Source organism: Ceratosolen solmsi, unplaced genomic scaffold (assembly GCF_000503995.2).
Source record: "Ceratosolen solmsi marchali unplaced genomic scaffold, CerSol_1.0 scaffold148, whole genome shotgun sequence".
NCBI lineage: Eukaryota > Metazoa > Arthropoda > Insecta > Hymenoptera > Agaonidae > Ceratosolen > Ceratosolen solmsi.
In genome coordinates this window covers 1427636-1499724 of record NW_011948446.1, presented here as the reverse complement: position 1 = coordinate 1499724, position 72089 = coordinate 1427636, and the positions used below count along the sequence as shown (strand labels likewise).

The 72089-nt window shown below is 23.8% G+C and overlaps 4 protein-coding genes across 10 annotated transcripts in view; 2 read left to right on the top strand and 2 right to left on the bottom strand.

Annotated features, from left to right (window-relative positions):
* Positions 1-8968: 8968 nt before the first annotated feature.
* sky (GTPase-activating protein skywalker) lies at positions 8969-24585 on the bottom strand. 7 transcript variants are annotated; one of them, XM_011504583.1, is made up of 12 exons: positions 23047-23208; positions 17866-18330; positions 17396-17584; positions 17189-17313; positions 16878-17024; positions 16637-16771; positions 16279-16497; positions 15699-15728; positions 12881-12967; positions 10258-10416; positions 9724-9953; positions 8969-9221 (listed from the first exon to the last, which is right to left on the bottom strand). In XM_011504583.1, the coding sequence occupies exons 2-12, from the start codon at positions 18230-18232 to the stop codon at positions 9080-9082; spliced, it is 1830 nt and encodes a 609-aa protein (XP_011502885.1). In that variant the 5' UTR covers positions 18233-18330; positions 23047-23208; the 3' UTR covers positions 8969-9079. The 7 variants fall into 7 exon arrangements, with proteins under 7 accessions (XP_011502885.1, XP_011502881.1, XP_011502882.1 ...); XM_011504579.1 differs by lacking the exons at positions 15699-15728; positions 23047-23208 and adding an exon at positions 24414-24585; XM_011504580.1 differs by lacking the exon at positions 12881-12967.
* A 10086-nt stretch (positions 24586-34671) lies between these two features.
* LOC105366237 (sodium/potassium-transporting ATPase subunit beta-like) lies at positions 34672-41813 on the top strand. Its single transcript, XM_011504601.1, has 8 exons — positions 34672-34811; positions 35118-35315; positions 36069-36188; positions 36254-36423; positions 36506-36601; positions 38830-38995; positions 39782-39876; positions 41796-41813. Exons 1-8 carry the CDS (start codon positions 34679-34681, stop codon positions 41811-41813), a joined length of 996 nt encoding a protein of 331 aa, XP_011502903.1. The 5' UTR covers positions 34672-34678.
* Positions 41814-44355: 2542 nt separating this feature from the next.
* On the top strand, positions 44356-60489 carry LOC105366217 (sodium/potassium-transporting ATPase subunit beta-2-like). The gene is made up of 7 exons (XM_011504575.1): positions 44356-44646; positions 56386-56526; positions 56800-56916; positions 57762-57943; positions 58979-59080; positions 59329-59500; positions 59991-60489. The coding sequence occupies exons 1-7, from the start codon at positions 44499-44501 to the stop codon at positions 60101-60103; spliced, it is 975 nt and encodes a 324-aa protein (XP_011502877.1). The 5' UTR covers positions 44356-44498; the 3' UTR covers positions 60104-60489.
* Positions 60490-66246: 5757 nt separating this feature from the next.
* Positions 66247-72089, bottom strand: part of LOC105366216 (sodium/potassium-transporting ATPase subunit beta-2) — a 14296-nt gene continuing 8453 nt past the window's right edge. The window contains exons 2-6 of the mRNA XM_011504574.1: positions 69564-69704; positions 68656-68775; positions 68188-68369; positions 67609-67882; positions 66247-66588 (exon numbers count right to left, since the gene is read on the bottom strand). Of these exons, the coding sequence (XP_011502876.1) occupies positions 66485-66588; positions 67609-67882; positions 68188-68369; positions 68656-68775; positions 69564-69704 (821 nt within the window). The 3' untranslated portion in view covers positions 66247-66484. The remainder of the gene's footprint in view (positions 66589-67608; positions 67883-68187; positions 68370-68655; positions 68776-69563; positions 69705-72089) is intronic.

Below are 72089 nucleotides of genomic sequence, written 5' to 3'. Positions count from 1 at the left end.
ATGATAAAGGTAATTCATATTTCTTTACAGTCCAATAATCCGAGCATATATTGAGGTTACGTAAGCTTCGATACTAATTTCATTGTCTTTTGCCGCGTATGTATTGAATTAGAAGGAGATATTGATTGTTTTATTATTATTACACAATTCAATTTTTCTTCTTTGTAGTCGTTAATTTTCTGTACTCTTTATATGATTCAATGTGATAAAAAAACGTGGAAAGAATGATTAAAAAATAGTCTATTCAATTATAAATATATTGATTCAAATTAAATTAATTGCCTTATTTTTATTCTACTGTTATTGAAAAGAATTTAAATTATCCAAAATATATATTATCTGAAATGATAAACATAAAAAACACTAATTGAATAAAACATTTGATAAATTCGATTTTCCCTATTACAAAAAAAAATATAATAAATCTAGAAATAATTCAAGAAGTAATTATTTTTCGTAATACAAGTTTTTATTTGTAAGATTTTTAATAAAGAATTTTAATAAGCATTAAATGTGATATAATTATTTATTTAGCTCGAAATTATATGATTATATATTACTTTTTAATAGAAATTGTAAAGTCTAATTTCGATACATAATATATCAGATTTATTAAAACTATGTATAATGCAAGAAATATAATTTTGCGGTTGACCACATAATAATACGTAATATTAACGGTTATATGTACTTATATTCATAAAAGATAAAAATCTATGAAATGTGAGTTTTTCTTATTTGAAATTCTTAAATAAAGATAATATATTTCTACAATTAATTGTACTATTTATTGTTACGCTCATTTAGTACGAATTATGTAAATCTACAATTTTAGTTATTTTAAATGAATATCTTAATATACGGAAACAGATTATTATAATTTTTTAAGATAAAAAAAATAAATAATTGTGTGATTAAATAATTAATGCGCTTAAAAATCTAATTTAACTGAACCACATTAAAAAATTTGATGGTCTGATAAAACTTATTTCATTTCATTTAATTCAATTTAATTGTAATTCTGTTTAAGAACGTCATTATGTAAAAAAATTATGTCTACTTATAATTGAGTTTAAAAGACTATTTAAAATTATTCTATTTACAATCTTTAAAAATTAATATATATAAGTTAAAAATATTGCAATGTTAACAGTTTATATTATTAAATTTATATATTTCAAAAAATTATCAAATATATTTCTATGAATACAACTCAATTAATATTTATCTTAATATTTCTAAAATAATCGATCCATTGCATCTGTTAAATTGAAATATTTTAATATGTATTTAATGTATCCATTTTAATTGCTCTACTCAATTAAAAAGCTTTCAAAACACTTTTCTAGTATTTGACATAAATAATTAATCTGGAAATTAATTAATCGATAATGTTTAATGAATCGAAAACACAAGTGTGCGCTTATAACGATTACACGGAAGTTCATTATGAATATTTAAACAATAACATTATATGATTATAACACGTAGAAAAAGAAAGTAAAATATTAATTTTTTTAAGCCAAAAAAACAGTAAAAGAATTTTTTTAATTACTGTAGTTCTATTGTTTTATAAATATTTATAAATACTTCAAGAAAAGAAATTTCACATTTTAAAAATCCAGTTTCATTAAATATATCCGTGTATTAAACAATACATATACTATATAAATAATTCATTAAATAATAAAACAAAACATTCAATTGTTTGATTAATATTAATATATTATTTATTGATGTATAGATAAAATATCTCTATTGTTGAAATTATCTATTAAATATTTAAAATAAATATTTCATATTTATATAAAGTGATGTAATATATAAGATATATAACTTCTCATAATTTATAATGTTTAGTTATGCTTATTGAATTTGTAATCTATGTATAAAAACAATTATCTACAAATAGAAATTTATACATTTTGATATTTTTACTAAATCTATACGTTTACTAAATTTATAGGTTTTGATATTTTTACTAAATCTTTAATATATACAAAAAAATATATATACTACCTATGCACATACTCACAAATAGTCTTCATCAAATAATATACTTAAAATAGTTTAAAATTATTAAAAATCGAAATTTCAGGAATAATACAATTATAATATACTTATTAATTAATTTATAAACAGTAATTAAATATATTTTATAAAATAATGTTCTAAATAAAAAAAACATAATAAAAATTTTTTAAATAATCTAATTCTCTAATGTGCTTTGTTTAACATTTAATTCTTATTTGTCTAAATTAATAAAGATAATAGTATAAATCAGACCTACTGATTATTTTAAATTCGAATATATTTCAATCTTATAACTCATCAAATTTGTAAAATATATAAAATAGTTTATAATCCATGCAATGATGATTAAAAAATAATTTGTTATAAATCTACTTTTTTTTAAATTTTTAAGGAGTATTAATGCTATAATCTAGTGAAATAATTAGTGATATATTCTAATAACATATTTACAATGTATTATTTAATTAAAATTTATGTCTTTTTTGTCAAAGAAAACACGTTTAAAGTTAACAAACTAATATCAATGAAATTATTTAGCATTTAATGTTTTAAATTTCACAATTATGATTATTTTTTAAATAAAAATATTGATTTTAGGAGATAAATTTAAGAGTAGAAAGAGCCTAAATTTTATTCTATTCTAGCAAATAATTACATTTTTATTTAAATAAAGACATTTTTAACACTTATTTATAATTGTAAAAATCTACAGATTTTAAACATTATACATAAAGGTTTCTATTTAACAATGTTTTCAATTATGAGCATAAAATTTCAAGTATAATCATGTAAGTAGCAAATGGCTAACTCCACAAATAAGAAAATAAATAGTAAGTACCATCTCACACTTTTATAACATTATTAATCCAATGTTTTCCAAGCATTTACATAATGACTTTTTACGCTGACACATATATATACTTTTTTTTTATTTAATATTGATGTCTGATTTTATTGCGTTATACCAATACTATGAATTGCGACATCAATCATCTGTAATATATTAATGTTTGTTTTATCAGCGTAGCGTACAAATTAAGCACTACTATCTAAGTTTGAATATCATTTCTTAAAATTCTACTTTTTCAATGGCGAGGCTTTAATATAATTTTACTTAATCAAACGTTAATTATATGTTTACTATTTATTAGTGGAATAATAATTATTTATATTACTTTACAGAAAATCCTTTATTTTTTCAATTGCAGTAAAGCTATAATGAAATTTTACAGTTAGTCATTTGTTTTTAATTGATTTTCTCTAGGCCTAGCTGTTTACTTGACAAGATAATAGGCAAGAAGCCTAAGATATTTCATTTTATGGTACGTTGAAGTAGCAAAATATTTTAAGTATTATTAATCTTCATACAATAATTATTGCAATACATTATTTAATTCTTTATAATTTTTATTAATATCAGAACTAGCGAATCGCACACATTTTATTGAGTTATTTTAATAAAAAGATAAACAATTTTAATTGCAAAGAATAAAAAGCTTAAAAGAAAATAAAACAGACTTTAAAGAAAAACTATATGTATTGATGATACTATTTTTGTAAACAGCCTTTTTCCAACTTGTTTCGATTGTATATTTTCAGTACTAATAATATAAAGCGTTAATAATATAATGCAATAAAATACATATATTATATAAAAGTAAAATAAAAAGTTATATTCAATGCATTTCGAATTATTTAAATTGTAGATCAATATAATTTCAAGATTTCTCTTTTATAATCATGATTATATCAGTACTACATATACAAGTTTTATCAGAACTTCATTAAACTACTTTTCGAAAAAATCCAGCTTGCGTTTATTATATTTTTAAATATTTTGATGTATGAATTCGATATATAATAACTGCATAATCTTTTAAAGCTTAATAATATCTTAAGATATAAGATATTTTTGTAACATTAATATATAAAATTAATATAAATATTCATATAAAGAACTTGGAATAAAATGCTAAAATACAATGTCAAAATATTATGTATTTAAAGATACCCCGTGTGAATTTTTCACTAAAATGATATACAGCTCATTTTTTTAATAATGCACTGGAGAAATGAAATAAAAAATTTTTTTAAAATATATTTTCATAAATTAAAATATGCTTATTTAACCTAAAACTACAAATATTAATCATTTCAAATATTGTTACAAACATATTGTATTTACTTTTATTTCTATCAGTCAGATCTCATTTGACCGACATAAAAAGTATAATTATTAAACTAGAATCTGAAAAACTTATAGATATTAGTTGATAAATGCCAAACGCGGTCAACTTATAAAACTCTATTCTATTAATAATTTTAATAAGCCCGTAAAATTTAAAGTTAATTTTCAAAGTTCCCGGTTAAATGCTCAGTATAATTTTTATTCATATAAATACCGTATAAATCACGCACGGGTTCATTTGAAATGTTGAATGAATAACATAAAATTTAATAATAATATTAATGTGAATTTATGTAGGCCAAAAACCACTATGAATTTTTTCATTATATTTAGATGTCATAGATTCTTTTTGATAATTTTATTTCATAATTAATTTAATACTGCATAATTTTGACCAGATGAGCAATTTATATCAAAATAAAATTTAATATATAAATACTAATTATAATGGAGTAATAAAAACTGTATTCCGAATTATAAAATCGATGTATACTAACATAAAGAAATTGTTTTTTTCATAAGGACATATGGAAGTATGATAAAAACACAAATATTAAACTTTATAAATATCTTTTATATATTAATAATTAATCATTTTATATAACTAATTTTAACTTATTAAAAGGCACAAAACTATTTATTTATAATTAAAAACATTTAAAGTTCATTTATAAAGATATTTATAAAGTATCATTATCAAAAATAAAAAAAGGTGGCATACATGCATTTATGGTGAAATTAATTATGAGTCGTTGATTTAACAAGAATTGTATTTAATCATTTAATAATCTATATCTATGACAACGACGATGATATGACGGTAATGTATATCATATAATTATTATAATAAGTATTAATAATAATCAGGCAACAACTTTGATCGAAGAAACAGTACAACTGGTGATAATATAACATTAATTTCTACACAAAAAGCATTAAAAACATTCCATTCCATGTCCTATATTTTCCCTTTCAAGTTTATGATGCAAATGTATTCATACGCATACATGCACGCATACGTGCACGTATTACCCACCCACCTCTTTTTGTTCATACACATACACACACGCATACACACATACAGCAAATTTATTTCATATATAATACCTTTTTTATCTACGTTATTTCTTTTTTTTTTTTGTAAATAAAGCTATATACTTCTGTATACTTTAAACCCCCTCAAAAGTAATGCATATATTTCTATTCATAAATTCAAGTTTGTCGCACCTAACGTATTTCGAGGTCAACTGTATAATTTTTTCATTAAGTGTTCGTCGGAGATACATTATACCCTACTTAGACAAACTATATTATTTCGATCCTCAATTCGCTGTTAGATGTTTAACAAATTGTGACGTAAATTATTTTTATTAAACATTGCAAATACAATTGACGGTATCATTTATTATTTATAGTCAAAATTTTATTATTAAAAAAACTAAAATTCAACTATATCCACAATCATTACCAATGAGTTCTACTTTTTATATTTTTTATTTATTTTTCAAATAAGATTAATAATATTTGCAGTCTGTCGTTTTAGAAATATGAAAGTTATATTTTTAGGCTTCCGACTAAAACTTTCCATTATCTATATGCTATTGTTGAGCAATTAGTTTTTTTTTCAAATTTTTATAAAATTAATACTACAAATCTATCCTTATAAATATTCTTCTACTCATTTTGACACTTGATTCTGCGTGAATCTTTTTATTTATAAAGCATGCTTGAAAATAGCATTTTACAACTTTGAAACATATATGGTGTGCACATTTATCAGCGTTAAATAAATCACTGACTCTCGATTACAAGAGCTAATCTTGAATACTTTTGCAAACATAAATCTTATTTTTATAAATATAATTTACAATAGACAATTCACACATTCAACGTCACTAAAATATCCATACCATGTTAATAAATATTTTGTATCTTAGAAAAACTAATAAGACGATCGAGAATAATAATAGGCAATGTAAAAAAAAATTGTTACTTTACCTTCTGTGAACTTTGTTATAAAAAAAAATAATACTTTCACTTAAAAACTTGAAAATACACAATAAATAACTTTTTAAAATATCTAGTATATACAAAATTTATATTAAAGTAAGCAGTAGCAGCTCTTGTATTCGAAAGAACAACAAATATTAAATGCTAGAACTGTACAACAAGAAAGTTACAAATCAATAATATAACGATGTCAAAAAACTCAGTTTAGTTTGTTGATCATTAATAGCGCTCTTACGTATCACTTGTGATAAGCATAACTAAACGAAATTTTAGTTTTACTTTTATATACTCTACGACATCTAATACATAATTAATAATTAAAAACGTGTTTTTTAATTGAACAAATTTATCAAAAATTGGGAATACATACTAGTACTTTTCATTAATTTGAAAAACCCATTTTCTGTTTGTCACATTCATTTGAAAATTTATAAATTTACATCATTCTATCAAATTAAAAAAAAAAAGTTAAATGATTGAATTTTTATTTCTGTACATTTTTATTTATAGTTTATTAGAAAAATAAAAAACATACTTGGTTGACTATATAATATACAAAATAAATAAATAAGGGTTAATCCAGCGCTATTGAAAGAGCACCAAAGACGGCAAGTAAAGTTCTTTGATGTAGTAACATTACTTAACAAAATAATTTAAACATAAGCTTACGTAAAATATTTCTTCCATTTTTGTAAATGAGCTATCTTACTAATCTGATTGAATGTGGTAGATGAAATACAGTTAACTCACTTTTAAAAAGATTAATAAAAAAAATTACAGAAAAACGTAAAATTCATTTCACATTCAGTGATTTTGATATGCATCGATACGCACGTATTATGCTCTCTCCTTTTATTACGTCCTTAGGAGAAAAATGCCTACTTATTTTCGTCAAACGTACTTAGGTGTCTTTGAGGCGATTGTTTAATTCCATTTTTAATTACATAACATCTATAATTAATAATCTAATAGCGTATATAATCTTGTACATTGTGTACTTTGTACATTATGAAAATGCGCGCACACATTGTAAAATGTATAGATAATCATTCGTGGTTTTTTTTCTCAATCACTCTACTTTCTTATTTGTTTTAATCGTAGCTATGTGAGTGTATGTATGCACGCACGACTTGCGCGTTTTGGTAAAAATATTTCTAAAATAATACCACTTGAACAATGTCAAAGTCTTTATACAAACTACATTTTAGGCAAATAAAACAGTTTGTTAATTATTTTAATAGTATAATCATTTACAGTTGCAGTCATTCCATTTACTCTGTCATAATACGACATTTAAATATATGACAAATTATCTTTATTAATATTGTTTTAAATATTTTAAATCAAGAAATATTTTTACCATCAAATATTGTGTATTCACATGTGTATTAGAAGGAAGAAAACACACATGCACTTTTAAATTCCACGCTAGCTCACTCAAAAATGTGGGAATAAGATCATTTTTACTACGTGGTGCCAGCCACTTCTGAAAAATATCTGAGTAATACATATATAACGAGAATAAAAGGTATGCGAAAATATTTGTATTTCAACAGCGAATTGATATAAAGCCTGGAAGAGTTATGATGTTGTAAAAAAGATATTCAATTAATCTTTTTTTCCACAGGTTTACGAGCCAATGTAGGCTGCCAATCACAATTTGTCTGATAGATACGCTAACTACTCGTTTTGAATTATATATATTTATAATATATACAGAGATAGAGCGTGTTATATAAAAACAAACTTTTACTTCTTTCTAACAGCGTATTAAAGCTAGACATAACAATTCTAAATTAAATAAATGTTATGAAAAAACACATTTGTACAAACATTAATATAATCTTAAACTTATAAATAGACATAATTAAATAATATATACAAGATGTGTAATGTATAATGTTACTTTCTTCTGGTCCAATGAATCTTAAGTAGTCGCATTGAGTTATGTTCTTAAATCGTTAATTATTTAGAAAAAGAATACCAAATTGAGAATTTTTAATAATTCGATCTAGCAGTTCAAGAATTATTATTGTCAAAATTTTACGTGTATGATGTAAGCTGCTGCAGTATTCATCTTGAAATATAGTGTAATGACCGCTTTGTTTTCTCTTCCTATTAATTATGTTTACTTGTTATCTTCTTATCTTACATTTATAGTAGATAATGCATTTAAGTATATTACTATTCTGTTGATAGATGTTTGATAATAATCACTATTAATATGTTAATATATTTTTAATAATTACAATTTTGTACTTTTAATTAATAAAAAAAATGCCATAAACATTTCCTATGATTCGATAAATAAATAATTAAGTCAGTATCAAAACAATGGTTATAGTTTAACAATTATGATCTTGATGAAGAGCTCAACGAAATCCGGTCTTGCAAGACAAATAAATTCGTATTGTAGAAGAGTTTTGTCGGAATGAGATGCACTACATGACGAAATTTTTCCTATTTATATTTTCATGCGCTGATTATGCAAGTGTATAATATGCATATATATATATATATATATATATATATATATATATTTGTATGAGTGTATGAATGGACTAATTAACGACAATCACGTATATTGATAATATTATTTTTAAGCAACAAGATTTTAAGAGCATTATTCTACACTCTCCTTCAAACAGCAAAAATTCTAACACTGATAAACAAAATTTGACAATAAAGAGGAATAATCAAATGAGGAAGAAATTTTATAAAGTAAAAGAGTAACGGATAATGGACAAGAGAATAAGATAAAGGAGCGCAAGAGAGACAGGCAGAAAGAGAGACAATAAATGGCAGTTAGGGAAATGAATATTTCTTGGAACCGCTACTGGCATTTTTCTAGGCCCCATGAAAACCATAAACTTCAAGGACTCTAATTTCGAAATCACCACTAGCACACAGAGGTGGATTATTGAACGTTGAGCAGCGGTCGGTCTTGCCAAACCTTATATTCTCGTCCATCCAAATTGCTTGACCATCTCTGAATGAATAAATATTTTTTCTTAGTCTTCATTTTATACTAGTATACTAAATTGTAAAAAAAAAACTTAAAACTATTTAACTTATTGAACTTACTAGTACTTACTTTAAATTAATATTAAAACATATTTGAAGGATATTATTATCAAACTTGTATAAATAAGGTTTGTATTAATGACTAATTAATAATCAAAATTACAATAAACTATGTATAAGGCGAGCAATCCTTATAGAAGACTCTATACAAATCAAACTTAAATTATTAATTGTACTGTTGACTTGTACCTTATTCATTTTTATTTTATTACATGTGTTTGATAACAAATTTCAAACCATAATTACAATTATACAGAATTATGGCTATCTTGAATCCTTTAAAATTAATTGCATTTACCAACATTTATTTAAAATATTAATTAAAAACCCTCTACAGCTATACCTTGATAAATTAAGTCCTTGAACAAGTTAAGACTTCCTAAAAATAAAAACTTTGAATAACCTACCCGCCACCAATAGTAATCATTTTCGAATCAGCGGCCATAAAAAGTTCTGCCGAATGATGGACCCTGGAATCATTGTGTGATGAATCCATACCGACCCAAGGATACTTGGCTCGCTCTGGATATAAACTAAACAGGAATGTTTCTCCCGTCCCAAAATACGCCTGTCTTTGTCCTTTGTCGTCCTTCAAATTTCTTTCGCACCACCTTGTTGAACAATATGCTCCAAATACCTTCAAATATAGCATACATTTGTATTATTGTTAATATTATTGTTTTTTTTTTAATTTTTTATTAGGCATCTATAAATACAATAATAAAATAGCAATACCGAATTTCATTGCACGACCTAACGCGTCAACTGTACGCTACTATCTTATCTAGGGCAATTGCCTAAATTCAAATTTGCAATACTTTATATGCAACATATTTTTATAGTATGCAATAATAGTATGTAGTAAGGTGAATATTTTGTCCGGAAACACAGTGACAGAATTAGTTAATATTTGTATTACAAATCACAGTAAGCAAGCTTACCTCATTATTACACGTCTTAATCATGAGGAGGGTGGGTTCGTATTTCTCTACACGTACGTAGAAAGTGGTGAGAGAACAGCCATGCTCCTCGGTGGTATACAGCAAAATTGGCTGATACATCGTAATTCGCACCGGTAACCAGGACCACAATGTAAATAACTGCCGATAAGTAAAGATCCATAAGAAAAATATTATATCTCATTCGCTCATTACGACGTATTATTGTAAATTTCTATTTTGTTATTATAGCTCTTTTTATTAGAATCTCGGTTATTGAAAGATGTTTATCTCGAATTAATGCTTATTTTGAATAACAAAATAATTAATTCAACATCGATCCATAATAATCCACATTACAAATCATGCGGCGCTTGAGCAGAACTTCGAATGTATGAAAATCTGTATGTCATATAATAAATTTTTAAGCAATTTTTCAAATCTTGTGAAAAGATTTAAAGTATATATTAATATGGCAAAATAAAATTATTTCGATCTCTTTCACACTAAATACAGAATTCAAACCGAAAACTCCATAGTAATTTTAAAGTTGCTTGATAAATGCTTTCGTTGTGTATCGTAAATTATTTTCTATTTAATTTTAAGAAATTGCAAATATTTAAAAAAAATTGACATAAAGTTCAACATATATTCAAAAATAATTACACCCGAACTGAAAAGCGAAGTATAAGGCCAAACTTATAAATTGCTGTGAGGTAGCATATAAGTGTGTTTGTATATAAATATATATTTTATAAAGACTCGTTATTTTCTTTTACTTGATAATTCTAAAATAAAATTGGATCCAGTACAATTTATATAATTTATATAAATAAAAACAAAGTTTTCTTTTATGTGTCAATATAACATGATAAATAGAAATAATGATAATGATTTAAAAATGAATATACATAAATATATTTTACAAATATTATAATTAGTTTTTGTTATTACAAATTATATTAAAAATACAAAAAAATATATAAATACTTGTTAATATTTGCAGTGTTAATAAATTGAATACCACTTCGTATATACTATACTACTTACTCATACTCTGAACGAAATATAAGTTAAATTAGGAAAGTACTTTATATATAATAAAAAATCATGCTGGCAATCAATACAGTTTGTACGTGCAACTTCATGCTAAAAATACATACATTTAAATAACACTCAAAGCTGAGGAACATAACAAAAAACTGAAATGAATTATTAAAAAAATGAACTACACAAAGATGCACAAATATAATGAATTTGGTATAGAAAAAATATTTTAATATTTTTATTAAATATATACATGCATATGTATGATATTTGTCTTTGATAGCAATAGTGACAAATTAGCAACAATTACATTAAATAGAATAATTTTAGCAACAGCTATAGCAAAAAAAAGTCTCTGAAATTCAATGATATAAATTGATATTTAATGATATATACACATAATTAATTTTTTCTACATGTATTTATATAAAAGTTGATTACCCCAAAAAATTTAAATACATAGTTATTTAACCTAAAGCTATTTAACTTATATTGCTTAAGAAAACTGTACCTTCACTGTATCTATTTACTAATGTACAAATTGTAATTAAGAGATACTTTATCTCATGCGCAGTATCAATTTTGTTGAAATTTAGATGAATCTGTTTATTTTCTAAATCTTTTCTAAAACAAAATTATACGTTTCCCTATCATTACAAATATAAGTATAAACATAACTATAAAATATTGTAATAGATTATCGTTTACAAACTAATTACCTAAGAGGAAGATAAAAATAATATCGTTATAAAAATATCAATCATTGATATTATATTGAATAATCATTGAAAAATAATATAATAGTATTTAGTATATTATTACACTTTTCATCATTAATGTAATTGCGGTTTATAAAGTATCTTCAAATATGAATTGAACAGAAAAATCAATTAACATTGCCAAAATCGACTTCGTTTACTGTATATATATATATATATATATATATATATATATATATATATATATGTATGTATGTATATATATATATAAATTAACACATAAATTTATTCTTGAAATATTGTATATTAATCTTTTTAATATAAATATGATGTTTCAATACTAAAAAAATGAGGCTAATAAATATTAAATAACCAGAAAGTAAAAATTTTAATAAAATACAATAAAAAAATAAAAAGATAGAAAAAATCAAAAATATAAACAATATATACTTTAATATTTTTTTACAAATTTCTCTTAATGAACTTATATTACTTGCTATTATTTTTATTATTATTTAGTATCAGACTGAAGCTATACACTAATGATAACAAATGTCTATTAATTTAATATAACGCAGCAAAAGCAGCAATGGCAACAGTTTAAATAATATTAAATATTTCATGGCATTTCATATATATATATGTATATGTATAAGTAGATCATTGAAAATAAATATTGTAAATAAAAATAATTATAAATTGTACTATAATAAATTCACATGCCACAGGCACGTCGAAGTCACCTACAAATAAATACAAAAGGTAATGAATAAGTGATAAAATAAAAATGGTATATACAAAAAGAAACGAACAAATCAGCAAATGTGGCAGGATACTGTTGACCATATCCAGGTACTTACGTCGGGCATATCAAGTATCTGAGAGCGTATGCTTTGTATAGGATAAACGCCCATTGAAAGAGCCCGTGGTCCAGGACTATGTGCGCCCTATTTACATTGATACCCATCATAATTGCAATCCATCATGCGATGAATGTCGAATCCATGGAGAATGCAGCGCAAACACAAAGATAACATACGAAGCTATGAATTTAGGTAAACGATGAAATTTTCTCTTTCCTTTTTCACTCTTTCTTTCCTATCTATTCTCTCTCTCTCTCGCACACACACGCATACACACACACACGCTCTCTCTCTCTCTCTCTCTCTCTCTCTCTCTCTCTCTCACCCTCACGCTATTTCATTCAAGTTTTCTTTCAAAGAAAACATTGAACCTTTGAAAAATAAAACAAATGGAAACAAAGATATAAAATTTTCTTTACACTTTTTATTTAGTTATTTATTTCGAGCTATTTCGAGTGAGTATTAAAAGATAAATTAACAATACAAATTAATATTTGAAAATATTACTATACCATGGCCTGTCGATCAGTAATCATTAGCCGACGATTTATTATAGAAACTATAAATAGTTTTGATTTATATACATACGTATACTAATGAATTTATTTTTCATTTATTTTATAATAGCAAATTGAATAAAATGTGTTAATAACGAGAAAAAAATAGTAGTTCCGCAAAATAACGTTGGTGTAGGTAAGATAAAGGATGGAACAGGATAAGAAACATTTCTTGTAAATAAAATATTAATGTAAAAAACAAATTTTTAATCATATATACATATATATTATATATAGTGTATACATTATTAAAATATCAATTATAAGATATTTTTTATATACATTATGTTACACAATTTCCTTTAAAAATATTAATGACTTTAATTAAAAATATACTGAATGAAAAATTGAGATAAAAGGAAACTAATTAATTTATTTGTAAATAATACTTAGTAATAAATAAACATGAAATATGTTTAAATAGAAAAAAATGAACATAATCAATTAATAAAATATAAAGCAAAAAGTTACTTACTGCTTGTAAAACTTTGATTAATATTGTGTAAAATTTCTTGAAATAAACATTTTTTTCTACAACTTATACTAAATAAAATAAAATATGTAAATCTGCCATAACAATGTATAGATAAGTAAATTTCCATTAACAAGATTAATGAATTTAATCAAAATTTAATAATTTTAATAATTAAAAATTTAAATAATTCATAATATTTTAAGATATTTTCGTAAGATCCAAAGTTCAAAGGAAAATCAATGCATACATATAAAAAATTTAATCCTAAGATAAATATTTTTTGTATAAAAATCTAATTTTAGACTAACGCAAATTGATTTTGTCAAACAAAAAAAGATTCATATGTTTCTGATAGGTTCATTCTATGTCGAATTCTTTTTTTAGCGGTAGCACTAAAAAAATGTTTTAATTCCAAACAGTGTATACTATATTTTTTCAATTAGTACTTGTATAATTGTCTGAAGAGCACAGATTGATAATTAATATAACGCAATTTTTCTGCGAACGTTTAAAATCGAGAACAAATAACAAAGATAAGCAAATATATAGAATCAGAAGCTACCATGCATCATAATTAAGTTGAAGTAATAATGTGAGTCATTTTCAATTATATTCGAAACATGACTGTTATTCACAGAAAGAAAATCATTGTTAGAAAGATTTATGGACTACTATTTATATACGTCTCTATTTAATAAATATATTAGTCGAGGTTATGCATGCGCAAGCAAAAAATTTTATGTAATGCATGAATTCATAACTTTCAATATTTTCGAATTTGTCAAGAAAGTATGATAAAAGACATGAATTACGTATGAAAATTCTAAAAAATTTTCTGTTTCATGATTTTCTTTCAAATCAGAGTGACAATAAATTAATTACCAAAGATTTTAGAGATCGATTAATTACCCGTATATACCTAAAAATATTTATGTGTATACTCATATCTTTTTATACAAACCTAAAGAACTTGACGAACAATTTGGATAAAAACTGCCAGAATTCTATATTAATGGAAGAACCCTAAAAACTACTAACTAATTATTTTATGTTCGTTAAAGATAAAAAATTAACAGTCAAGTAATTTTTAAAACATGTCGTTGTACTCAAAGTGTATATCAATTTATGTTCGATTCAAGATTACCTTACCAAATATAAAATCATAATTTAATAAAACTAAAGGCCAACTAAATATTTCTAATCTTTGTTTTCTACATTAATGTGAGTTACTTTAACTTAATAGAATATCCCGTATAATTAAATATTATTACTTTTAAGAAATATTTTTTTTTAATTAAAAAATTTAATTAAATTAACATTAAAAGATAATAATTGTGTGTTTATATTATAAAATTCCTTAAGTAAATTCAATACCATTAAAAAAATTTATTGACCAGAATTTAATTAACTGTTGCATTAACTTTTTACTTTTTAATTAAAACTAAGAAACTAAGTTTCTATAATTAATTTATAAATATGAAAGATTTTGTTTTTCGATATTGAATTATCTTTAATAAAATATTTTACCAAAATTATGATTAATAATGCAAACAAGTAACACTACAAAAATTGATTATGAATATTAATACCACTCGCTGAAAAAATGAGAGCAGCAGTTGCATGTGGCGCATATGGTAACAGCGATAAAAGCCGACGACGCTATATAGTGTCGTGATGAATGAGAGTACATGTAAGTGTAACTCGAGTAGTAGTTTTATGGAGGAGAAAAAAGGTAGCACATGAAACGAACGGCACATTGTCCAAAAAGATAATTATACAATACCCTGTCTTTGTACGTGTCTTCACATTCTTTCTGAAAACAAAGTGAATCATTGAAAAAATCTTCTGTACTTTTCAGGCGTTTAAAAGTTGTTTTTTTGTCTAATTCAATATTTAAAAAGTAATCTTCGAACTTGTTTCTTAATTGATTCACTATGTAACAAAGTGGAAAAATTAATGGCGTTTCTCAACGATTGTATATAATATATATAGGTAGTACAAATATTCTATATTGCAAATGATTAAGCAACCATAGATCTTACACAAAAACCAAGTTTGTTAAAATATGATATTTTGATATCATATTAGCCCTGCACCATTGTTACTGTCTTTTTGGAAAAAGAGAAAATAGGATGGAGAAAAAGAAAGATATAAAGAGAAATTGCTAGTTAAAACATTCGTATCTAAAAGAAACAATTTGTATTCAAATAATGTAATTAAAACAAATTATACATGTTTTTACGTTAGTACTCATAGTTTTTATTATATATTTTCATATATTAATATTCAAAAATAAAATAATTTTTCTCAAAATAAAAAGATAGCACTATTATTTAGGAATCTGTTAATGCTAGTTCACTTACCTCTCTTATTGTGAGGGTGTGGGACATCATTTGAATGTTCATTTGCGATTGACTTGTTGGCAGTGTATCGGTTGACCGTGATTTTACTAATGATTTGGATGCTGATATCACATTTCGGCTTTTCAAATTCATTTCAATGCTAATGAATACTCTTGATATGTATGCCGAACTCAATCCACGAATACCAAATGCAGTACGCAGAAACTTTGCTGGTGTCACCTATAATCAATGATAAAAATACTAAATTATTTCAATTGAGAAAGAAAAAAAATTATAAATCTATAGATGGATTATAACATTATATATTAAGTAAAATTAGTAGCTTCTTATATAAGTAAAAATAAAAAACTATATATACCGGTATCTGCCTGCAAAACTTTGAAAGGGCTGCATCTATACCATTCTTTGTAATTTCAGCCATCCATTCTGAAGTTTGTGATGACGAATGTTTATAGAATAATAAAATGATAGCCATAGCTACCCTGTAGAAGACCTAAAAAGTTATATCATTGATTACTAAATGTTCTGATATTTTATGAAACTTCTATTCTTTATAGTGATATAACTTTTAAGTTGAATTTTTAACTTCATTTACTAACTTTAATGCCTTCATGTAGAAAACAGTCCATAACTCTGACTAGATGTTGAAATGGAAGCAGATGTAAAATCCACCAGATCCAGTCCATATAGATTCTTTCTGCTCTTGATACCGAACAGTGTCGAGCTAAATGAACTGCAGCAGATTTCTGTAATTAAAGCAAATTGATAAAACATTGATTAAAAATAATAAAATTTTGTAGAAATGTAGCCGTAGTTGAAAAAAAATTTGTAATTTGTTAAAAATGTTTTTTCATAGATAATTCTCACTTTTTCTTAAAATTACAAATGCAGTTACATAATAAATACATACCACATGTTTCTTTGTAATTTGTTCTACAGTTTTCCATGTTACTTCATTAAGGAGCTTTGTTTGCGTAATAAACATTTTTTTCTTAGATGCCACTAAGCTTTGTACACAATGATAACATTGTTCCTCTAAAATATTAAAAATTCATTTAATCAATTTGAATAAATTAAAAAATTTTATAAATTAATTACAATTATTGTTTTAATAAACCTGGCATAAAATGTAGAAGTAAAGCAGTAATAGGATAAAGTGATGGGCTGTATGTTATATCTGGACATGCATAACCTAGAACTGATACAATTCTGTCTGCAACACTTCTACCTTTGCGAGTCAAGTTATACGATAAGCAGTGAGTACTATCGACAAATGGTGGCAACATAATTGATTGCTCTGGTAATTCTATAAAATCGTAAATCATCGAAAAATAATATTAAATAAATTTAAATAAAAAAATCATAAAAACATAACCTTAAATCATTTTTGTATTTTTGTTTATCAATTTTTTTTAATTTTTTTTCGATCAAATTTTACATATAATTTATCAATTAATTTAAGCAGCCAAATTAGTAACTGTCATATTTTGTAATATATTTTAATTAATATATTAATTTAAACTATTCATAAATAAAAATAGAAATAAAAAAGTAAAATAAGGTAAATCTATATAATTTCAAACTAACCTGTAGTTCCTAAAACTTGGCTCACCATATCCCAGTAATAACCATCCATGGTGTTATTGCCCTTAGCATGTTGGCTTATTAACGCTGGCCATAGCTGGGTTCTGATACCATTGTTAAGTGGCCATGCATTCTCCCTTAGAATAAGTTTCACCTCACGCAATCTATCTGCCTGCAGTAGTACATTGATCTCCTTGAAGGTCTTGAGAGTTTGCTTCTTACTAGTTGGTGACTCAGGCTGAATAACAATGTTGGTAGTATCAACGTGTGGTGGGAAGACATCATCAATGTCAACATTGGTTTCCTCCTCCAGTACTGATAACATATTTGATGGATTGTCCATAGAGTAGGGAGACTGCGTGACCAACATGGCAGCAGAACTAAGGATTTGGATTGTCCATTTTCCAGGCCGGTGGCATTATGAATAATCTCAAATTACGTTATTTCCTTTGAAGTTTCAGTGTTCATCTAAAACACAAAAATTTTTATATTTAATATAATTAGTCAGTGAAAATTATAGTTTACTGTTTGACATAAAAGATAATGTCTTTAGTAATAAGAGTCATAAATTCATAATACTAAGCTTGGTCGCATAAAATACCACTCACAATCTGACCAAATTAGTACTCCGGAGATGAGATACTATTCTTATCATTAAGAAATATACCTAGTGTCATTCACATTAATTCTAAAATCAAGCCATTTATACAGACTTATTATTATGACTACAATTTACTTCTACTATATTTTTAATTTATTAATATACTAATTTTTTATTGTTTCATTTTTTTATATATTTATCTGACAATATATGTTTTAGATTAAGAAAAAATAATTATATAATAAAAATGACTATAATTTTAATTTTTTTTTTGTTTTGAAATTATATAAATTTGCTTCAAGTGTAATTAGATAAAAGCATGAAAATTTTAAATATACTGAATATATCCTTCTTTATATTTATTTTGACTTCTTTCTTTTTCCATATATCATTAACTTATTAAGTGAAATAATTCATTAGCTTATCTTATGAATAAATAAACATGTTAAAATTAGATTTACAAATATATTTCTACTCTATAGTTGAGAATTTTTAACATAAGTTTCTACATAATTAATTATAATATGATATATTTAATTAACTATAATGACAATATTTAAATCGTTTACTTTTATAATCATATTTGTGCCCAAATTTGGTTTAATATATTTAAACTATGATTTAAGTAGTATAATTTAAGTAGTTCAATTTGAAAACAGATATTGACCTTGATATACTTTAACTGTAAGCTTTATAAATTTAAATTATGGACTTCATAAGGAATAAAAAATGACAACAAGAGCTCTAGAAAATATTTATGTCTAAAAAGCAGAAACCTCCCATTAAAGATTAGTTTTACCATTAATCTTTACAATAAATAATTAATATTTAATTTATTAGTAATCTAATATATAATTATAAATAATTTTAAATAATTTATCAATTTTTAAATAATTGACCATTTATTAAATTGTTTATTTTAGTATTGTACTAATCGTATGGTATATGTACTATATAATTACTATATTAGAATTTCTGTAAATTGGCTGTTGTTTTTAATAAAATCATTTCAGGAGGAACTCATGTATATTAATGTAAAATGTTAATATATTAATATAACTTATATACTTGAAAAAACTAATTAAAAAACTATAATACTATAAATTTTACATTAAATATATAATTTTGGCAGTTACATTGCTAAAAGTAATAATTTATCATTACATAAAAATAATTATTATATAATAAATCATGATTAATGTATTTTTTCCATTTAGCTCAACTATAGGCAGCAACATAAGATTAATATAAGTTTAATAATTAATATAAGATTGATTATTATTAAACGATATAAAAAGTAAAAAACTGGTACAGAAATAATTTCAATATTCTTCTATATTAAAATTAAAATTTATTTGATAGAAAGTTATTCGATTAGAAACTTGTAATTTTATATATAGCACATATATAGATAGCTCATGATTTACACGATGCGTTAGACAAATTCTATCGGATAAATGTTATCACGTTAAAAATTCCATTTAAACCACTTGAGTGTATAAATATATTTTATTAAAGCCTAATGCAGAAAAGCAATTATACATTATGGAGATCGGAGATACATATTAATAGTTTGACTTCTTCTTAATACTTGTATGTAGTTATTATCATTTAAATTTAAACTTTTTATCATGTTTTTTCCAATAAAGCATTACATTCAAATTTTAAAGACATTCAAAGAAGTCTACTTTGAACTATATTACATTTTAAAGATATTTTTCTCTCAGACTTCAAATATTTCAATGGCACCATTCCAACTCATATGACACTGTATACGTATTATGTGTTTTGTGCAACAGCATTTCATTAGTAAAATTATTAATTTCTAACCCAAATTCATTTAAATTGCTTTTAAATCTTTATTTTTATAAAAAAAGATTTTTTTTATACTTATTGAATAAATAAATATTCACAAAATTGATAAAATAAATTGGTTTTACTTCCAACAGTTTGTGAAAACATCTTGTTAAGGTAGTTAACATAATCTTTATTTTATATTTTTAAGTAGTAATTTAAAAATATAAATTTATTTAAATACAAGTAATTATAACTTTAAGTTAAAAACCTAAATGTTATAAAAAATATTGATTTAATTGAAAATATAAATAAAATATATACAACATTTATTAATTGTTTTCAAATTGTTTTTAATTCTAAAAATATATACATGTTGAAATTTATTATAATAATAGGAAAATGTTATTTTATTATATTATAAAAAAAAAAAAATAGATAAAATTACATTTTAGAATTTTATAAAATTTACTTGTCAAGCACATCAAAGATTATGAAATTTATCAAATATTGAAAGGTAACTCAATCAACTATCTACATCATTAAATTAATATTTTGTTATAAATATTGAGCAGAAAAAAATGTACATAAATTAAACGATTTTTTCAAATAAAAAGATATTTTTAAACGTATATTTTTATAATACCTGAGAGATTCTACAGTAAGTAAAAAGACTGAAGAATAAAAGTAAACGTAAAAGTTTAACATCATAAATAAACGATATCCTCCTTTGCATCAGAACAAGTCGTTAAATTAAATCGATACGTCTATAAACAAAACTATGTACGAATGACGTGCGCTAAAACTCGTAGGTAATCTTTAATCGATTCAGGGAGTCTCAAGCATCTGTATATACACATTTCACTACTAGCAGTTGCATACAGTCTTAAAAACGATCTCGAGCACTTTGATGTTTCACGCCAAATTCATATTTCATTCTATTATTTTAATTTTTTATTTATTTATTTTTTTTATACAGCAAACTAACCTTAAAAAGGCATCAATAATCCACTGACTAGTTAATTTTTATTACAATTGTTCGATAAGAATATTGGTGTTTTTCTTTTTGACATGTAAATTTGAGATTAACCAATTATTTATATACAGTACACAAAAGTCACATTCACGCCACACGACAGCTGAGGTTTGATATTTACACAGTACGAAATGAGGAAATAAGGGCGTAGCCGAATATATATATATATATATATATATATATATATATATATATATATATATGCCTGTGCGTTCTATGCTGTGCTGTTGTGTGGCTGAGTGTGCGTGCGTGCGTGTGTGTGTGTGCGCGCACGCGCGTGTGTGCACGTGTGTACACGTTGTGTATGTATATATATTAGAAAAGGGCCACGAGCAAAGTCGAGCGTCGTACAAAAAAAGTTACGTACTATGTTGTACGAAGGTCTACTGGCTCTCGTAGTCACAGGCCTAGAAGAACATCGAGATACAGGGAGGCAGGAGGACACAAAGCACACAATCGATATCGAAGTGACAGTCGAAATTTCTTTTTCTCCCTCCACAATACACTACCTGCGCGACCCAGATAAAGAAGCTCGAACACGGAAGGGCTGTAGGCTGTGGGTACCGAAGCCGCGAAAGACTTGACTTATCAAAATCCGGGTGGAATGATCCAACGAAAGTAAGAACTAAACCCTCGAGAGTTAACCCCACCCTCCCAGCAGAACGGACTTTGAACTCTTTTAAATCACTCTGGAATTAGGAGAAAAGAGATGGAATGGAATGATATATCCGTCAAACACACTTGTCCTTGGTTTCTTTACTATTAATGTTCATGATTTTTGGCGATTAACAATGCAGAATTATTTTTCTTTACATATAGACAGAGAGAGAGAGAGAGAGAGAGAGAGAGAGAGACCCACACACAGACACATAGACACATCATTAAATTTATCATAGTTTATTGTCATCATAATTATCATCGGTGTGTCATTATTATTATTATTATTATTATTATTATTATTATTATTATTGTTATTGTTATTGTTATTTTTATTTTTATTGTTAGTTATTGTTATTGTTGCTATTCTTCTCCTTCTTCTTCTTCTTCTTCTTCTTCTTATTATTATTATTATTATTATTATTATTATTATTATTATTATTATTATTATTATTATTATTATTACTATTACTATTACTATTATTAGTACTACTATTAGTATTGTTGTCGTTGTTATTATATTATAGAAATTTAATTGGTTTCACAACTGTTCAATTCAGATATTGATTATTGAGTTAACTATTTTACTTGGTATAAAACAGTCTAACCTAACTTCTTATGTATTAGAAACTAAACATTTAATTACAAATTTAGATAAAAATTTGTACAACTAGATTTACTACCATTTACAAGAAATGCACAAGAAATATCTGCACTTGTTGCAATAGTTTTTATATATTACGAATATTTATTATTGGCCGACTGTGTGCAATAACAACGTTCGAAAATTTTTAAATTAATGGCATTTTATCCACTGTGTAAAGATCATAATGAAGAGAATAATGAAATAATTCTTTTCAAATGGAGTCCCTTTCTCGTTGAATTAACGAAAAATCCATATTTTTTAGAAATACATGAAAGCACGCAAATGCATTCAAAAAATAAGAATCACAACCGTAACGTACTTTACTTTCAACTATCTCACCTTCCAGTGGAATTAAAAAAAGCTAATAAATAAATTAACTATGCAAATTAACAAATGGCACTTGTAATGTGAAACATAAAAAAAACACTTTTATAATTGTTCTATACTCACTGTAAATTGTTTAAGAATCCTGTCATTAACAACAACGAGACTCGTTTGGACATCGTTTTCGACGCTCCGAGATAATGACTGTAAAATAGCAGCAGTGCCAAGACGTTGTTGAACGTCGTCCTGCCGCTGATCTGCCCTCGTCGACGTCGTCGTCGTCGTCGTCGTCGTCGTCGTCGTTGTCGTCGCGTGCATGAAATTCGCCGTAATCAGAATTTCAGTAACCTCCTCGTTAAAAAAAACTTGACAGTAAATGCACGCACGAATGAAAGATGATACAATAGGAAAACATAAATAGATAAAATGATAGAAAACTTACAACTTTGTACATATACTCTTCCTTGACTCTTCGGTTCTATTGATGGGTATTCAAACACTTAACACGTTTCGGTACTTAGTATGAGTTGCGAGTATGCACAGATGCGTGCGCGTGCCTTTGTTGAATAAACCTGGTAAAATAAAGTGACAACAGAACTAGCTAAAATAAAAATTTGCAAAAATAAAGCATAAGAAAAATAGTGAAAGAGAAGGAAAGTGGGTGAGGTGGAAAGAGAGGGAGAGAGAGAGAGAGAGAGAGAGAGAGAGAGAGAGAGGTAAGCAAGCAAAACAAGAAGTATTCCAGGAAGGAAAAATTAAAAATGAACAGTTCGTTGCAACATCCACTTCAGTCGCTCTCTCTCTCTCTCTCTCTCTCTCTCTCTCTCTCTCTCTTTCCTTCTCTTTCTGTTACTTTTCTCACGCTATCTTTTTGCAAAGCACGACGTCAATTGTGGACGAGTCACGAGTCATATGAATAGTCGTCCACAGCGGCTCATCTCACCTGCGCCACACATTAGGTAAACTAATCGTGTTCGCCCCCTTTGCGAAACCACTAATAAAACAGTCAATGCAAATGGAAGCGACAGCTACACTTGTCGATTGTTACGACAGTATCGCGCGTCGTCGTGGCCGCGTGTGTCAGACCACGATGATTAGCGGACACACACTACATACTGTTTGACACGCACACCCTCCCACTCTCACTCTCTCTCTCCCTCTCTAATTCGCTTAGCCACCCCCCTCCCTCTTCTTATCACAAACCCTATTTCTATCATTGCACATGTGTGTCTTTATTTGCGTCTGTTTCTTTCCCATACATACTCGTTGCCAATACCTGTCAGCACAGCGGCGATAAACAGCAGCTTCCTTCCTATCGACTTACATTTAATACGGATAGACAGACACTGCGCGGGAATGGGTGGGGAAGGGGGAGGGGATAGGAACGCAAATGAGTTATTGGGGTGTAGTAAGAACGGGATGGGTAAGGGGTGGGGCTGGGGTGGAGCGAGCAGCGAGTGTCAGCCGATAAGATCGCGCGGCACCGCCTTTACCTTAAAATTATCAGGTATTCTCTCTGAGCCGCAAATGCAGCCACAAATGCAGCCACAAATCAGGCAGGCGGAAAGAGCGTTCGGCTTCGGATCAGCGCCCGATTGTGCACCCCGACGAGGAGTACGAAGATGAGCTGTACGCGGACAATCGGCCAAAAGAAGAGAAGACGTTATCTTCATCTACCTCTCCTGTTCGCTCGCGTTTGCTCGGCAGCCGCTTCTTACCCTTTCACAGCGCGCGAAACTGCTACGGCGTGCGCCTCCGCTCTTTTATCTCGCTCCTTCACGTGTTGATCTCGGAAAGTGCGAAAGAGAGAAAGTCAGAGTGAGAGAGAGAGAGAGAGAGAGAGAGAGAGAGAGAGGCGCGAAGAAGAAGAAACAGCAATTCGCGCAACGGCGTATAATAACCTCAGGGCCTCTTTTTACATGGGCGCGCGCGCGCCTGCGTAGAGCAGAGCAACCGAAAAGCTTGCGAGCGCGATCCGATTGCGCCTCTGGGTGCTCGCACAGGTCTCTACGCCGCGACGCGAGATGCATCCGCCCAGCGGCGAGGGACCTCGGGCCCGTATTAGCCGCGATGAGGAGCTCTCATCCTGGTTGGGTGCACACGTACGTAAGCAGCTGACTGATGGGCGGACGAACACTGCTGGCACAGACGTAACGAGAGGCTCCGGCGCCCTATCGAAAGCGCTCCTGTCCGTATACACACGACAAGCTTTTGCTTTTTGCCTTTGCTAGCAATTTTATATTGCTGGTCTCTCCCGCGATGTGCGTTTCTTCAAGCATTTGAACGAAGATGACTACGGAAAATGACGGTTAGACGACACTTTGATATTATAGTTCTGGCCAACATTCCTTATGTCCGTATACTTTAGGGAAAAAAAACTGGTACTAATGATAATATTGATAACAATGACGATGATAATCAATTATATAGACAATATTGGTTGCTCTTCATTAATTATATTCATTGATTAACACAAAGTGATTCTTTTGTCTTCACTAAAGCATAATTCAAAATAGAAAATTTGATCCCATTTGGATCTCTTAATCGGCTACGTGATGCAAATAAGTTATTATATTTGATTTTTTATTTTATATTATCTTTGCATAATGTTTGGATAAATAATTAGACGTAATGATGCGAAAGAATCGGAGTTTATTTTATAAATGTCATTAGATTTCCTAGATTTCATAATAAATATAAGATAAACTTCCATTATACGAAAGAAATTGATAGAATAAAGTCTAAACTATCGGATTTAACGACCATTGGGGAATCATTATGCATTACGATTTTACGGTATTTCTGCACTTTTACAGAAAACATGTTAACTCTGATAACAAAGTATTTTTCTCTTCATAATAAATCATAAATTATAAAGAAATATAAATTGAAATTATTTCGTAGCTACTTTTGTACAAAAAAAAAACAAAATAATTTTTTCATTGATGCAGATTTATTATATAATTTATTAATTATATAATTTATGAATTTTAATTACACAAGTGTAAAAATTAATATCTAGAGAGACTGATATTTATTCCGCCATTTATAACTTTTAATCAATTAAAGTTAAAATTTTGCGATACGACAGAGTGCTTTCTATTTCAAATCTTCATAGTAAGAAATCAATATCTAAGCATTAAATAAATTGCCGACTGTGATCTTATTTTTAGCCTAAATTTAAATGGAATGGTAACATTTAAATGGAAGGAAAGAATTATAAATAGTTCGATACCCACAGTAATTTTAAACAATCTTTTCAATATTTGAAAGAATTCTGACAAATAAAGGAATTTCTTTTATTTTTAAATACATTTCATGTTAATAATATAATATATTTTCTTAATTGTAGTTAAAAATTGTATATGTTTCACATAACATAAAATGACTACTAAAAACAATTTTTATAAATACAAAAATCGAAGACGAACAGCAGTGACTGATATAAAAACAAGTATTATAGCAATGTCATAACCTACATTGTTTAATGTTAGTAAAGATAAATGGGGATTGGAAAATTGGAGTCGTCATCACGAGGTACAATAAGGAGAAATAAAGATTTTCAATTATCATTGAAGTACACTATTGTATTGATAATGAAGTCGAAAAGGATACACATATGTATAGAATACTTACACAAATATAAGGTAAACAATATAAACAAGCTAATGCAAATCTATTCTGAAAGCGTGAAACGAAACACCTGCCGATCAATCAAGGCGTAATTAACTAGAAAAGAAACAAACCGAAAACAAATTGCTTGAGCAGGCAATGAATACAGCTAGTAAGAAAAATATATTGAAAATAATTGCGGAAATACCCAATAATGACTAAAAATCCAAAGTCTTAAAAGAATCCAACGAAACGAATCACCGTCCCGACGTCATGTAGGAAGCTGTTTGATTGTTGTTACAGCAGTATTTTAAGACTGTATACTTCGCACTCGGCTAAGCTTTCTGAATACAATCATACAACAACTAAGCTTTGAAGCCAAAAAACCAAAATGCTATATCAATACCCTTGATAAAAAAAATCTTTAGAATTAGATTTAAAAATTATATTAATATGCTGATTACAATTTAATATTTGTCCAGATGATAATAGATATGAATAAATAATGCACCAATAGAAGAAAAACTTAAAAGTTGAATTTAAGAGTTACATTGGAGTCTGTCAACATCTGAAATAATATAAATGATCATTTTAAGAACTCCAATAATGTTAAATTATATTAATAACTTTCATTATTTCATATATATTTTCGCGTGTTTTTTACATAAACTGATTAATTAACAGGTAATAAAATACTTGTAGTATGCACTCTGAATTAATAGAACAAAAAATTAACTTTAAAATTAGAATTTACTTTTAATGCATATAAAAATATAAAACGAAAATTTTATTATTTAAAATTCAATAAATCACATCTCTTAATCGTTATTTAATCAATTTGAAAATGTAAATATAATTCTACATACTTCGATATATTATAATTTATAGATACCAGTTTTAATTATTAAACAGCGTATAATAAATTATTATTATTTTATGATCAAAGAATTTGTCATGGATTACTATACTTTATTTAATTAAATTAGATTAATATTGAAGTATTTGTTAAAATAATAATACATTAATAGTTGTAGCGATAGCAATAGTTCAAAAGAACTTGATTTCAAAAATATATTCGTTCAGTATAATTACTTCTAGATTTTATTTTGTTGTTTTTGAAATAATATTTTATTCCACCGTATTTACATAAATAAATTCTATTACTTATGTAATAGAATTATACATTTTTCTTTTATAAAATTTTTATTACGATTATCTCTTAATAAAACCAGAAAATAAATAAATGAAATTTTTTTGCATATCTCAGTTATTTTTTAGTACAAAATCGAATAATCGATCATCGGTATATTGTTTTTATCTACTTATATAAATATTATGTCTAATAATAAATAATTTTAATTTTTTTAAATTATTTTTCATACAATTTTACATGATTAACAATAAAATATTCCGTTATGTTCTCATATTATGAATAACTGATCCGCTCTAACTATGTACAATACTATGCATTTTTTTATTCTTTTTTTTTTAAATAAATTTCCTAAAATAAAATTTATGTTTAGTATTATTATAAATAAAATTAAATTAAAATGAATCAATTAAATTCTCTAAAAATAAAGTGTATTTTTTTAATAAAATAAGTTTCATTACTTTCTATTATTCATAAAATTATATTTTTGAAATAAAAAAATTAATTTTCAAACTTAATTCAAACTATATTGAATTAGTCGTATAACTTAGAGAGTAAAATGATCTTTCTAGTAAATCGGTCGTATTATACGTAATGCCTCTATAGCTTGTCGTACTTATTCTGAATTATTGAAGTTTTTGCTTTAAGTCTTAAATTACAACACAGTTAAAATATGCTCGTTTTAATTTTGCCATACTATATTGAATAATTTCTAGAGCAGTTTACTTTAAAATTCACTATATCTGTAAAAAATCTAAATATCTTTAAAAAAAAATGAAATAAGAGAAAACCTAAACTTACTACGTAAAAAAATTACGAATAATACAATTTCATTAAATCAATAGAAACAAAATATTTAAGTTTTATAATATATAATAATAAGTCGTACTTATTCTTTGAATTTTCCTAATTGTAAGTAGCTCGTTAATTTAAAAAACATTTTTATCATATACACATATTTAGTATAACTAATTATTACCATCTTATATCAATTAGTTTCAGCTTCTGTAATTCTTCTGTTTATACATATCAAAATTTGTCTTATTTGTTCAACCTTAACTAGTCTTTTACATTATCTCTTTAATCCTAATCTATCTGTTAGTATATCTAACTAATTGTATGAAATGTAATAAATTTTACTCACAATTTTACATTTTTTTTTCTTACAATTTTATAATAAGTATACATTTATATTATAAGATATATAATATATAGTATATATCATAAGAGGGATAGATTTAATTATTTGTACATTATAGTAAAACATTATTAACGGTTTGAAATCGTATTTAAGCTTTTCAAAAATTCTGAATGCATAAAATACAATTCTTCTAGTAAGACTACAAATTAAATGATATGCGAATATGAGTGATATCTGAAATCTTCTCTAAGAAATGAATTATTAATATTATTTTTTAATGTATAAAGTTAATAAAAAAAATTTTACCATTAAAAAACGGGTTTTAATTTAGAGAAGTAATTTATTGTAATAAATATATTTATATGAATAATGATGCAATTAATTTTTTAGTCATTAAATCTTAAAACGTAAAAATGTTACAATATTTCTTCAGATAAGAAAATAAATAATAAATTAGTTTAAATAATACCAAATTCATTATTTATTATATTAAAATAACTCAAGTAATTTAAACTGTTAATTGACTTATTTTCTAACTAAAAATAATATTGCCATTACTAGCATTCTTTCCACCCAAAGTAAACTAATTAAAAATATATTCTGAAGAACAGAGACTAACAATTTATTTAAATAGAATTATGAAATTCTAAAATTTAATTTATAAAATATGATACTTTGTACTTTATATTTTCATTTTCATTAATAATAAAAGTATACAAACTTATTTGAAATTGTTACTTTTCAATGCATAATACTAAATACTAACATTTTTTTATATTAATCAAATATTTCTTTAAGATAAACTTGATTTACTTCTGAATAATATTTATATTACGAAATAAGCATAAATTTAATATGAATATAAAATGTATCGATACTATAGATGTATTCTTAAATGCAATATCTATGGAAATAGTTTGTAATAAAACTGATGATCGTATAATTTTAATAAATTAATTTTCGTTCGATATATAATTAGTGAGAACTACTGTTGAATATCTTAATTAGTAGAAATATATTAAAAATAGAATAAAAAGTTTATTTATTTATTTTTCTAATTGTTTATAATTATATTATTTATTCAATATTTACTTCATTAGTATTACGTATAAATTTTTAAATATATTTTGAAAAATTCTACAGATTCTTTATTATGCAAAAGTTACGTTCGATGTGGAAAATATTAAATATATTCTCAATACAAATTTAAATATAATCAATCAATACAAAAAGTTTTTACATTTAAATCACTACTATGGCAAAATGAAAATTTTACGAATTAGGTCGATTGTTTACAAATTGAAAATGATTTTACTATTAACTCAGAAGCATAATGTTTCAATATGACTAAAAATTCGCTACATTAATTATTCAAATTTTTATTACATTAATAAAGATGAAAAAAATAATTTATTAGAAGATTTCACAATAGATAATGGATTTAAATAAAATACTGGGGTAAAAAATTCTTAGATGACTTGACTTTCTAAAAAGTTCTTGGATTCATTTTTAAGAAATATAACTTTTAAATTATTATTTATAACTACAATTTAACGGTCTACATCAGAACATCAAAATAAACGTATAAGAATTATCGGTATAACCTTTATTGAAGTAGATACATTTAAATTTATTAGTACAATAATAAATTAAAATCAGAAATACGTACCAATATTTAAACATATTATGTTTTTAAGAGATACAGACATTTATTTTGTAAAACGAGTGAAATTTTATTTATAATCTCATAATAGGAAATATAACATTTTTAACAATACTATTCATATCCTGAATAAATGTGACAATGCTTGAAACAAATGCTAGAAAAATATTTGAACTAAAAAAAGATAAATAAAGACGCTTGTATAAATAATTATGTAATAACGAGATAATGATACTCTATATTTCATTGTGTGTTATATAGATCATAAAATCACGTATATTACAATAGATAATACACGCGGATAGAATACAATAAAGTACATACAGTTTTAGTGTAAAACCGGAAAGTACAAGATCTTTAAATTCATACAGCAAACTAAAAGATATTGTTCGATTAGATTTATAAGAGGTACAGATTTATAAGTATAAGCAAGTACCTTAATTGAATTTTTATTTTAAGAAAGAGTAATACTCATTTTAAGATAAGGTAATGCAACTATTCAATAAACTTATAAATACTAAGGATAATAATAAAAATGTCAATGTTAATAATTCAATAATTTATCAAATCGTTAAATTATTAAAAAAAAAAAATTATTTTTCGTTTTCACCCTACTTAAATAATAGTTATTATTATTATTATTATTATTATTATTATTATTATTGTTATTGTTCTCGTTATTATTATATTATTATATCATTTTAAAATTGAATAATTTCAAATAAAAAATGTAAATAAATTTAATATTTGTAAAAATTTTAATTGAAAATAGTAAATATATATATATATATATCGATATAAATTCAAACCAAAGAATGCAATTAGTAAACTTAAAATTATCTTTCAAATTATAAATTTTCTAAATAAATTCCAAGATATTGATTCACATAAATGATCACAATTATAAATTGTACTATTGTGTAAGTAAAAGAATGACAACTTGAAATCTTAATTTTTATGGCATGATGGTATTTTTATAAAATAGAATTTCGCAGAATAGTTCAATAATCATATTTATATAACGAAAGACATTTCCACATGATTATTTCTTTAATAACTTTTAAGCATATCATAACTAGGCTGTTATTAATTGATACTAAAAGAAATAAATTATTGTAATATGAAGATTAGAGTTACATATGTATTGTATTACATATTGGTGCACGTATTTTTGTTTATTTTTTCTTGTCGATCTTAATTAAAATATTCGTATTTGATCTACTTATATTTTAAAATTGAAATGTAATTAATTGAATACAATGTAATGTATATTATAAAAAATATTTGTTAGAGTAAGTGGATTGTAAATGAATTACTGGAAAAGCTAACTGGTTTAATTTTAGTATAAAATATATCAATTAGAAATATTCGATGGATTCATATTTGAGAGGGAATATTGAATGGTTTGATATTTGTAAATAATGTATACAGTATTATATAAGCCACAAGGAAAGCATAATTTTAAGAAATATAGTTTAAATATAGTTTGAACGAAGTGGAAATATATATTCCAGAGACATTTTTATTAAATCTTTAATTAAATCTTTATTAAATCGTAAATATTAATTAAACATTTAGTCTGAAATTATGCATATTCTCATATTAAATAGTTCCAGAATCGTATGATGAATGTATAGATAAAAATTCAGGATAGTTATTTTCAAAAAAAAAGTTCAGTTAATTTATAAAATCTGTGTATTAAAAGTAAATAAAATTCAATGACTTAATAGTGTAATTTAATAGAGAATGGAAAAAAGCATAACTAATGTTTGTATGTTAAAAAATTTTATATAAGAGCTTTCTATTATTGGTATAAGAACTTTTCTTATTAAAACTTTTCTTTTCTGATGTATTACAACTTAAGATTATATAGTTGATTTTCGCTTATCTTATATAGCTTTTGCATTATTTCCCTAGCACATATGCAAGCTTACATGCATATAAACGAAAGTATATTTAAACTCTAATATTCCATACATATTAATGCTTAAATAAATTGAAAAACTCATATTTATATAAAAATGTTATATTTCTGTTTTTATCTTTAAAAAAATTTGCAGTTTTTAAAAGAGTTTTATCAAAAAAAAATATTGAACTGAATAACATTCATACTTATACAACTTTAATCTCTTAAAGTTTACTTGTTGCGTAAAATAATTGTTAAATATAGATAATATAAAATAAGATTAGAATAATACAATAATAAAGCTGTTAGTTCATTTTAGTATGAATAAATCCGTTAATCTAATATTCATACTCGTTTTCAACTTCGTTTCTTCCTCGTTTAATATTAAAACAGAAAGAGAGAGATAGAGATAAATAGATAGATAGAGATAGAGATAAATAGATAGATAGATAGAGAGAGAGATATAGAGAGATAGATATAGATATAGATAGAGATAGATAGATAGATAGATAGATAGATAGATAGATAGATAGATAGATAGAGAGAGAGAGAGAGAGAGAGAGAGAAAGAGATATAGGGAGAGAAAACGTTAATTCTCTAAATAATTATTTAACTAATTACAATGAATAACCACATACAATGAGTATCCATTTTAAAATAATGAATGTATAACGAAAAGCAAATGCTATAATCGACATTTAAATACTTTAAAGCAAATACACTGAATAAGTCAAAATTAGATTTAAGCAGGGCATTGCAATTTATAACTACGCTACTGTCTTATTTCTGCGGTTCATCCATAAAAAAGATTACCGCCTATCATCACGGTGCGTAAACGCTGCTCGCAAGCTTGGGAATCTTCTTGCGGGCTCATTGCGCGCGTAGGCGTTGCGCGCATGTGTAAATTAAAGGGGGAAATATGTCGGTAGACAGTTACATATACATAATGAATGAGTGCGAGAATTGCGACTCTCGGCGTAATGGATATTCGGAGCGCGGGAATTGCAAACAATGGTGGTGAACGGCTAGGTAGGACTAAACAGGCTACGAAGTTATGACTTTTTTAGAGGTGAAATTCATTGTGGCGCATGCGTTATGAGAATCGCGCCAAGCTCGCGGCAGCCGCTCCATCGAGTTTGTCTTTACATTTCTGTCCTATACACTATTATAAACTATGAACTGTTTCTTCAGATAAAAATATTAGTAATAATCGTTTGTCCAGTTTATTATATTTAGGCAAAATTCTTGTTTGAAGTAAAATGTTGAGGTTATGTTGCTTGGCTATCTGGTTTATGAATTTTTACTATAATTCGATAAATAAAAGCAAGTGTAGCGATGATTACTATTATATAAAAAACATTTGCTTTGTTTAAACATATATCCGAATATTAATTATTGAGAATAAATTCTTTAAGAAATATATAAACAATTAACGAGGAGATTGTGTAGAGCTTGAATAGAATTAACACTTGGAATAATTTCAGATAATTGTATAGTATTCTAAAACGGAATAAATATTATTTATTGTATTACATTCCGAGACAAAATATGATTTTATATATAATTGTTTCTTCTTAAATAAATTGTATAATAGTACGTTATTAATATTTACAAAGATTCTTCTGCTAATTGGTATCATTCATTTTTTACTAAAATTGCAATTAATTTTTTTCTACGGCAAAATATGATTAAATTTTTTTTATTCTGCAAGATATATATGTACCAATTATAAGTATTTTTATATTATTTGTTATTAAATTTCTAAACAGTATATGGAAATGAAATTTATTTTCAATACTATTATTAATGCAAATTATGTAAAAATTAATTATTACAGAACTACGTAATGCGTAAGTGGCGGTATCTAGCGAGAAAAAATTCAACCTTTAAAAGTTACCAATCGACGTATGATATTATCGTTAATTCAAACGTGCATATTTTATCATAATTATTCATTACTTGAACAGGAATATTACCAAGACCTTTATTTCTAAAAGTTATATTACGATCTATGTATTTCCAAACTTTTATTATAATCATAATAAGCTACTGCATAAATTTCAAAATATTATAAGTGTTCCACGAATAAAGTTCATCTCAAGCACAAAAAACTGTTTACTTTATATAAAATTTGATCTCAATTGTTTATTACTTGTGTATTTTGTATATTTGAATGTATGTTTACCATCTGAAGGTAGTTGAACAAACACTTTTTGATTGCAATTTTTTATTTATAATACATTATTTATTATATAGGTTAAGTTAAATAATTTAATTTAATAAAAAATGATCAAACACGATGAAATGTATTACAATGAAAGAAAGCCCGTGCCAAATTTGGGTGTATTTAAAAACTTTCAACGATTTCTCTGGAATCCTGAAAAAAAATCTTTACTTGGTAGAAATAAAGAAGAATGGGGTAAGTGCGAAATTTTAATTTACTTACTTTAGCCAAGAAAATAAAATGCAATCATAAATTAATTGCATGAAGTAATTAATCATTGTTGAATATTAAAAAGAAATCGATCAATATTTCAAACAAAATACTTTTAATTATATTTTTCGTTTATTAAAAACCGTATGAAAATTAAAATGGTTCTCCTACGATAGATTGTAAAATTTATAAAATTTTAAATTTCAGAAGTTTTTCTCTGATAAATGTGAATACTTTAAAATATTCGATAAAAGCTATAAAGTATATAAATACTTTTTATCACATTCGCAGCTCAAGTGTGTGTGTTTTACATGTTTTTTTTTGGTGGACTCATTTTACTTACTTCTTTACAATTGTGGATTACTTACATGTATGTATCCTCTTTTGATAAACCATTCTATGAGTATAGCAAAATATCCCCAAGAACTTGGTTGGAGCCGAATCGAAAATCAATGTTTGAAATGTCATCATTGAATAGTCATGGACCAGGTTTTACGTATTCCAATCTATCAATTATTATTTACGTTAAGTTTAAGTGATGATATTGATTATAAAGGATTTTACACTATAATCACTATTGAAAGAAAATACTATTTTATTTTTAAATATTATTTTAAAATCCATATTTTTCCTTAGATCTTAAATAATAAATTTTCAACTAATGTAATTAGTATTAATAATCACGGTATAATATCTACAGTCTCTATATTATTTCAAAAACATTTTTAGTTTAAAAAATATATAATTTCACATATCACGATGTTCATAGGACTACAAAAGTTATAAAAACTATTGTGTAATTATCTAATCATTTTATTTTCAAAATTATAAATTTTTTAATAAGTAAAAGAAATTTATTATAATCAATATTATCTTTACAAAAATGTATATACATTTTTTCTCATAAATCAGAAAACAAATATTGATATACTCTTAAAACGATAAATAAAAATCAAATTTAAACAGCTTTTATTCAACATAACTATTTTTTTAATTGGTATTGTAACTATTTCTTTAACATTTCATTTTTTGATAAATTAAAATAATTAATAATTATTTTAATTATTTATTTTCGCTTATATAATGTCAATTCCAAAAAGTATTTCAAAATAATGATGTAGATAAATGACATCACCTTTAATATTTGTATAATCATTAAAATTGTATCTGCGCATGTGCAGGTATATACTTGTATACCAATATATATAATAAAATTATTTTAATTAATGGTTTACAAAATAGGAATTGTTTTAAAACCAAATATTATACCAAATTCGAAACCTCCTTTGATTTTAATTGACGAATCTCACAAAATGAACAAAGTAAAAAAATATGTAACGGCTGTAAAGAAAATGTTATCAGGTAACACATTTTCTTAAAAGAATTAATATTAAAAAGTTTGTATACCATTTATATTATATTACTAGAGTATAATGTCGATCAATCCAAATTCGACATTATCTGCAACAATTCATTACGTAATCAAAATATGAATAAAGCCTGCTACTTTGATATTCAAACATTAGGCCAATGTTCAAAAGCACCATATGGGTATACTTGGCCACCTCAACCTTGTGTTTATATTAGGTTCAACAAGGTTTATTTATACATATGCATCAAGTCTATTTGTTTTTTTTGTTTTTATTGAAATTTAAAATAATAACATTTTCGTTTGATAGAGATTTGGATGGATGCCTATCTTCTATAATCAAGCTTTCTATTTGCCGAAAACAATGCCACAATGGTTGCAAAAAACCATTCAGAAATCTGACAAAGTAAATTATTTTTGGAATTTTCTATGGCTTTTTACAACTAAGTATTTTTAAAGGAGTTTTAAGTAGTCTTACCATGAATATTCTATCTTAGAAAAAATAATGCATAAGATATATTAATGATTAAATTAACACAGGATGACCATAAAGTGAAAAAAGATTTATTTTTATAAAAATTTAATCCCAAATAATTACTGTTTTCAAAATGTTGCTTTTTTAAAATTAAATATAACTATAACAATAATTTTTTTTTTTTTTTTTTTTTTTTGATAAAACTCCTTCAGTAGTTACAACAAATATTTTTTTATTCACTTAATTAAAATATGAAAAATATTAGTATTGAAGATACTGATTTTTATTTTTTAATAATGCTCTAATGATGTTAAAATATTATTCTCTTATTTTACGGATTTCTACGTAATTATTTACATGTATGATATATAATGTAAAGATGTACAAGTCTACGCCAACGCTTATTGTAGATATAGATTTTGGGTCGAAGTAGGTCATGGATAAACAACCCTCTACTTCTTTTATTTTCTTACTTATAGGGTGGAATACTTGCCTAGTCCATTGATATTATAATCCTCTCCCTGTGTCTCTTTATCTCTCTTTGTAGTCTGTCAGTCTCTCAATCTTCTGTCTTTATTCTCTTTTCTAATTTCTCCTATATAACAAAGATCTTCAACATCTGTCAGTGAATATCCAAATATGAAAGGTTTTTCGATACTACGTCTATTTCACCTGCCCTCTCCCACATGTTTATATTTATATTTATGTACATACATTGAATAATCAGATGTTCATTACTTCTATTAATTATAAATTTATAAAATTAATAATTTTCCTTGAAACATTAATACATTATAAGAGCTAAAATATGCCAATTAACAAATAACAATAATAATCGATCTAACTTTTTATTAACAGATTTATCTTAAATTTTATATTACATCATTATTATTATAAAATTAATATTAAATCAATTTATAAATTAATTGTATCCGATTAAATATAATGTTAATATAAGTATTTTTTATAAAATTAATCACATACTCTTAACTAACTATTTACGAAATTATAACTTAAATGCAGCAAAACCATAATATTAATGCAAATGTATTATTTAATATACGTATGCTATATGTATATGATAGTTATATGATTTGGTATAAATAAAACATATAATTATCTTGGCCTTCGTCGTGAATTATATTTACATATAATCTTTTACAATTTAAGCAAGTTCCTTTACGTTGAATATTTAACATATTATATTAAATATGAAATAGAAATGTAGTGTGCATTATATATTTATACATAGTATATAATATTGATTATCTTTCTATAACAATCTATTTAATATCTTAGTACAATCACACAGAAATGACATATATGCAGATTTAACCAAATGTTTATTTATATCATCTACATTAAAAAATTATTAAAGTTGTCTGTATATAGTCATTTGTAGTTAATTATGACAGATTATATTTTATTATTGTCAAAGTTTTTTTATAATAATTACATTATTATGTTCTAACATTCTCTTCTGCAGATAGATTATTACGTGGTAAAATAAAGAAAATAATTAAAAAGAAATGAAATTACAAATTGAATATTATCAAACAGTTAAAAATAAAAAAATTTTCTAATCAATTTTGTTATGAAATAAAGAAAATGTATTTGATGTTCTTATTTATAGTATCTTGTTTTACATTTTCTGATACCAAATTAATATTATCACAAATTTATTATTCAATTAGTTTTGCTTTTAAAAATAATATAACAAAATTTGCAATTGCATATTTCATTTTACAAATGCATAGACTTTCATTTCCGCGGTAATATAGATTTGAAAAAATTTTGGTGACCAAGGTAAAATGAAATTTGGTTATTTTTAAAAAATTAACTTTTAAAACCAGTTATTATGCATTTTATTAGCATGTTTAGACAAGATTCATTTAATTTTGTTGATTTATTAGATGCATTAGTTTTTAAACGTGTTTGTTGCAATATTATTTAACACGTAATTGCAATGTAATAATATGCTATACATTTTTTATGCAGATTTGCACTATGTCAATTGTCACCATTACTATTTCTCGATGAATTGAATAAAATAATAAACAATTACTGGTGGGATTCTTAGGACATTGCAATCTGTAATAATTCACAAAAACTTTGTCACATATATTCTCATTGATTACATCGCACTTACGTACATATAGTTCTATGTATGGCTGTCATGCGAGGGAGTGAGCAACAATGATACTGTGTTAATGGGAGAAATCGATTATCTGCCAAGTCCTGGATTCCCTATCCAATATTTTCCATTCTTCGGACAGATTGATTATCATACACCGATTGTAGCACTGCAGTTTAAAAATTTAACAGGTTATTTCTTATTTATTTCTTCGTAGACATAAGAGTTTGGATGTATAAGTATATGCCTATTTTCTTTTAAAATAAATACATCATTTAATTCAACTATTGGATTAAATAATAAAATCTATTATATTTATTTAAATTGCTTAATAATGTATATTTGCAATTTGGTATCCGTCATTATCGTTCGGATATGATTTTTAAAAATATGCAACACCTCGTGAAATTTTTATTATTTTTCAATGATTTAAATATTTTTAAATTTGATTTTATAGTGTTTTTTTAAAACACTAATAGTAATTAAAAAAGAATTTATTATTTAATTTATTTAATTTATAAATTATATTAAGCCATCATTTCAAATATAACCAAAATGAATACTGTTGATTATGTATAAATTTACATATTAATACACAAATTAATATTAATACACAAATTAATATTAATACACAATTTATAATATCATAACCTTTTCGATGATCACAGTTTTTCAACATTTTACTTAATAGGAATTGTATAAAAATATGATTTAGTTCTTTCGATATTCACAAACTTTTTATTTAAAAATTATTTTTTCAACATAATTTTATTTGTAAATTATTTTATGATATATTTTTAAGACGTTTACATGCTTATGTAATTCATAGAAAATGGTTAAGATATTTCAAAGACTCAACATTATATACCAAATTAATAATTTAAATTTGTAGATATTTTATTTGTTGCAAAATATTTATTATTAAATGTTTGATCTCTTTCCACTTACTTCCTAATTTGAAAATATCTATTTTACAGTCAATCAACTAATCAATATAGAATGCAAAGCTTGGGCTCAAAATATTGATAATGAAAACCGTTATAATCTGGATTTTCGAATATTAATAAAAAATGCAAATGCTACAAAGTAAAATTAATTTTAAAACTTAATTATCTGTAATTTAATGTATAAATAATTTTAATTAGAATATCATTGAAAAAATAATTTTCTGAATTATATTTAATGTTTCTGCTTTTAATTTTAAGAAATAAAGAAATTAGAATTATAAAAGCCAATTTTGTCAATTTCATTATTTTAAATTCATAATATATATATATATATATATATATATTTGATATAATTATTTACACAGGATTCCTTGTTTTTTTACTGAAGTATTGTAACTTTAATTAAATGCAGATTATAATACGTGTAAATTATAGAAATACATATTCCCAGATTATTTACAAATGAATTTTCTACTAACTTTATTATAACTATACTATTAATTTACTAATACACATTGGTTTGACTTTGATGATATTTTGAAACTGCAGAAATTTTTTACAAATATATTTATTATTATTCTACATATATCATTATTTAATTGAATATATTTATCTTTGAATTTGAAAAATATACTGATTTGTAATATACAACTTAGATAAGTTTATTTTTGTTTCGTAATGAAGTTCAATTTTTATGTACACTACTTAAATGATCTGAAATTATTATATAGAACATCAAGAAATAAATTTTCTTAATAGATAATATGTTCACGATATATAAAAATTATAAAATGCGTGCTTAATTAATTTTAGATTTTCTATAATTATTATCAGAGTAATATTTAAATATAATTTAAATATAATTATTTTTAATAACGCAAACAGCTATATATTTGAATAAGGATTTTTTAATTATTATAAAGTATTTTAAGTATAGCAAAGTATAAAATCTTATACATACAATCTGATTTTAAATAATACATAAATGAAAGTTTTGAAATAAAAAAATATAAATACAAAGAAAGTATTATATAATAACACTAAAATATATTTTGATAAGGGGTTCTGTAGATTGGTTAGATATTGAATCAATGACAAGTTGCGATAGATTTCATTACTTATCTTAAACCTTATTTTCAAGAATCTCAATCTGGAAGAAAGCTATTATTAAAGCTAACTTCTATAAGTTATTAAACCAGCAAGAATTGTAAGATTTACTAGTAGTTCATCCTTAATTTAAAATAATTCATTATATGTATACATATGCATATTTTCATCACTATTCAATTAGTTCATCGTTATATGTATGTTATGAAATACAGAGTTTGATTAATATATTAAAAATTTATATAAAATTTATATATTAAAATCATATTCAAAAATTTCAAAAATTCAGAAATTTCAAACATTCAAAAATGTTCGATATAACACAAAACTATTTGATTAAGGTGCATTTAAATATTGCACTAACAAATGCTTCAAAATAAACCTCCATAAAATATTAAATATACATTATTAAAATATATTTTCTCATTATACAATTTGAAACTTGTTTTAATTAAATTTCAAAAAAATAAATGACCTTGTATCATGTACTATATTGTACTTGTTCGCAAAAAAATCGGATGGCAGCTTTTATAACATTGAAAATGAATTCTCTTTAAGTTTTGCAAAAATTAAAATTAAAATATGTAACATATTTCGAAATATTTTGAGCATATATAATCATTAAAGATTTTAATTCATATTTCATAGTTTTTAAAGTAATTGATATTGTAAAATTTTGTATAAATTGTATAAATGTGACTATAATTTAAATGCGTAAGATTAAGCTAACCAAAATAAGCTTATCATTTTCCTGTGGGGCATTTTACATTTATTAAAAAATATTTATATATATATATAAAGGATCAATTTCTATATTATATTTTAAGATTTTACACTAAGAACGATCTCATTCGTATTCCTATTACATATATTAAAAGTAACGAATTTTCATATCTCTTTATATTGAATAATGCGAAATGACATTTTGTGCCCTCAGCTAGAAATAATAATGTGATTTCTGACGTACGATACGAAGTATTGGTGAAAATTGAAAAAAATCGCTATTAAATATAATAATCATGATAATATTCTGAGTAAAAATAGGATATTTCACTTCTATAAATAAAATTAAAAACAAACTATTCAGGCGATTTTTGTTACTTATAAATCATTTCATTGCGAAAATCACGTATTTTCTATTATAAATGATTTATAAATTTTGGTGAAAATAAAGATTAATTTTAAAAATATGGAAATGTAGTAGAATGGTAAAAAAGATGTAGTATCAAATATATCATAGACAACGAATAAGTATATAATTATACGGGTATACGTAGTGAAATTAATGGATAAATATTTATTTAATACAACTAAATAATAATCTTAAAAATATTTATTAAATAGCATGACTCTTCAGATGATGGATAAGCTTTAATATTAATACTTTGACAGTTCAAGTAATTTTTCTTCGGGACAAATTAACTTGATTTATCTATAAACTATTATACTATAAACTATAAATACTATAAAAATGACACTGATACATTATAATTATAAGTATAAATACCCCACCAGAAAGTTAAAAATATATAAAGATAAAAATCTTTTTTATTATTAAATTTAATAACATCAGCATACTGAATTTAGATAAAATTATTTTTATAATAATATCTTGCACGAATTTATTTTTAAAAGGTATTCATAAGAGGGTGTCTCTTTTATAAGACGAATGTCTGCAACCCACGTGATTTTCTATTTATACGCAGGTCTATATTATCCCAAACACGTTGTATCTTTTTTGATATTTTCGTTATTTATAATAGTTGTACCAGAAAGTTTTTAGAAATCCTAATTAAAACCTTTTTGTTTCAAAGAACATCAACTTATTTTCAAATTTAATTTTAATTTATTATTAATATAATAATCTACTTAATTTTAATAATAAATTTTAAAATTGTGCGAAAGCAGAAGCTATCAATTTTACTTTATAACTTTAAAGTTTTATTTTAAATAGAGAAACATATGTAAAAAATATTTGTTTTTAATTAGTATTCAATTTACAAAAATAAAAAATATTATATCGAAATTTTTGTAAATATATAAAACAATTTTATTTATTAAATTATGAGAAGAAATTTTTAAAAGTAGGCTTTAAAATCGGTACTATACATATGCATAAGTATGTTGATGATTATACAAATAAGTGTATTCCCAATGTAATTATAAATGTTCATAAATATTAAATTTGGAAAATTTCTATCAATTGTTTAATATTTACAGAGAATGAAGTAAATTAACGAATAAATAATTTTTAAAAATAAAGAAGCTTTTTACAAAGACGAAAATAATTTAATGAATATTTGAATTGTTGATAAAAGGTAAAATATTATATAGAGTAAGAAGTATTAAATTATTGATCAACTTTTACAAACAGCAGGAAGTTAGCAAAGGAAATGGAAAATATACGATCGCCGCTGGAATACGAGTAGATTATAAAGGTAATGTTTTCCGATTTTCTAATAAGACTTTGAGAACAATAGATAAATTTAAACAAATCAGAACAATAACGAGCAGTAAAAATGACAAAAAGAGAAGCAGGAAGAGATAGCATAATTAATGCCTGTTTGCTTCTAAATTGATAAATTATTAAATGTATCCTATTGTCACGACAATTGAATTTAGAATTCATAAAATAAAATAAATTTTACTTTAAGAATAATTTAGAAAATTGTGAATGTATATTACATTAAACATGTAATATAAGAATATCGGTGGACATACATTTCAATAATAATGTATATATAAATGCTTATATAAACTGTTTCTATATTTAAGAAAAATAATATTAAATATTAAACATTATTTTTTTAAATAAGTAACAATAAATTGAAGTTAAATAAGCTATTTAGACAATTGATTTATAAAATTAAATACTTAATCGCGTAATTAAATAAAATTGATTCATTTTTAAAAATTAGGAAAAACTAAATATCAGAATGTGCTAGGGCAGTCCAAGCTAGAAAAGAGAATAGTTTTTTATTTATATAATGATGAGGAAGACTAGACGTTAACAATATATATATATATATATATATATATATATATATATATACACGTGACTGAATTTGAGCGAGACGGCTAAAAAAAATATAAAGCTCGTTTATAAAAAAGATGAAGTTTAAAATTGCAGAAATGAAGCAACGAAGACATGTAAATAGTGTAACTCATTTCTAAATATTTTCCCCGCTCAACTTTGCACTGCAATAATTTATCCAAAAAATTTATCGGCTATAAGCTGAGTGCTTAATGTCCAATTTTAAATTTTCGATGAGAAAATGAAATATCGGCAGTTATTTATGAAAAATAAATAACCATACGTCGATCCAAAAATCTGCTGCTGATTAAATAAAGGGAGAATAGGACAAAGAGCGGCGTCGATGTCGCCCAGCAGAGGCTGGACCGAAGTTGCGGCGCGCGCATCTCGTCACGCCTCCTCGGGTCCGGTCGAGGCGCGCCTGCGCTGCTCCATTCCAAGACTCCGACGGCGCCCGCGAAAATAGTGCGCGCCAAGCATCCACGACGTCCACGTCTAACTCGCTTCGGCTAAGTGCGTGCGTGCGTGCGTGCGTGCGTGCGTGCGTTCGTGCGTGTGTAGCTGCGCCGCGGCGCGACTCCAGTGCGGGGTGGCCGCGGCTCGAGAATGGGCGTCGGGCCCAGGGAGGGGCCCCTCGAGCCCGGGGATATCTACATGCCCCGGGCCGACACCAGGACCAAGTGGCAGATAATCAAGGATGCAATCTACAACCCCACCGAGGGTACGATTTTTGGGCACACCAAAAAGCGATGGGGTAAGTGTTGCACGAAGCAAAAATCGGTGCTTATAACAGCTCGTTCGACGACTGTTGGCGAGTTATGTAATTTCTCCAAAGCCACAACACGGCTATTACTTTACATTTTATTATCGCAGTATACCGAAGATTTCGTGCATTTCACATCCAGCATGGCTTCCCAAATTTCCGCACTTCCACGAGTCAGAAGTTTCCCTACTAATGAGATGGATTTATTCAAGCAATCAACAACCTTTTGCTTACATTTCGAATGAAGGGGACTTGCACTCGTGACTCTGAATACAAACTCTCCCCTTTTGATTATGATCTAAACTTTGATAAGGGGTGGCTTATTAATCGTTAAATTCAATAGTAAATGATAGATCATATCTGATATTCTGCGCGTCCTTTTAATTATGCATATCTATTACATGTATTCAGTTATAAAGATAGATATATTGGTTTTCTTAAACGTTTGAAACAAAAAGTTCCAAACAAATAAAGTTGCATGAATACCCATGCAGTCGATAATTACATCTCGGCTGCGATTGCAACTTCTGACTTAAGAATTTTTTTCACAAGCTCATAATAATGTCCTCGTATTTAGTTCTTTTATTAAATGTTACAAGAACATCGTTAATCGGCTCGTTTTATTTTACTATCTCTTGGCAACAAGAGATTACTTTTATCTTGCTGAGGTTGCACTTTGGGATCTCAATGTGTGTTAAAGGCGCGAGGCCCAATTCATTAGAATTACGAAAAAGGGTTTGCTTTCATCTACTGAAAGTCAATGGTCTATAAAATTAATTATGTAATATTTATAAATACGGGAGAACGCTATTTTTATCCGCAACTATTATCTATATTATAATATTAAGAAAGTTATTATTAAAAGAATATTAAGATGCTTATAGAAATATTATTTTAAATCTAATTTTTTTAAATATTGTTATATTTTTGTAAAGTTCTTAGTTAAATTAAGTATATAATTGTAAAATTGTGGCATCAACTAATTTAATACTAATAAAACATAATTTTAATTGTATTTTTCATTAATATTACTATTTAATAACACTTCAAGGAAATTATTAATTAAGTATTCTTGATTTTTAGGAAAAAATGCCACTGCACATATAATTTACACCAATTATTATTTAAAATATAATAACTTTACGTGGAAAATAATTTTTAAAATTAAACCGGAAATACTTTCAAATGGTCCAAGTAACTTAAATTACCAATTAATTTTATTATCAATAATATTAAATATGTCTTTCTTTCTGTTTCATTTACTGTAGCTATTAAATATTCTTGACAACTCGTAATTTTGTTTTAATTGCTAAATATTTTAGCACATAATTATTTTTTAAAAAATTTTAAGATATCCAATATTATCCAGTCAAATTCCTTCCAAAAATTAAATTTAAACTAAGATTTTCAAATTTTCACCATTTCATTAGATTAATCATTCAATTGCGAGTTACGTAATATAAAGTTTATTCAAAACATTTAAATATAAAAAAATTAGGTTTATATATTTAGAATTCAGATATTTAATTTTTTAATTTAACAAATTTACTATACTATAAGTATTTGTGTTCAAAATAATTTGAATTTAATTAAAGTTAAATAAATGAAGCTACTTACCTATTAAAAGTTAGAAATATGTATTGAATCGGGAATAATAATTAATATATTCAAAATTATTTACTTAGAATAAAGTATTTTAATTTATTACATTTATTTGAATAATAACTCACATACCAACAAAAATTTCATAATTAATTAATTATATTTCAAAAATAAAATTTATCTTTTTAGAACTAGTATCGGTAAATATTAATTAGTTATATATTTTAGTCTATTTAATATCAAATACATCATTAAAATATAGATAAAATGTATTTCAGGAAATAATATAAATTACTTTTCATAATCTTAAATTCTGTTTTCCCAGAATAAAGAATATTAAAATGCTTATATGTAATACAGTTGTCAATGCATAATATAATAAAAAAATTATTATATATAAGCATTTTAATAGTCTTTATTCTGAGAAAAAAAATTTAATTTATTTTAACGTCTATATATATATAACTAGAAATATGCATTTATTATAGTTTATTTTAAAACGTATATTATTGTATATCAATTCTTTTATATAATATTATTCAAAATGCAACCATCCACTTTATAATTCATAAAATTCTTTTCAAATTCATATGTAATGTTTTTTTATTATTACACTTAAACATTAAATTTTTTTTTTTAATTAATACTACAAAAATTGTATGTACATAAATATCTATAATAAATTAAAATATAATATATATAAAATGGTAAAATACGTGAATATCTATAAATGCTATTGATACTGAAATATCCCTTCCTAATCATTCTACTATATGCTTTGGAAACAGCATGGGTCTAAACAGGGGATAAGGGAGAACAAGAGAGGGATAGCAAAAGAAAGAAATTTGGATGCGCAGGAAAGTATAAAGAAAACTAGAAAAATCCGGTTTGCGACAGATCAATACAAAATCAACATCTTCTAATTTTTATACCTAAGGAAAAGGAAATAGAAAACTGCCCCTCTGTGACCTAAATAATTTCTATGGTTATATAAAAAAACATTTCGTGCGGAATGATGCAAGGAACGAAATAATATAATTAGAAATAAATTTGTCTTCGTAGTATAATATTATTTTATTAAAATAATTTAATATTATTACAAGATCTTTTAAATTTATTTCAATATGAAAATTACTATAGATACATTAATTACTCTGAAAAAAATTTTTTCAAATTATAATGAATGTATAAAAAGCACTTACAAATAATATTAACAGTATATATATTTTGAAGAATTGATATTAAAAAGCAATGAACGTAAATAATAAATAATTAATAAAGCAATTAACATAAATAATATAAATAAAAATTCAATTTTTATTTATCTAACAATAGTTCTGAAAATTAAATTAATAAAATACAAAATCAAAATATAATGAATTAACATTAACCAAAATATGAATTAGGTTTTACTTTTTAATTCAGTATATTTTTTTTTGTTTTTTAATAAAATAATTCATCAATCATCACATCAATAGGATCAGAAAAAGGGGATAATAAAAGTAAATAATTCAGCCAAGTAAATATATAAATTTTGAAAATTATTTATTAAAACACAAAACATTAAATTTTCATGAAAAAAATTATTTTTATACTTTATTATATACAATTTACTAGGTACACAATGAAATAATGAAAATTTTTAAATATAACTATCAACTTCCTTTGTGAAGAATAATGTTTTATTCATTATAAATTCTGCAAAATAATTCTTTGTCTTAATATGTTATGAAAATTTAACAAAAATATTTCAATAAAAAATCTCAATTTATTCCATTTATTATATAATACCACTATATTCCTGTTTAACTTGTAGAATAGTAAATATGAAAATAGATTCATGATTGCTTATTTTTGTAAAATAATTTAAAATAAAATGACATGTTTGAATGATTTTTATTAATATGAATATTTTTTAATTCACATATTGTAATACAGTTTATGGAGATGTTTCTTTGAATAATTTTGTATAAAAAAAAGTAATGAATATTTTTTAATAAAACTTCTCACCATAAACTATAAAAATATTTGTAATTATCAATATTTTACTCAAATGCTTGAATTATGAATACAAAACAGTAATATAACAGTAAGAAATTAAAAATATCACTTATTTGTACGTGTGTAATAGGAAAGTAGCCATGTATATTTATATTGACGTTACTGTTGCGTAAAAGAGAACGGCATCGTGTTATGTGTACACACACAGTAATGGAAATATTTTTTGAGATCACGTGGTACGTTTCTTTTAGTATTATAATTTTAAAATGTTGTTTAATCAAGCATATGCTCTTTATCTTTTACGCAATATTGGATGCTGTACTGAACAATTCATTATATATGATAGTTAAGAGAAATTATGTTACTGACTAAAAGTAAAATGTGTAGAATAAATGTATGTCGTTATCCATATGTAAACATCAAATACGTAATTATATATGAAATGATTAACTTTTTGATAAATTTAACGATATATCTCATTAAAAGCACAAATTTACTTGTTCTTTGTAAAAATTGTTTTAAAAAGAATCATGGGATGCTTACTTGATTGTTCTCCAAATTAATTGGATTAATTATTTATTTCATTCAAGAATATGATATTTATTAATACTTGAACTTCAAATTTATTTTATAGACATTTAGTTATGTGCATATATATATATATATATATATATTATGCGTTATGATATATAAATTTTATTAAATAAGAACAAATTAAAGTCTAAAAGAATTATTTTATTTTTTACTACTTATCCATGAATTGTTTGGAAAATAATATATGTAAATGTTTCATGATAAGCATTAATGCACTAAGTAGTCATACTCTAGCATAAATATAATTATATAATAATATAATATATACATCTAATTATACTTTAGTTAGTAGTATAATTTAATTTATACAATAATATTATTTATATTGAATTTATATACATAATAGAAGATTTTCTGTGTAAGAAAATTTTTTATATGATATTTCATATATAATATATTTCTTGCGCAAATAGAAAATTCTGTATGTCGTTCCTGTTAGTATGCCTCAAAAGTAAATGTAATTTTATTTTATAAATACATTGTTTTATTACATTAAACTTTTATTTAATTAAAATAAACATTGATTTCATAATATTACGAAAAAGTTTAGTAATCTTTAGAACATATTAATATCATTAAAATTCTGTATTGCTGGTATTGTGTGTACTTATATAATATTACTTACTTGTATAATACTAATACGTATTGAAACATGAATTATATTTTTAGAGAATACAGTCAATTTATACAGTTATCAAACATTCGACATTAATTATTAATTTATAATTTACTAAACGAAATAATTTCTTATTAAAGCTATATAAAATATATCTATTTTATATTATTAATATTATTTAATATATTACATAATTTATGATTATGAAATAGATACAAAAGTCGAAATATTTTCAACGACCATTAAGAAATGATATTTTTATGAGGCAATTCTTTTAGAAAAATAAATCTATCAAATTTTCAAGATTCTTAACTATTGTTGATTATAAATAAGTATTCCGATAAATATTATATTTTAATTAACAGATTATTGTACTAGGGATAGACATGAAATTATAATAGATAGCGATTAAAATACATTATTATATTATATATTTTGATTTATTGTGTTAAAGAAAGATATTTATATACTCTTGTGTATTTCATAAGCAAACGAACTAATACTTTTCGGAATAATATATTTATTAAATTCCAAAACTGTCTTACATAATGTATGAATTCGTCAGTTTATGCCGAATTATATTATTAGACATCATTAAACGAAATAATACAAAAATTAATTTAAATAACTTAGTTATTTATTTAGTTAGAACATTTAGTTATAACAATAAAACAATTTTTCTTATTTAAAAATTTTTTTTCTCAAATATATTTCAATACTTGAATATAAAATATATAAATCATTCAAATCATCATCATTTTAACGAAATCTCTTTAAATATGATAAACATAAATATTTTTAATTAATCATATAATATATAAGAATTTATAATATCAATTATTTCTATTTATTTATTTAATCTTTAAAAGCGTTGTTATAGTTTGCAATTTCAACTACAATCGGCACTTATTATTATATTTATTATAAATTCGTGTATATTTATATATATTTTTAATTTGAAAGAAATTCACTAAAAATCTGTCTAACCAATAGTCAATATGTTAAAAGTGAAACGAAAACATATTATAAAATTTTATTCTACAATAGTCATATGAAGTAAAATATTTCCTAAAAACAATAATAAAATAAACTATTCGAATATGATTTATAAGTAACACTACATACTTTTATTCAGTTTCAACATAAAACATATGTACCTGTTTACAAAGAAAATTCATATTTTTTTTTTATTTTCATTGATAATTCTAAAAACTATTTATAAAAAACACTATAAAAAGGATAAATAATGCAAATATTACATATAATTTTTAAATAAGATTAAGAATCTATCTCTCAATCATATTTAAAAAAGTATTATTTATTATGAAATAATAATAAATATATTTTATTTATGTTTATATATATGATCTAGCAATTTAAAATATTCTCCGCTTCTTTTCCATTATGGAAAATCCAATATATACATATATATATATATATATATATATATATAAACGCACGCTATGATTACATAACTATGTTAGACCTAATTGATTATAGAAATAATGAATTACTACATTTTGTTTAAATATAACATACTTCTGAATTCTATTTATTTAAGTCATTCAGATCTATAAATATAATCAATTAAACTGCATTATTTATAATAATTTATATTCAAACAAAAAAAATTTTTTGAATAAAATAATCATTGATGCTGAACTACTAATTCGTTATTTATCATAACATATTTGGAAAACTGAAAATTTAATTAAATATTAGATAGATTCCAATAATACAAATTTTATACTATTAAAATCAATAACTAATAGTAAATAAATGTATGTTTATATAGAATTAGTATATAAATTATTTACATATTAAACTTATAAATGTAAATACTGAAAAGCAAAATATTTACTTAATAAGAATTTTCAATTTCAGAACAAAAGTTAAAAAAATCTATTCTAAGATATCAAATTATACATTAAAATTTTAATGTTATCAATTCTTATATATATTGAATAATTTTCACTACTTCAATTAAAATCTACTACGAATATATTTATATAAACGTTTTTCTTATTTAAAATTAAATATTAAATTATTTATAAATGCATTGTGGTTATTAACAATTAATTATTAAATTGTATAAAAAATTAAAAATAGATAACATACTTATCAATTTTCTTTTAATATACTAATTATATGTTAATATATAAGTATAGATGAAGTTCATTTATATTTACTGATAAATTTAAGAAATAAAAGATCTTACTTTAGATATTTTCTGAATTAATTTAATGTATTTTCATTATTGTTCGTAGTATAATTAGAAAATCTGATAAATAATCTGAATAGTGTAATAATTTATAGTATAATAAAATTTTAGTAACACTTAAAATGTTTTATGGAATATTACTGTAAAGAATTTCAAGGTTTAATACATCCGGTATCTTGAAAAAAGAGCATGTGCTTAGATAAAAATCTCAACTGAATTAGACTAAAAACAAAACAAAGATTAAACTAATCTGTACAAAAATTTTATTAACCTAGTTTATTGTTCTAAATTACATTTATCGAGTGCATTATAATAAATACTTTTCTTTATGTTATATTTTTCTCTCAACTAATTTTCCTTTACTATATTTAATTTATTACTCTTAATAATAATATTGATGGTTGATAAATGGCCAATTCAAGATTTTTTAAATGGAGAATTAACATATCAATGAGAAAAATGAATTTACTTTTTCGCACACACACACACACACACAGAGAGAGAGAGAGAGAGAGAGAGAGAGAGAGAGAGAGAGAGAAACAAGAAATAAGTGAGAAAGAAAAGAAGAGTAACTTATGTATTATATTTTTTGATTCTTCGATTTTTTTATATGTTTATATATATATATATATATATATATATATATATATATATATATATCAAATTTGTAAATCCCTTTCATAATTTTAACTATTAAACTAATACATCTTTGTTTGCAGATTCTATCTCATGTACAGTATTAAAACATTATATTAATAAATACATGTAAGAAACATGTGTTCAGAACCGAATTAATCTTTAATCTAATTATTTCATTGAATAATAATTGAAATGAATTTTATATTAGTTTAAATTATTAAACAATTATATATTTAATAATATTTTTAATGAATTATATCTGATTGTGATATCTGAATTTAGTATTTGCATTTAATTCAAAACCAACAGTTATTGAATGTCTTATTTAATTCTGATAATTCATTTATTTTTGCTTCAATAATATTTTTATTTTAAGGTTTTTCAAATATACATTTATATTTAGACAAATTTAGCTTATAAAACATCTATACAATAAAAATAATGAAAAAAATTTTCGTATTAATTACATATATTATGTAATTACAGATGTAATAATTGTAAGTATAATTATCGATCATATTTTTATACTTAAGCTACTTCAATAACTATAGAATTTTAAATATTATGATTCTCTGTTACTCTAATCTTTAGGAACATTAAGTATTAATTGATATATTGATGATTCAATCGGTTATATGTAAATTGAAAATACATAAGCAAATTTAAAACAATTGTGTTATAAATTATTTGATTGCAATGTTCCTTTAGTTTGCAAATTAATCTTTATATATACCATCATTATTTTATCGTTATATTTTTATTAATTATAATATTATTTATCTTATTTTTCAAGAAATTTAACAGTTTTTTATATTCTATTTTGAATAAACGTATTGCATGAAAATAAAAATAAACATACTTTAAAATCAAAAAAAAAAATTTTAAACACCTTACTCGCATAATAAAATTTCTAAACTTATGTAGTTACATTTATATTATTATTGAGTGATTTTAGCCTTAATATATAATTTTGTTTTTGTATTAACTAAATTTTTAACTGCCTGATATTTTATACAATTTTTATTAAAATATTGGATGAAATAGTATTGATTTATTAGGCATTACATTTAAGAAAAGAGCCAGTTATATTTAACTATATTAAATATAAATTTTTTTTTTTTTAATATTTTATTCGAATATTGCTATCGACTTAACTGTTTTTCTCATAAATATTTTACTAGAATAATAAAGCATTTCCAGCTTATTACTATTTAAGTACTACTCTTAGAATCATTACTATAATTATATAATATATTGTACTGTGTATATTTAAAGGTATTTTATTAATATAAATTTCATAGAATTTAAACGAACTTCACCTTAAAATTTAAAAAATATAATAGTGATTTTCTAACGATCTTTCCAAAAAATCGGTTACATACATTAAATTCATTAATATTTATTATATAAATGTCGGGAAATAAGGCTCTTCGTTGCAATTGCAGATCTAAAGCTCTAAGATACTCTATTTACGATACTCTATTTTTAATATCTAATGTTTAACTAAAAATTTCATACATTTCTTTAGAAATTAATTGTGGTTTTTTCATATTTAGGTAGATGATATAATTATACATATATAAATAAACATTTATATAATAATAAAATAAAATTTTTTTTTTGATGTGTAAAGAAATAATGAACAAATGATTTCGATGAATTTATTTATACTTATTCAAAATTAATGTCCTAATTTACAAAATATTTTCTCACAATAATCTGATACTATTATTAATGTAAATATCAGTATGATAAGATTCGACGATAAAAAGCAATTGCATAGAGATAATTACTTTACGCATTAAAATTCGTCACGCATTCGTATCAAACGATCAGCTCAGTATCAAAACCTCGTATGTAATAGAAAGTTCGTGCAAATTACCTTAGAGACGCAATTAGCGTAATAATTTACCTATTTCAACATTTTTTTTGGTCTTGAATATTTACCACTGACTCATCACGTAATTCGAATTGTAAAAATTTGCTACGGTGACTAAAAATTGAGTATTGGCGCCAACCCTTGCAAGTCTAAGGGTGGGGGAACGCAATTGGACTAACAACTTTTCTGGATCGTATGTCGGAGTATGCATTAGCCTATGCATATTCTGCATAAGGAAACCCATATTTATAGTGAATTCTGGACAAGTGCCAACCATACGAAGATATTTTTGTTAGCAGACGCCGAGGAACGATGTATCGAAGATCGCCAACAAGAATGTCGTATCGATGGACAATGTATGAAAAATGAACACGCTCCAGCTTTTTGTCAGTGTCTTTTACTTAATTTTTCATAACTTTATGTGACCTGTCACAAAATTAATGATTTATCCAATATTTCTAACTGCGCTTTATTTAAAAATAAAATGTACTTGCGTTCGAATACATTTTAATTCAGCCTTTCTTTACTTTAAATCGAAAAAATATAAAGCTTTTAAACTCCTGAAATTAATAAAACAAAAAAAAAAGAGGAAAACCTTTATGAGCGGCGAAATATGAGAGAAGAAGAAGTACTAAATTTTTTTAATAAAAATCAATTTCTTTATTTTCAAAAATGCATTGATATCAGATCTCTTCATTTTATTTATTAAACACATTTCAAATACTTAACATATTTAAGTCCTCACTACAATGATACGTATATAACTATATATACCACTCACATTAATGCGTATATAACAATCGAATATTTTATAATACATGGGTTAGAGTAATCCATTTGGTCATAATTACAGTGTATGCTTACAGTGTAGTCGTAGTTAGCATTAATTTTAGAAGAGAATTACTTTAATTTTCATAATTTTAAATAAGTTGAATGTTCGTATAATTTTAATAATTCATTAAATCTTAGTTTCTTAATTTAAGTAAATAATTGAAGGAAACTAATTTGTTTTTTGAATAATCAAATAATGAAACTCATTTGCTACTTCGCTATCCTTTTTTTAATTTAATATCCATATATTTTAAAAATATTATTCTGATAATTGCTGAATGTATTATGTGTATGTGGAAATCAAGTAAATCGACTAAATTTAGTGATTATTTCAGTTTTGAATTAACTATCAGCGTTTTTTCTTACTGTAATTTTGAAATTCAAAGTGTTTCATTTTATTCTATAATCATATTTCAGTATTTGAACTATTCGATTGTTTATTTAATTAATTATAAATTATTTTACTATTATTCATTCACTTGTAAAAAATTATAATAAATAACAATACTAGGATGTGGAAATGTAACAATCATATGAAAATTAGTAATATAATATTAAAAAAATGGCGCGAAACAAATATTTGGTAAATTAGAAACACTAAAATCCATTCAATTGAAGTAACTGATTCATAAATGTCTTTCATATGATGATTAGAAGGCAATGGCAAAAATTAAAAAATTAATGTTTATAAAAAATGATTGTAAAAGATAATTAATTACAACTTATAATTGTGACGTGTCGAAACAAGTTTTAATGGCAAACGAGTAATTCACTAGTCAAAATTTAATTAAGATACTCTTGTATCTCTTCAATATCTTATTTAAATAAATCTACAGTGGAGTATGTATTTACCAATTGTAAATTCATAACTCGTTCCTAAGATTTCATCAGCATCTCATTCATGTTGACTTCGTTTACTCACAACTGCTTCTTTGTGTATTCATAGTTACTCATCGTACTCAAGGTCGTTTATTCTATTCTGAATTCATGGACACTCTCTGTAAAGAGGTGTTAAACCACCTTAGATATGGGTATGTGTGTGTGCGAGTACGTACGCGTGCGTTTCTGTCTCTCTGTCTCTCTCTCTCTCTCTCTCGCTGTGTGTATATATATATATATATATATATATATATATTTCTTACTTTATAATAATCTTATGAAAAGTAGAATTATTTATAAGATCAAATTTGATATAAACAAAAGTTAATATGTGCATAAAGTTATTGCTATATCTTACAATTTTTTTTTTATTATGCTATGAGAATTCCAAGCAACTGTAATAAAATACTTTTCTGTGTTTTTTATTTATATTCTATGTATTTTTACTTAACTCTTACTTAATTATAGGTATCGTAGGGCTTTTTTACCTGATATTCTACAGCGTTTTAGCTGTACTCTGCGCTATCTGCATGATGGGACTATTAGCGACAATAGACGAAAATAGACCAACATACACTTTGGATAGCAGTATTATAGGAACGAACCCTGGTAAGACAATGTTGATAATAATTATTGGAAATTAATATATTAATTCTTTATTGTGCAATAGCACTTTAACTATCGTATTTTATTATCGAGTTGTCATTTAAAATAGAATTTCGTATAAAAAATATTGTTAATTTGTTATTGACTATATAAAAAGCTTTATATTATTGTCAACTAACGTTAACATTCATAAATACCTTATCACAATTTATTTATATAAAATCATAAGTTTTATAATGCAATACCTACTTATATATCACTTTTTTATTTATAAAGGTCTCGGATTCCGACCAACTCCTGACAACATTAAAGAACGATCATTAATTTGGTACAGTTCGTCTAACGCAACGCAAATCAAAAGATGGGTTACTCTTTTAAATGTGTTTTTGGAAAGTAAGTGAAAATATTGTTTAAAATTTTTTTTACAATTTAATTTCTAAAAGGTACATAGCATTTAATGAAATGGAATTTTTTAATTCATGAATTACATATTTATGGGGCTGTGAGTATTAGTAAAGGCTACAACTATTGAACAATTTTAATAACCGTCTAATCGTAGATTATTAATTGAACTACTATAAATAATATCATAGTGTAATAATACTTTTAATACTATACATCTTCTTAATAGCAATGTAATCCTAGATTGTTACTTGAAATATTTTAAAGAATTGTATATTTAAAGAAATGTATTAATTCAGTAATGCATTATTTATTTTATTACATATTTTTCATTGTTTGTTTTGAATTAAAAATTTAATTAAAAATTAGAGAACAGCATTTTTCTGCATATTTAATTCAATTACATTAGACTTTAGATTAGACTTTAGACTTTTATAAAGTAAAATTTTAAGTTTATATAATATTGCTGATTATAAATACTTATAATCAGAATTATTGTTTCAACAAACTACATTTTTTAATCCAAAATATGTAATATTTGGTAAATATTTTTATTGCGAAATAATCATCGTGCAATTATCATTATTTTATTATTTTTTTTTTTAAAGAATTGATAAACTTACACACATTTTTTTATAAATCAGTTATGAAGCATAATATTTTACATAAATTTTGTTCTAACTTTTTAATTTTTTAATGTTCTTTTCATTTTAATTCATTTAATAAAATTTTTATTGCGAATTATTAAAACAATAACCTCTAATTATCAATACAATGTAATAAAACTGACTTATTTTATGAGATTATTTTACACAAATTAATTTCTTTGATTAAAGAGTACTTGAATAAAACGAAACTTATAAGTGCTGGCCGTAATCAGGTGATATGCGACTATGATAAGCCGCCAAAAAAGGGTAAAGTTTGTACTGTCGACGTGAACAGCTGGGGTCCATGCACATCAACATTAAACTATGGTTACAATAACTCCTCACCCTGTGTCTTCATTAAGCTTAATAAGGTAAGTTTGCTCAGTGTGACGCTGCCACATTATTACTTTCTTGGACGTCACAAATCTATTTCGAGACTCTACTACTACTCTCCTGCTCGGCCGAAAATCGATTGCAATTTCTGCTCTATTCTCCTTTTTCCGATGTCTCATTTCATTTATAATTCAAAGAATATAATTTCACTCTTAATTATAACCTCTCCAAAAGAGATAGTTTTTCATAATATAAGAAGCTTAACATTTCTTTGTTTCATTATTTATCTCAATTATATATATATATTTTTATGTTGTTTTTTTTGTGATATTATAGATATATATATATATATATATATATATATATATATATATATATATATATATATATATATAGATATCCATCAAATTTCACCAAAAAAACCTTATTAAAATAAATACTTTAAAATAATATTTTTTTATAAATATTATCTAATTTATTTTTACAGTACTTAACTATAGGTAAATTCTACTGTTTCATTAATACAAATATTTTGCGGGAAAATGTATTATTCCAACTGTATTAATAAATAATAAGGTATTATACAGCTTATCAAATAGATATATACATTGTTCGTTAAAAAAATCCGTTGTTGATATAAATAAATAATATATACTTACTTAATTCTCTATTATAATTCATTAAAGTTAACATTTACTATTAAGTTACCGGATCATAGCTTCATGTCAATAAAGTAAACTGAAATTCATTAAAGAAATTTAATAAGACATAAATTACTGAATTGATTTTACACTGTAATTATATATATAACAAATTGAATCGTTAACTAAAGTAACATTTCAGTTACAAATTGGAAACTTGATTATTTTAAATATATTCAGAATAAATCAATATATAGGCAATGTTATTGTTATTTAAAATAATATTCTATGCTTCACCATTTAGAATGAAAAATACCTATATTAATACTAATATTAATAATAATAATAATAATAATAATAATAATGATAATAATATAAGAATAATAATAAATATTAAATAAAAAGATAATTCCAAATTATGTCTAACTGCAGATATACGATTGGGTACCAGAATTTTATAATGATACTAAAAATTTGCCAAATGATATGCCTCAAGATCTTAAAAATCACATAAGAGGACTCGATAAATCTAAGGTAAATAAAAATTAATTACAACGAATTTCAATTACGTATATACATAAAATTATATTTACTAAGAAACATTAAAATTTGATATTAAAATACTATCATCGTTTATTCATATACATCAATTATTTCATACATATTGTTCAGGCTTACAGTTTGCATAATAGATTTAAAAATATCTAGTATATTTCCATATTTCAATAAATTTAATTCTCAAACCCATTATATTGTAATATATTGATTTATATCATTTTCAGTTAAATACAATATGGCTCTCGTGTATGGGTATAGATCCTCACGACAAAGAAGCTATTGGAGAATTGGAATATTACCCAAAGTTTCGTGGTTTCCCTGGATATTATTATCCATATTTAAATCTTCCTGAATATCTCAGCCCGGTGATAGCTGTGCATTTTAAGCGACCACAAAGTAATTAATATTTTCTATTATTAGATCATAATTTATGCTTATACCTTCTTTTTATATTTGTATTTTGAATTTGCTATAAAATAACTACTTGAGAGATAATTTTGTTTTATTAAAACGATAAAATTATTTTTTTCTAAAAATTTTAGATTTTCTTTAATGCCTTTCTAAGAATAAAATATATATTCAAAATTTTCTTGGAATAATCTCAAGCGTTTTTATGCTATATTTGAAGCAAATAAAAATTTTTTTTAGTAATAAATGTATTTAATGTTTATTGAATTTTTTTGTTTAATAATTGAAACACAATCTTTAATAATATAATAATATTATATTCTAATACAGATAATTATAATATAGAAAATAATAATATAGATAATTTTAAAATCTTTAAGATTTTTCACTAAGATTATATGTTTGCTTTGCGTAAAATTGAGCATGATATTTTTAAATGAATAATATAAAAATGTAATTTTTGAAATTATATTTACAGGGAATAAGGTTATCAGTATCGAGTGTCGTGCTTGGTCCAAAAACATTATTTATAAACACGATAAAGGCATTCAGTCTGGATCTGTTCACCTGGAGATATTGATAGATGATTAATTATTTTATATTTCAATAAAATTTAAGTATAAGTGCCTGCCTCAGCCTACCTCGCACGTCAATACATAAATACGTTTTTATTTATCCATATAATCATTACTTAATTACACAATGAACGTTGATAATCAACGTAATATTATTCATGTATTAAGTTTTATTTTTAAAAATTAAGTCTTTTTCTTCTTAGAATAGAAAAATTACTGCTAGATGCCAGTAATTATTAAGGCAAAATATTATCCAATAGCTGTAATAAATCATAGATTTACAACATCGTTTGAAAATCATTATTTGTAATACGTATAGATGTATTAAATTTCGTTTAAAGATGAATAACTGTTTAGAGATATAAAACATTAATCAATTTGGTGATTTTTTAAATAGAATGCCATTTTGCAATGACTGTTGCTTGAAGAAATCTCATTAATCATATATTAAAATAAATATTAAAAAAACATCTTAAGAGAATTTAATCCTCTATTTTTTAATAAAGACATAATAAATTTTTTCATATACTCAAAAAACATATTCATTTTTATGAAATATATTTTTAATATTTCTTTATAAATTATAGTTCTCAGTAAATAATCTGAATTTAATACAATAATAATGATTTGTAAAGAAATATTAAAATAAAAATTATTGGAAATTTAATAATTTATTCAAATTCGTTTTGTCTCTAAAATTTTTATTGCACAAATGTACTTTACAAGGTGTACTTTACAAATAATGCTTCATGGATATTAAACAATTATTTAACAAATAATACATAATTACATGATTAAGTTAGCTTGAAACATAAATTTTAGAAATACTGTACTTATATTGTAGGGAAGTTCAAAGTATTTATATAAAGAATAAAAGTAATAATATTTAATTATTTACAATGAAACAAATTAAATTTTGTTTACTCTATTTAAAAATAAATAGTATACAATAGAAAATATACTTAATTGTTTCGCATGCATATTTATTTTCAAGTGAAACATTTCATAAAATAAAGAATTGCAATACTATATATAAAAGTTCACTTACTCATTTAATTATGTAAATAATTCAATAAAATTCATAAAATTATAATGGTATAATACATCGATCAAAGACAATTATTTAACCAGTGATAGCTGAATGAGTACAAAATAATAATATGCAAATTATTAAATGTTTTCGAATACACAAATTGTTATGCTAAATATATTTAATATGAAATAATGAAGTATTTTAACATAATGAAATTGATATTACAGTTTTTTAATTTTAACTGAAGAATTTGAGTCTAAGATTTACTTATGAAAATGAATGTTAATATCATTCAAATTCATATATATATATACTATCATATGAGCTCACATTTATGTCTTCTTGAAATACTTCGATTTTCTCTTTTTATTTTTCATTAAATTTTTATCAAATAACTGAAGATATACATTAAAAAAGTCCTTTATTATTCAATCAGAAATACTAACTTATTTAAATATTAGAACATAAAAAAACATTTTTGACAGATAATTAGATTTTTTAAATATTGTAAATTTATTTTTATTATTCGGAATTTGAATATATTGGATTTCTATTTAAAACAATCATTAGTATGAACTACGTACTTTTGATTCATTGTTATTTAAATAATATATATAAAAATGTCAAAATATAAAATCATTTTTGAGTATTAATAAGAATGGTTAAAAATAAATTGTATACTATACATTTTTTTTTTAATTATCAAAATAAAAAAGTTTTATTAAATGACCAAACTTGAAAGCTTAAGTAATTACAAAATAACATTGATTTGGAAATATTCGTATCTAAGCTAGCCGTGTCGATGATTTATTTAAAAGAAATGTTAAGTATGTTGAAAAATATTAATTTATCTCGTATTTCTAATTATTTTTTAACTATTTAATAGTGAAAGCTTATTTCAGTAAAAAATTCATAAAATAAATTGAAAATATCTCCAATAAACTCATTAATATTTACATTATTTGTTAATAAACTTTTGTTATCCAAATAATACATTTGTAGGCTTTTTAAGATTTTACAGATTAACATTTTATATATTTATGTAATATTTTTTTAGTAATTACATACTGGCATAAATTATTCATACATTAAATTCTAGTATTATATTTCATTAGGCTATATTCTTTGTAATTCATTTGATTATTTATTACTTAATTTATTTATATTTTACATATAACATAAGTATTATGATGTTTTATATGCATAATATAGTACTCGAATAAGATGTTATAATTTCTTTATAATTATGTACAATTTTTATAATAAACGTATATTAAAATAATATTACTTTAATTTATTTATATAAACACTCGTACGTAATTATATAGCTGAAAATAATAGAATATTTAACTTAATCATTATGGATATATCAATGTTAGATAACTTTCTGAATATTAATCATAATAATTAATTACAAATTTATTTTTTACAATAAATATAACATACCAAATTTTAAACTTTATCAATACATCAAATGTTTTTTATATTAATTTATAATAATGTCGAATTTGACAAAACTTTAAGATGTTTATAAAAAAATATTCCATGCTCTTATAGCATACAAAGTGATTAAATATTTAAGTATAGTAATAATAATTGATAAAGCACTGTAATATCTTATTCTTCATATATAAATTAATCATAGATATAAATTCTAAGAAAGCTTGTATTTTATTTAATACATTTATTTGAAAATTGTTCGATTATATATAATAATATTTTTAATTGTATATTAGAATTAAATGTTAACATACATTTCGAATGATATTTAATCATTCATAAATTTAGGCAACGAATCGTTATTTCAGTTAAGGTGATTACAATTTTATAAATTACTTATATCAATATTGACTTAAATTTTATACAATATTAACTATATTTAATATTTAATTAGCTTTTTATGACAACTCAAATGTATCGATGTTAATAGCTTATTAATAAAATCTAAATGAATACCGAATGAAACATAAATTACAATAATGTATACATGAAAAATAATCTAGAAAAATATATATTTAATCAAATAGTTCTTTTATTTTATGTTTGCTAGAAAATGGTTCAAGAGATAAAATTAAAGACCGATAGACATCAATATAAATATTATATATGTTATTTTAATTTTTAATATAATTTTTTTTATCAAGAAAACAGAGGTAATAAATGTTATAAATAATATAATTGTTGGGTATAATAGCTATCACGATAATTAAGAAATAAATTAAAAGTGATAAAAAAAATAATTTTTGACAAATATATTGTTCAGGTATATTTTATTTATTTTTTTTGTTCGGAATTGAAAAGAATTTATTAAGAATAGTTTTGTAATATATATATATATATATATGGACTTCTGAATAATAAGATTTAGTATAGAGAAACCTGTATATAATTCAAAATTTTAGAAAATTAAATATTAAAAAATTATTCTTTCTGAAAATTTTATTTTATATATAAAACATTTATTATAAATATAATTAAACTACTAATCTATTCATCGAATAAATCATTCTTTTTTAAAAAAAAGCGAAGTTTTTTATCATTTACAATTTTTTTTTTTTTTTTTATGAAATTATCAGATCATTTGGTCGATAAAAATTAAGCAACTACGTATTTTGTAATAAACTTTTTTTATAAATAATTAATTGATTTTTCTATAATAGTTACAAATAAATTCTAACATTTTTATTTACCACTGTTCCAAATTTAAATCGAATGTTAAATTAAAATATTTCTTTTGAATGAAATACAATTACTTATTGATTTCTTCATTTAATAATAGTATTTATTTTATGTTATTTAAAAAATATACATTATAATGTTTTTTTTAAGTGTCTTTGAGATTATTTATGTTATAAAAATATCTATTTAGAAGCAAAAATATGATTAGTTTAATTATTGACATATATAATAAGAAGTAGAATTCAATAAATACAATTAAGTACCTAAATTAAAAGCAGATAAACATTATAATTCATAATCTTGAAAACGAAGTGAGCAAAACCGAAAGTTCAACATTATAAGAAAATCCAATATTATTTTCTACTATTTCCATGAAATAATGTGTTTGAACTCTTTGTCACTCTTTCTATGGAATGTATGCGATAAACATGCAAAAATTCGTTACAAATATTTGTCATTTTACATAAACTAACATTTTTTAGAATTTTAACGATTTTTTTATGCTTTATATTTCCCTTGCAAAAAATATAAAATAATTAAAACAAGCACTGACAGAAAATGTTTTATTTCAGGTTTTACATTTACATTTTTATTTGTATATATACTTGATATTAAAATAGAGATTCTTCTTGCTGAGTACTTAATAGTATGTACACTATCACGCATCATTTTTTGTATCGGCAGGAGACCATGCACTTTATACTAAGATATGTAACAAATGTTTAAAACAAATAACCAATCATCACTTCAAGAAACAGAATATAATTTTTCTTTATTCATAAATATACCAATTAATAAATCATGTAATATAATCTAATCTAACATTTAATTTAGCTTGTCGTTTATGAATAATTAATTGTAAATATTTCGTGCTTTAAGAATTTTAAAAAAAGGATTTTGAATAAAATTTTCGATCAAAATTTTTGTTACAACGTACTTAAATATAATATGAATATTCAACATAATACACACATGTATACAAACATGCATGCATACAAATATACATACATACAAATATACATACATACATTCATACGCTTATACATACATACGTACATACATGCATTAATACATTCACGTATACATGTATCACATACATATATACACACACGTATATATATATATATATATATATATATATATATATATATATATATATATATATGTATATAAATCCCATGCAATTACATATAATCAAAATACAACTGAAAAAGTAGTATAGCTTCTTTGATCAAATGATCGAATAAGATAGTTAAATATATAAGAAATATATTGAAAGTTCGTAATAGAATGTGATGTTGTGATAAATAAGATATTAATTGTATATCAAAGATGTATAAATATTAAAACTATCTTTTCAATGCTTCACTTTTCGTATTCATATAACTGAAGTAACACTAGATTTACTTATAATTTTAATCAGTTTCTTCAATTACCCTCGTGTATTTAGTATACATTTGGACCTTTGACTACAAATTTGAATTTTTAAATTGATAGTCGATAATGATCACGGAATCGTGAATTGACATTTTTTAGTGTATAAGGAAGTTTTCACTTTGTTGTTATCAAACGGAACCCACTTTATTATCACGTGATTATTTGGTTATCCTATCTAATATTTAAAAAACCTTAATATAATATAAATACCGTATATTATAGGGACAATTAAGAAAGTTATTCTTTTGACAATTTTTTCAAATAGTTATTTAACGAATCTTTAATCGGACAATAACACGAATAAAATAATATGTAAAAATTAATAAATATAAATAATTAAAACATTGTCTTCGATGTAGATTCATACTCAATTTTGATTCGGATATAATTTTATCTATAAAATAATCACAAATTACAAAATTGCAATAGAAATCTAATCGTATATTATTTATAGAATATGTATTAACAATATGTTCGATTCCGTCAGTACGTTGATATATTATCAACATTTATACGTATTTGAGATTCACGTTTAAAACAATAATTATTCAAAAATATACAATTGATTACCTATGCAAATATTTTGGCTAATTTTTGTAGTTCCATGATTATTTTTATGATCAAAAATCTAGCCGAATTAATCAAAATTAGATTTCACAATACAACTGAAATCCACAATATAACTACTTGGTGTGTCTATATACGTGTATGTGTATAAATGCGTGTCGACACGCTTTTTGGATAACGGAAGCATATAAATGTACATCACAAGATGCGATGTATTTCCTTACATCCTCTTTGTAATTTGTAACGGTTAAAGCTTAATACGACCTATTTGTCACAAAATTGCAAAAAGCTGACAATATCACACAAATGAGTTTGTCTACAATTATCATTATTTATAATCCAAAATTACATTATCAGTTGCAAAGGGTAATTTATACTTTATCTAGACAATTATTTAGCTTTCAACATTACTATTTGCATCGCATGAAAAATAATGGTCGTTTAAGAAAAACATGAAAGAGGATAATAATTATTAAATTATTATTTGTTCATCAATAATGAGATTTATCGTATGAAGGAAACAAGTTCGCTCTTTTATCTTCTCGATTTTCCTTTTCTTTTATCTTCATTTGTACTCCAAGACGAAAAAACAGCGTCATCGAATTGCGAGGACATAGATGCCAATTTTATCCGAAAAAATTTGATCGATGAATAAATGAGCACAAAATTAAGATTATTCTTTTAATCAACAAGAAGCTCGAAGTGTACGGACCCCAGTTTATCGTTTCGATTATGAATAATGTTCTTTGCCCATGCTTTGCATTCAACATTTATTATAACACCAGCTGCAAAAAACAATTGTTTATATATAAAAACAATGTTATTATTTACTATTATTCATAATTATCAATTGAATGCTAATGGTCAAGAATTGTGTAATTGATAAAATTATTTATGTGAGGATTTTATTGCTGTGTAAATGAGAATAAAATAACATGATTAATTTAAATAAATTTGTAATATATACATATATATATATATATATATATATATATATATATATTAAATATAGTAACAAAGAAAGAAATATTTTAAACTATATTTATCAATATTTATCGATTTTTATCGAAACAATCATAATCAATATTGTACATGATCATTATCAACTTTAAAATTACTTTGATTAATTATTTATATAACTTTATTAAAGAGATCATCGGATATTAGAATTTATCAAATTATTTGACAAACATACAATTAATAAATTATCAATAATCGTACGTCAGATATATTTCAATCAATATAAATATAAATAATTAATAATCTACAATGTAATGATTTTTTAAAGCGTGCTTAAGAGCTCATTTTTTATTTATAAAGATCAATTTAATTGCCAGTTTTACTGCGAATTATGGCGTAAAATGAAAAAATCCTTCATTCATACTGTATTAATTTATTAATTTATTAATTTTTTTAATAACATTTTTCATTTATCTATTATTTCAAAAAGTGAGCTTATAAAATATATGCTATCAGACATAAAGTGTAATATTGTAAAAGACATTATTTCTACTAATTAAAAGTTTCCATATTGTAAATTCAAGAATATTATATTCAAATTATCTTTAATCGATTACTTTACTTTATATTTTATTCCAGTAATCACTTATATTAAACTATATGTTTATTTATCCTTTTTAATATTCCATAAAGTATGGAATATATACATATAATGATTATCAAATATCATTTGATTAAATTTGAATCATTCGAATCAAATTAAATCATTTGATTAAATAATTTATAAATATCATTGTAAATATTAAAGTTGTACGTATAAAAAAAAAATTAGAACGATTACTTACTTCGTGGTCTTTCAAAGTGTACAGCCACTAAAGGACTCAAGTATCCTTCAGAATTTTCATAAGGATAATAATAACCCGGAAAGCCAAGCCGCGGATGAATATTCACGGGGCCAATATTTTCCTGATCAGCAGGATTTTCACCTTCACACGATACCCAAACTGTATTACGTTCATTGGGATTAGATATACTTTTTATTGTCCTCTTTAAATCTTCAGGCATTTTATCCGGTAGTGATGACGTATCATTGTAAAATTCTGGCCTCCAACCGAATATCTAAAAATATATTCAATGTACTTTATAATTATTTATAATTATTTATAATTATTTATTATTATTATTATTATTATTATTATTATTATTAGTAGTAGTAGTAAAAATTTACTGTCGTACATTAAATGCTAATTTTTAAAATTTTAAAAAACTAAATTATTAGTTACTTCGAGATGAATTTTTAGGAAGTTTCTCAAACATTAAACATGCTTATCCACATTACTTATATCATAAAAGAATTCCAATAATATGAATACACAATCAATACAAACAGATATTCAGCTTTTAATAAATAAACAAGTCCTTACTTTGTTTAGTTTGAGGAATATACAAGGCGAGGACGTGTGGTATCCATAGTGATTTTCAACTGTACAGGGGAACCAATTTTTCACATCAACAGCGCAAACTTGTCCCGGCCCAGGTGGGTGATCGTAATCGCAATTGTGAATATTCGCTCCGCGTCCAGGTGTCAATCCAGGTGTTCGGTAAACTATGGCCAATGAATCATTCATGTTAATTGTATGTTATTAATTTTTTTGTATAAATTCTGCATCGTAAGGACTAATAAATATTATTTTTCTAATGAATGGTGGATAAAAAAATGTCTTCACTGACGTATTTTGCGAAAATAGAATCGATATGTTTTCCATTAAATACTACTTATCTCCAGATACGCATGTAACGAGTACCTTTTCAAATAATTCAATTTACTACCATCAAAAATATGATTCGTAAAGGTATATAAATTATAATAATATATAAATTCATTCCATTACCTTGTAAAAACTTTTCTAAAGAATCGACCCAGTGCTTGTATTTTCCTTTTTCAGTTCCTTTATACCAAATCAATGTACTTTCTACATTTTCGTCGGGCGGCAATGGTCTGAATCCTAGACCTAAAATAATTAAAACAAACTAAATGCCTTAACTTGTAATTTAATTATAAATTTTTTTATAGCATTAGCGACCTCAATTGCAATCTTAAAATCTAATTTAATTGTATTGCTTTACCTTCTTTAGATTGTAATTTACAACTTATATGTAACAATTAAATAAAAAATAATTATTAATGAGTTGTTAGTTTTGGAAGGTGAAAACTAAATTTTTTTTTTAATCATTACCGAATCAGAATTACATTAATAACAAGTTATTTTTCTATTTAATTCTTGTATGTAAAAATAACAAGGCATTCGCACAATAACTATAGAACAATAAATTTTAAATAGTAAACATATTTGCAGTGAAAGTATTTTATACATAAATTTAAAATATTTAATATATTATTAAAATTAAATTATAAAATGTATACATTCTAAGTATTTTCGATAATTTTAGAATTCCTAATATATATATATATATATATATATATATATAGTATTGATATTCAGTTTACATACAATACAATTGATTAAGTGTATTATAACTTTATTAATATACATTATACAATTGCTACGTTTCATTTATAATTATGTATTTTATAATAACGTTCGATAAGTTACTGAAAATAACCAAATACTATATGTTTCATCAACGTAAAAAAACTGTTCGTAGTATTGTTTGAACAAACCTACTCCGTTTTTTAATAATTAAAAAAACTCGATGATTCAAGGTTTGTATTTATAATGTATCTATTAATTATGTGCATTCTTTTACTGAAATACACTGTAAATATCATATATAATACCTGGATTGGTACCAATAATTGATCGTTCCAATTGCCACGTGGGTCTTCGTGGATCAAGCGTTTGAAAGAATCCCCAAAAGCAAATTGCAACCAAGGCCGCTAATACTCCATAAAATATGAGATAAAAAAGGCCGATCTTTCCTGCAAGAAAAAAAGCTTAATTTTATAAGAGCTTAAGATAAGATTATACGGAAGCTGTGATTCTCTTTTCCATAATACTTTGATCGGACTTTAGATTGAATACATTTTTCATTAATGCGTAATAATTTAAGTACAATATTATAAAAATATTACATTATCAAAACTAAATTGTAAAATGTTTTATAAATTTAGTTTTTTTTTTGTTTATATCATAATCGACTAATAAAAATTAATATAACACGAATAAAAATTTGTTTATAATTACTCATATGTAATTTATTTTCGTTTATAATATAATATATTTAAAATTAATTTTATATAGTTAATAATTATGTTTAAATTAAATTCTTATTCACTACTTATATAATGAAGAATACTTATTTAAATGAAAGTATAAAATACATAAATTTTAAAGAATCATTATTCTTCAGTTTCAGTTATACCGTATAAATTATATAATTACGACTTAATGTTTATAAACAGGCAGTAAGGAATTATTTGTTTAAGATATAATTTGTAACTGTGCGTGCACAAAAGCGCGCGAACGAATGTTATAACACAGGTAAACGGGTGAGCATAGTCAAACTCAGGCAATGTTGTTACGAGACTGACTCTGCTAAGCTCAAAAAGATCAGTCAAGCTGAATAATTCAATTAATTTTTTTTATATGTTATCAAGGTCATATAGAGTACAGATTTTTAAAATAGTAAACACCAACAATTTTATATCTATATATATTTTAATGCTCATAGTTCATCTATAGCACATGAGGCCCTGAAACACGATATGCCATAATTATTTTTCTATTTTGATCTGCTTATCACCCTCCCGCCGTTTTTCTCTTCCATTTTCTTCCCGTCATTGTTTATATAAATTAAAAATATTTATGTTGATAAGATGTTCATTATATATTCTTAGTTTGTAATATATAATAAAGATAAAATTGCAAATGAAAAATACTTTACAAAATAATTTTAATACTAATTAATTAAAATAATCTCTAATCTAGTATAAACCTCTAAATGATTTTAATTATTAAAACAAAATTTAATGTTGGGCAAAATAGAATTGATAGATATATTTAATGATAATATAGTATGTAATATATATATATATATATATATATGTATATATATGTTATAATATTTGAAAATCATACCAATATATGACTATATGTAAAATACTATTTTTCTATAATTTAATTATCTATATAATAATAATAATAAATATTGAATTATATAGATCTCATTAATAAAATACTTATGATTATGATTAATTAAATATCCATTATAATACTATGAATTATAAAGTAAATAACACAATATTTGTTATCAATATTTGATGACATTATTTAATATATACATAAAAAGTAATAATAATTGAAGTTGATACACTTTGTCATGACATATTAACGAATAAAATTAAAGTTTTATGTAATAATCCTTCTTTATCGGCTAATACATTCTTAGAATAAAAAGATGATTTATCTTTATTTAGGTATATATTGATGTTAACTCTATTTTATACCTTTCCATTAAAAAGCTGTATACGCATCATAAAAAATTATGATGTATGATGATACACGATGGCTTATTTATAATAATAAGTTACTAATAATAGTTTTTTTAATTAGTACTTATCAAGACTTAAAATTAAATACAAAGTAGTAGCTAAAATGTATTATTTTGAAACAAATACTTAATATATAGATCGAGCAAATTTCGGTGTCGAAAGTGAGCATAGATGATTAACGCTTTTTAAATCAATTAATACCAACGAACTATGTAAATATTCATATTTTGCAAACATTGTTTTTAAAAGACTTTGAAAGAGATACCAACTGTAACCTATGATCTAGCATTTCATCTTTGATAACAATACAAATATATCAACTACAATAATTAGTGCAAAATAACGATAGTTGCTTATAGTTATTAGATGGAATTATATATAAATTAAATGTCATTGGCAAAGTACCAGTTACTTTTATGATATTGTGCAAATCAAATATTATTTTCACAATGTCGCACATTGTAGTAATAAATACAAATTGACGTATATCCTAACTAAAAAATTCTAACTATTAGAACTGACTGGCTGTAGCCATACTTACCAAGCTAAAGGTCAATATTTATCATTAATACTATTAAAAATTATATTGACGGCACTCTTAATTAACGAATGATATTTGATTTATTACTAAACTTTAAATAGATTAAAAAATAAACAGTACAATACAAATTTCACAGCATCAACTTCTAAAGGTTTATTAACTAATATGTACATATAAATTTATATTATAATGGGTTTTACAAACTTTTTAGTTGTGTACATCAACAAAATAATTCAATAACCATACTATTAATCAAGAAAAAATAGTTTATT

What these genes read in the sequence shown, in the direction of transcription:
- sky (XM_011504583.1), bottom strand. Translation starts at nt 18,232, where the DNA reads ATGTTGGTCACGCAGTCTCCCTACTCTATGGACAATCCATCAAATATG. An exon ending in ACACCCTCACAATAAGAGAG is followed by an intron (nt 15,729 to 16,278) that starts GTAAGTGAACTA and finishes CTTTGTTTTCAG; the next exon opens with AAAGAATGTGAAGACACGTA. An exon ending in TTAAGACGTGTAATAATGAG is followed by an intron (nt 9,954 to 10,257) that starts GTAAGCTTGCTT and finishes CTATATTTGAAG; the next exon opens with GTATTTGGAGCATATTGTTC.
- LOC105366237 (XM_011504601.1), top strand. Translation starts at nt 34,679, where the DNA reads ATGATCAAACACGATGAAATGTATTACAATGAAAGAAAGCCCGTGCCA. An exon ending in CCATTCAGAAATCTGACAAA is followed by an intron (nt 36,602 to 38,829) that starts GTAAATTATTTT and finishes ACGTACATATAG; the next exon opens with TTCTATGTATGGCTGTCATG. An exon ending in GCAGTTTAAAAATTTAACAG is followed by an intron (nt 38,996 to 39,781) that starts GTTATTTCTTAT and finishes TCTATTTTACAG; the next exon opens with TCAATCAACTAATCAATATA.
- LOC105366217 (XM_011504575.1), top strand. Translation starts at nt 44,499, where the DNA reads ATGGGCGTCGGGCCCAGGGAGGGGCCCCTCGAGCCCGGGGATATCTAC. An exon ending in GCACACCAAAAAGCGATGGG is followed by an intron (nt 44,647 to 56,385) that starts GTAAGTGTTGCA and finishes ACTTAATTATAG; the next exon opens with GTATCGTAGGGCTTTTTTAC. An exon ending in TTTAAATGTGTTTTTGGAAA is followed by an intron (nt 56,917 to 57,761) that starts GTAAGTGAAAAT and finishes CTTTGATTAAAG; the next exon opens with AGTACTTGAATAAAACGAAA.